This window comes from Citrus sinensis, chromosome 9 (genome assembly GCF_022201045.2).
Source record: "Citrus sinensis cultivar Valencia sweet orange chromosome 9, DVS_A1.0, whole genome shotgun sequence".
NCBI classification, from domain to species: domain Eukaryota; kingdom Viridiplantae; phylum Streptophyta; class Magnoliopsida; order Sapindales; family Rutaceae; genus Citrus; species Citrus sinensis.
In genome coordinates, this window is record NC_068564.1 from 27,642,319 (window position 1) to 27,693,683 (window position 51,365).

The following is a 51,365-nucleotide window of genomic DNA, read 5'->3' on the forward strand; positions in this document are numbered from 1 at the left end:
TCCAACGACGTCGTTATTGAAAATACCGTTGCTCTAACATCCTATAACATAATGTCGTTATCATCAATGTTGTCATAATTGTTGTGGATTGGAGAGTAATATTGTTGCAGCGATATTATCCTTGGCAACACCTCTTCTTCATTATCGGGGCCAGACATATTTGCTCTAAACGAAGTTTCTGTATCGACATGTGGCTTAATACCTTCGCTCGAAACTCGAGGTGATGTGGTCACGAATATAGGAATGCATCCAAAATTGGCTACATTGGATGCCATATGCAACACAACCCTCACCATTTCATCATCAAATATATCCATGAGCAGTGCACATATACAATATAATGTGTTACTAGACCTCAAAGTTGTCTTTATTGTGATACTATATTCATTAGGATTTATTTGTAACACCTCGTATACTCTTGCCAATAACTGATCAAACAGACAATTTTTCCCAACAAAAAAGCTCTATTTTTACCATTTACATACTCCATATGGCCATCCTCTAATGTCTCCCACCAACCATCGTAACACAATTCAAGTACAATTGAATCCATTAGGCCTGAAATTATAAAAAAAATAAATTTTTCCCAACCAAAAAAAAAATTATACAATGAATCTGCCTCTTCGTGCAACAGGCAGCCTGTCGCTCCAAGCCTTGGTGCGACAGGAATCTGCCTCTTCGTCCGACAGGCTGCCTGTCGCTCCAAGTTTTGGTGCGACAAGCATCCTGTAGCCAGATTCACCCCGACTCGCAGTTCACTGAAACTCTCGAGCAAGTTCAGAAAATAACTCATACCACTATGTGATGCCAATTAGTGTTGGATCCGGATATATTATTATCGGATTTCACTTTTATCGTTGCCTTTTGCTGTCGCCGTTGGTTGATGATTCAAGAGTAGAAAGCTGCCTTTGGTTTGACGAAAGGGGAGAAAGGAAGTTGTTTTTGGTTTGTAAAGAATGATAATTTGGGGAGAGAAGCGTGTGTTTGGCTAATGTTGATAGAAAAAAGTTGAGATGGTTAATTGTGAAAATAGCAAAAGTTTTATGGTTATTTTCGTAAATTTCCCAACATAAATTACAAAAAATAAAAATTAAATTAAAAAAATCTAAAATAAATAAAATTTTAGATTTCAGATGTTTAACAAATAAACCTTAGAATTTTGTTAAAATCTTGGGATTTTCTTAAAATCAGATCTTGCATTTTAATAATTTAAATACTCTTTTTAATACACCAAAATATAATACATCTAAAACCATTTAATACATCAAAATATAGTACTCTAATCTCGATTTAAATCAAACGATTAATAGAAGGAATAAGTTTAAGTTGGGTGAGATGGATGATAGCTTTAAAAAATAGTAAAAAACATAAAATAAGGGATTTGAATTTGATTATTCACAATACCTTGGGCCACCCCAAAGCTGTAGGTTCGGAGTTTTACTGTCTGGCCCATAGGTAGCAAAAGCCCCCTTTATGAAGAATTTAGTCTAAAAGCCCATTCTCATTAAACTCGCCGTTTTAACTCGTCCCGAGCTCCCCAACTCATTTCATCAATTTTCCTCTTTGACCCAAAAAGGAAACCAAATCGCACATATTCTGACATTCTCATTCAAACAGCCACTCAAATTTCGCCACCTCAGGAGCTCACGTAAGCTTTGCCTTACCGGATTCCCAAAAACTTGCTGAAAAGAGCTTGTTCCCGGCCTCCTTGCCTTCCCCTAAGCGCAAAATTAAAAATCTAAAAAAATACCCTAATAATTAATAGTACCTTACAAAAACAATCATTCATTCAACGTTGTTGTGTTCGTCTGAAGACTCTCTCAAAGAAAACGCAACTTGTTCTGTTCGATCAAGCAGGTCAAAGCCTCTACATCTCACTAGTTTCTTCTCCTTTCTTTTATTTGAACGTGTTCTTTTATATTTCCTGTTTGTTCCTCGAGAAAAAGAAAAGAAAAGAAGACAGAACTCGTACTTTTAAATCTGTTAGATGAATAACCTCATTTGAGCTCAGATTTGAAATTTTGACTCTCTCGTGCTTTTCCTACGTTTTCTCAGCAACCAAACAGAACTTGCACGAACTCGTATGCGTTATGTAGTTAATTGTTTATTTGTTTATGATTTTTACGTTGAAGAGTATATTATTGTGAATTGAATTCAGAGTTCGAATCTTTTATGTATTTTTGTGCTTCTTTTTTTTTAAGTGGAGTAAATTACAAAAAAAAAAAAATTGACTGGACCAGAGCTAAGCCATTCTTTTAGAGAGATTAGTATTGCTAAAGCTGTGTCTGGATTCTTTGCTGCTGGATTTCTAGTGATGAAAGCTGACATGTATATATATAAACAGAAAATTCTGTTTGCTTATATGTTTATATTTGTTTGTATGTTAAGTCTTTAACTTATATTACACTGCCTTATTACTTGCAGAGTTATAGTAAGGTCTGTTATTTGTTACTGTTGAGCCAAAATGCATTCTAAGTATCAATGGGGAGTGTCAAATATCGTATTAATCAGATAATCGTGTCCATTTGATTTATGAAATCATGTTTTCATACATATCTAACATAATTTTGTTCGAATAGCTCCAATGTTGCTAAACTTATGACTTGGAGAGTGAAATGAGTAGTTAGAGATGGTGAAATCTCAATGGTTGGAAATAGGAAGTTTTATTTTTTCTTGAGATCGTATATAAGTTTTGTTAAAAATTTATTGTTGCTTTTTTCCCCCAATTTTGACATCTTATAAAAGTTTTATGCATGTCTATTGAGAACTTATCGTTGTTTTTGAAACTGTGAAGGTACATACCTGAACAACGATGCTGGGTGTTATACGGAGAAGGGTCGCGAGTGGAGGCTCGCCTGCTTCGGTTAGTTTGTATTATCTGTTCATTAGAGTTGATGGAGATAGGAATTTGATTACGCACGGTGGTCTTATTCTGTTCTAAAGCTGATATTTTCTGTTTTTCAGATTTTAGGGCATTCACTGCAGACAATGAGGCCTGCAATGTCTGTATCTAGAGTCTCATCTATTGCAGGAAAAGAGGTACATATTTCTTTTATTTTTAATTTTTTTATTCTCTCATGTCCTTTTCTTCATTATGCATGCACATCCTGTAGTCATGAAAGTTCTGTACTCTATTACTGTTTTACATATACCTATGTATTTTTTCCTTATCCTAATGATACCAGCATCTCTTATATGTACTGTTGGATGTGCGTACATTGTAATGTTTTACAAGATTTACATTTCAAGCTTGTGCACAGACGTTACTGCATTCAAGAGGATTAGGGCATATCCGGAATTTCAGTCATTTAATTTTTCCAGGTAATCTGATAGGTATTTTGTAGTACTTCCTTGGCGGTAGCTGATGCATAGCGATAATATATTGACTGAAAGAATTTCGGATGATTTCAGGTTGCTCTAAGGGTTGTCAACCATTAAGGTTAGTTTCATTTGTGTATTATGTTGCTCATCATTTTATGGATTTATTCTAAAATGTGTTTTTCACAATTACTCATTTTCGAATGGTGATATCATGGGTAGGGGAAAGCACAATTTTGTTGCTTTTTGTCTTTGAAGTTTTTCATGCTGCCCTATGCTATCCAACTAGGTCTAGATTTTGAAATGCTTGATCCGAAACCTTTTGAAGTATCTGTCTTAAGCTGCAACCTTTGGACTCAGTTTGGGGTGGATAAGACAAGCTTAAAGGAGAAGAAACTTTTAGAAATTTGCTTTTCTTAGGCATATCAAAAAAATAATCTTTTCATTGTGCTTACTTAGAGGTTACTTGAGCTGTCTATGTTTTGAATTTTCAAGTACATCTATTTTGAGACTGATCATGTGATTCATTGTTTTGAAATTTTGAGTATAACATAGGTGATCTCCATGTCTAACTGCCTCCTGTTCTCTGTATAGTAGATGTCAATTTTCATAGTCGGTGTATTCTGATATTGAGAATAAGGGACTTAATAGGTTACAGGTTAAAAGGATAAGAAGAGACATGATTTTGCTTCACAGTTTGCTGCTGCTCAAAATTTTTCTTCATTTTCCTCACTACTTTCCTTATGGACAGGGATGTAATTTCTAGCACCCAGAAAGCAACTAACATGTATCTGTGGAGCCATCCATTTTCTTCTGAAGGAGGTGTGACATTGACTGGCTTTCCCAAAAAAAATTTGAACTTGTGCTAAAATGAGCACTCTGAATCAGATTGAGACGGATATTGTAGTGAACCTTACTATTGTATTAATGAAGAGGAAGGATTAGTGCCTGCTTTGAATTTTTTTGGATTATAAAAAGTACATTGAAATTCAGAATCTTCCTGATTTTTATCTTTATTTATGTGATTAAGGGGATTTGGTTGATGCTGTTGTCCCTTTTATGGGTGAATCCATAACCGATGGTACTTTGGCAAAATTCTTGAAGGGTAAGTTTTTCAGTGCCTATTTCTCAATACCACTATTTACTAACATTTTTTATTTGTTGTTCATGAGTGTAAGTGATTGATTGTTTGTGCTTCTGGTATTTTGAGAACAGGTCCTGGTGATAGGGTGGAACTTGATGAACCAATTGCTCAAATTGAAACCGATAAGGTAATCCCCCTTCATTCATGTTCCTATTTCATATGGAAACTGTCATATTTTCTAATGCTTGTAATGTTGATTTTCCAATAGGTAACGATTGATGTTGCAAGTCCAGAAGCAGGTGTTATCAAAGAGGTAATACATCTCAAATAATTCCAATACCTCTTTGTTTTTTTCCTCACACCCCAGCACCCCTTTTTTTTTTTTTTTTTTTGTCAGCTTGTTTCTGTTCATGTAGTTCGCATTTTCTCCTTGTTCTCTTGGGCATGTTGGATTAATTGCACATATCATTAATGGTAGCCTCTGTACTTAATTGTTGGCAGCTTGTAGCCAAAGAAGGGGAGACTGTGGAACCAGGTACCAAGATTGCTGTGATTTCAAAGTCTGGTGAAGGTGTAGCTCATGTAGCTCCCTCAGAAAAAATACCAGAGAAAGCTGCTCCTAAGCCACCTTCTGCTGAAAAAGCAAAGGAGGACAAGCCGCAGCCTAAAGTTGAAACTGTTTCTGAGAAGCCTAAAGCACCCTCTCCACCACCTCCTAAGCGCACTGCTACTGAGCCTCAGCTTCCCCCAAAGGAAAGGGAAAGACGAGTGAGTCTCTTGTGGTTTACTATTCATCCAAAATAGAAAGTTTCTTAGTTTTAATATAGATAAACTTTAACAAAAGCATGTCAGAAGAGAAACCTTGATGGTCTGACCTGTTAGTTCAAAATGCTCATGATTGTAGGTTCCTATGACAAGACTACGTAAACGAGTTGCAACACGATTGAAAGACTCCCAAAATACATTTGCAATGTTGACTACATTCAATGAAGTTGATATGTAAGTTCAATCCTTGCTAAAGTGACTGGCTGCCTATCTCACTTTTGTCATATTTAGGGTACAGAATATTAGGATTTTTGCTATTATATCTTCTTCTTGTGATGATTCCTTTTAGGATTATTCGTTTATTTCTTTATATGGCACCTATTCTAGGACTAATTTGATGAAGCTCCGTTCTGAGTACAAGGATGCTTTTCTTGAAAAGCATGGAGTCAAATTGGGACTTATGTCAGGTTTTGTGAAAGTATGTATTTTCTTATACCTGTTGAATTACTTATATGGGATCTAAGAGTTTAGCCATGTTTCTTGTTAGTTAATAATTTAATATATTATTTTCACTTGTAAAAATTTCAGGCTGCTGTTAGTGGGCTCCAGAATCAGCCTATTATAAATGCAGTTATTGATGGGGATGATATCATATATAGAGATTATATTGACATTAGTATCGCTGTCGGTACTTCAAAGGTTTGTCAATGTTTCTTTGTTATACTTAATTTTTTGTGACATCTATTCCAAATGGAGTGAAGAGACTCTGAATGGAATGGCACTAGTTTGGGTCCTTATCTATGTACAACCTTTTGTTTTATGCTGTGTTTCTGATTAGCTCCTTTTAGAACAACATTTTGATATTCCCTCAAGTTCAAGTCTAACCAATTATATGAATTTAATTATAATAGAGCATTGGAATTGAATTATAAGATGTATACATATTACATGGATCTTCCAACACCTTCTAGGATTTATATGTCTACGGACTATTTTAGTGTCACCATGGAAGTATTTCTTATTAGATATTAAATGAAAATAAACTCTAGTAGCGTTTTATGCCTACATATAGGTGTAGGTGGGCATCTCCGTCTCAATTTTTTCTCATGCTTGCGGTGAAGTTGCATTGTCCCTCTATCTTAACTTTTTATTCTCAAAATTTCCCCTTCAGGGCCTGGTGGTTCCAGTAATCCGCAATGCCGATAAGATGAATTTTGCTGATATCGAAAAAGAGATTAACACCCTTGCGAAGAAAGCGAATGATGGATCAATATCAATTGATGAGATGGCTGGAGGCTCATTTACAATATCTAATGGTGGTGTTTACGGAAGCCTTCTGAGTACACCTATCATCAACCCTCCTCAGGTTTGGCCGCTTGCCCGTTGCTGTGCCCTTTTTTAACAGACTTTGTTTAATTTTAAATTTTCGTCTCCTTGCTAAGTAGCTGTCTCATCTGAATTTTGTTGAATTTTTTTAATTTAATTTTTCATATTTTTGGATTTTTGTGGCAATTTGGGTAAATGAAAATCTAACTGGTAAGCATTTTTTTGCAGTCGGCCATCTTGGGTATGCACTCAATAGTGCAACGTCCCATGGTTGTTGGTGGTAATGTTGTCCCAAGGCCAATGATGTACATCGCTCTTACGTATGACCATAGGCTGATTGATGGAAGAGAGGCAGTTTTCTTCCTGCGCCGTATTAAAGATGTTGTCGAGGAACCCCGCAGGCTGCTCCTTGACATATGAAAACCATGCTGCTTTTTTGTTTAATACCTCATTTTCTGGTCATACCCAGGATTGCATACACTGCAATTTCAAGAATAAGATACTCATGAGAGTGAAGTTTTGCAGGGTTTAAATTTTAATTTATCCCTTTGAATGAGTTTTTAAAATGCGGCTGGCCAAAGTTTGAATTGGAAATGAGAGACTAATTTATATCCAAATGGTTGTTTGATTTGCTTGTGCTTTATTTCTATGTTTAGCATGGTTGCTTTGTGACACGGTATGGATGAGAACATGAATCAATTGTCAATGTTGATTACGCCCCTGTAGTTGTCGATTACTTGGAGCTTTGCAGATGCATGCATGTTCGTGTGTAAACTTCGTTTCTCTTTGTTGCTTCTCTGTATTCGTTGTGGTGTATTTTAAAAAGAAACGAAAACGAAAGAAAGAAGGGAGGGGGAAAAAATATCTGGTCATATGTGTACTCGCTAATGCATGTGTGATGCGCCATTATATTTAGCACTAGAGAGTTTTCAGTCGGTAATTCAGAAACTGCATATCCGCATATCTCCAAGATTATCATGATGATGTTCTTTATTAAGCTTAGTGATTGGAAAGAGTTGGATACTATTTATTAGAAATCCGGGTGGAATTTGAATGGAAGTTTGGGATTAAAAGAGTTAAGACTAAAAGTACGACCACTCTTCAAAAGAATCTATTTGGTAATAGATCGAATAAAAAAAGTTCGATTTTAATTTTCAATTATGTAATGTATGTTGATATATGGTAGTAATAAGTAAGCAGCAGAGGATTCAGGAACTTGTTGCTTTATGTTTTGTGTAAAGTTGTGTGATGGTAGATCCCTTTCTGAGTGGGCAGAAGCGAGGAAAAGGGAGGAAGGAGAAGCTTAGAAGCCTGAACAGAAGCTTCGTGAGGCAAAGAGACAGCAGCAGAGGTTTAATTTTGTCATACAACAAAATGGAACTTTACGGTTACTATGTGGAAAACAAGCCAAATCACAGCCCTGTGAAGCTTTGCCCGTGGGTTACAAACCAAATGACCAAGAATTGCTGTCGAGCTCTTCAGTTGAACCTGGTGAGGAAGATGCCCATTCCCTCAATCATGTCAGGCTGATCTTTTTTGCTTGATTCCTCCAATCATTACGGAGAAGTGGACAGAACTCTTTATCAGCGGACCATGGGATGATCGGCTAGAGAGATTAAACGCCATGATGATTATTCGGCGCACCATCCCCTGTTGCATAAATCAGAAAATACAAAACCCCATCACAGATAAAATATGAATTGAAAGCTCCCTGAGGCAAAAAACAAAAAAAAAAAAATTCCAACTTTCTCTATCCTGTCTGTACCGCTTTCCAGAACGTCAGTCACATCATTGTTTCTGAATCATAAATATGAACTGAAAGCTCCCACTGGAAAAAATATCTTGTGACTTGCTTAGACTCACAATTGACGATTGGGACAGCATAGCCATGCTCTCTTCATTAAATTGAAAGCGCATTGTAATCAGAGAATTTTAGACTTGGAGATACCACAAGCTTCTTCCAAGTTTTGGTGACAGGGTTGCAGACATATATAACTCACTTCTCCTGTCATTGTCCATGAAGCAGATCAGATTTAGTGCTTACTACAGGACCTTGCAATATACATAGATAGATTTGGCCATTTGGGTCGGGTTCTGTCACCGACCCTGGGACGAACTAACGCCGCAATGTCCATTCGCTGATGCATGCCTCGGTGTTGCTCTAGGAACTGGCTTATTTGCCTAAGTGTGGGCCCAATTCTATAAAAATCCTCCCCGTTAATATTCTGGTAATGCAGATAAGTTAAAAAACATTTGGAATGTTCTGGCCAAGTATTTTGGGAAGCAGCTAAGAGTGATTTTATTCCTCAGATATGCTTAAATCTCAAGCTTTATCCTCCATTAAAGTTCCCCCAAAATATGGAGTGATGCTTTTGTCCAGGCAGTATGATGAGTTACAGCTCTGCTATTAAGCCTAATAGTTTAAATTTTAAACGTTACCGAGTTTTCTTCTCCTTAAATAAAATTGTACTCGATTGGATGCAATAAGGAATCTACATGAAACAATTAAGAATGTTACAATATATCTTACACAATAGGTTAGAGCAAGAGAGCCTTAACATGTACTGTGGACGTGCGTCACTTGTCTGAAATATGTAGAAAATAGAAAGGTATATGCTTGCAATAACTTTAATAGTAAAAATAAATTTTATCAGCTGGGTTCAATAATTAACATTTTGGTACGGTCTGGTTGCTTGAAAAACGTAGTGCGATCTGGTTGCATGAAAAACGAGTCTCAAATCTAAATCCTCGGTGCCCAACTAACAGGCTAACGTATTAGTTTGATCCAAGACTCCCTACCCACGAGATGCTGTATGCAGTAATATCCATTTATCACAATGTAATAAATTATGGTACCCAAGCCAAGAACTCCCGGAGCTTAACCTTGGAATGTCAATCCAGCAAAACAAGTGACACTCTGACCAACTATGTTTCACAGAATTGACCAACTTAACTTTTTCAGAATGTCTTCCGCACCCAAGTTCAAAATGTCCATCTATTGGTTTGTTAAGTAACTTTATGTCATACATTTCAAATCCTTGAAAAAGATATTTTTGTATTTTAATGAGTTAACGTCAGTCAATGAACAAACAATAGGCCGATTTAATCGAAAATCATTTTCAAGCGAAGAAGTGCAGTCTTTATTTACAAAACAGAAACGAAAACACATCGATTCCGAAGACCGAATAAAAAGTTTGAATTTTTTATTCGATGCAGTTATAACGGATCCCAATGATCAAAAAATTAGAAAAAAAGCGATAAAAGAAATTAGTAAAAGAGTTCCCCGGTGGTCATACAAATTAATCGATAATGTATACCAAGAACTGGGAGAATACGACGAAAATGTAAGAGGGAAACATGCATTTCGTTCACGAAAAGCCAAACGTTTAGTGGTTGCTGTTGATCACCAGACAAAAGGGGATGTGTCTTTGCCCCATTATTTGGAACAATCGGATTTTCGTCGATATATAATAAAAGGTTCCATGCGCGCACAAAGACGTAAAACCGTTATTTGGAAACCAGTTCAAGCAAATGTAGTCAATAGTTAAAATTAACTACTTTTAAGGAGTAATATGATATTTTCAAAAGTAAAGGAAACAATTTGAAAATTATCAATTCTGAGTAAACTTAGGTAGCGTTTACTTTTTGGATTGGATTGAGAATCCTAAAGAGTGGGAATCTTAGGATTGGGTGTGTGGAGTGGGAGTGAGAGTAGGTTGTTTACTTACATTGGAATGGAAGCATGGAATAGAGATTAGAATCCAATTTATGTGTTTACTTTGTCTTGGATTGGGAGTAAATAGTTTCAAATTACAATTTTATCCTTATTTAAAGAATTATAATTTTTAATTACAAAACTAATAAAAAAATATATTTAATGAATAATATTTATTTTATTATATTTGTAAATTTATTATAATTATTAATATTCTTAATTATGAACAATAAATTATTAATTTTAATACAAAATGAAACCTTATTTTATTTTATTTAATATAATTATATTAAATTTATTATTATATAAAATAATAATATAATATTATTTAGTACAAAATTAATATTTTCTTAGAATAAACTATTTATTATTATTAATATTAAATAAATATAGTACTATTATTTTTAAAATAAATATAATAATATTATATTTATTAATTCTCTATTAATATAATAATATTATTTTAAAATAATTTTAACTTAGAATCAATGCAAATTATTATTTAGTTAAATATAATATTATTATTCAAATAAATATAATAATATTTATTTTATTTTATTAATTATAAAATATTAAATTAAATTAAATTAAATTAAGAAAATAAAAGGATAAAAAATTGAGAGGTGGGAATGGATTCCCACTCCCACCTCCCCTAATGGGAGTCCCACTCCCACTCTCCACTCCAAAAATGGGTGGGGTCCATGGAGTGGGATTCCCACTCCCTTCTCATTTAGAGGAAGTAAACGCTGGAGTGGGAGGAATCTACACTCCTCACTCCCACTCTAGCAAGTAAACACAGCATTAAATTAATCTTTTTTTCTATTAACCGAATATGCAAGGGAGGCCCATGCGGCTCTTGGGCTGTGTTGAGTTCTTGCTTACTCATGCTTGAGGGTTAATGTTCTTCATTGGGGTAGGGCTGGCTATATTTCTGGGAGCGAACTCCAGGCGAATATGAAGCGCATGGATACAAGTTATGCCTTGGAATGAAAGACAATTCCGAATCAGCTTTGTCTACGAACAAGGAAGCTATAAGTAATGCAACTATGAATCTCATGGAGAGTTCGATCCTGGCTCAGGATGAACGCTGGTAGCATACTTAACACATGCAAGTCGGACGGGAAGTGGTGTTTCTAGTGGCGGACGGGTGAGTAACACGCAACTACAATTTAGTAGAGGAACTTTAGGACACCCTTTGGAAAATGCACCTGGCGCTGTAGCTAATCGAGTAGCTCAAAAAACATGTGTCCAAGCTCGTAATGAAGGACGCGATCTTACTCGCAAAGGTAATGAAATTATGATTGGCACCCACATGCAAGTCGGACGGGAAGTGGTGTTTCTAGTGGCGGACGGGTGAGTAACACGCAACTACAATTTAGTAGAGGAACTTTAGGACACCCTTTGGGAAATGCACCTGGCGCTGTAGCTAATCGAGTAGCTCAAAAAACATGTGTCCAAGCTCGTAATGGACGCGATCTTGCTCGCAAAGGTAATGAAATTATGATTGGCACCCGCATTACTCAATAAAAACTCCCTTTTCTAAACATGGCCCATGAAATAATTTTAAAGGATCAAAATTACTTTTATTGACACCCCCATTCGATTTCCACAAATATCATATTTTGGTTTAAACAACAATTTTGCGGTGGACATGGACACAGATTCTTATCAAAATATCAATCATGGGAACTGGCTCAGATGGAAATATCATATTTTTATTGTGAAGTCTTTGGGAACGGATGTTAGAAATAACGAAGTTGACTGATTGAAGATACTTGCTAAATATAAAAGAAAGCTATGTTATCATTTTCTCATCAAAGTTATATTGACACATCAAGTAAGTATTACCTTTTTGTAAAAACAGTATTTTATCATCAAACTTTTGTGATGTTAGCACTTTACCACTATTTCATTAAAAATATTTAACAAAAATATGTTAAAAGTCAATTTTGCCCCTAAAGCATAAAATATTATTTTGCCTTTTGAAAAAAATAAATAACAAGAGATAAAATTACACAGTTACCCTAAAAAGTAGCCGTTAGATCCAAAAAAATGGTTACTTTTTTGCTTATAAAAACTTGTTGCTTCCTTCAAAAAAAAAAAACTTCTTGCTGCTGGCTACCCAATCCATTTCAACACCACTATACCAGCAACCCCTATTCAGTGACCAACCACCATATTTCAACACTAGCAATCCAATTTCAAACACCAGCAACCCCCCTTTGAAAAATCAAGAAAATGGCAAGCAAAATACTAAAATTTTAACGCTTTATCATTCAAAAACAGTAACAATAAACCACTGCAAACATTTCAACAACCCCAAGCCATTTTAACATCAGTAACCCATTTCAAACATTTCCATCCTAATTTTTGGGGAAAAAAAGGAAAGAAAGAAAGAAAGAAAGAAAGAAAGAAAATGGCGGGCCAAATAATCAAATCTTAACCCTTTATCATTCAAAAACAACACCAATAAACCACTGCAAACATTTCAACACCATTACGCTAGCAAGCCCTCAACATCAGCAACCTAACATTTCAACACCACTATACCAACAACCCCAAGCCATTTCAACATCAACAACCCCGTTTCAAACATTTCCAACCCCATTTGGGAAAAAAAAAAAGAAAAGGAAAATGCCAAGTCAAATACTCAAATTTTAACCATTTTATCATTTAAAAACAGCAACAAAAAGCCACTTTGAGGAGTGGCCAACCCATCTTTACTTGTAGTCTTCACTACCTCATTCTTCATTTGAAGCAAAGTGTATTCATCAAGTTCAAATGCCAACCATTAAATCCCAACTTACCCAGAATTCACCAAGTTAGATCCTAACTTCTATCCCTTCCTTGTACAAATGCTCTTTTACAGACTGAATGGGGACCTGCAACCAACAGAAAAGAGGATTTCAGACAGCATTCTAAATGTAGATAACATTGCATTTCTTGGCAAACATCAACAGAATAGATGAATTCAAAATCCTGATCTAAAATGAGAATTTATCCCATGCAACTGCATGAAATTCAGCCAGCCAACAAAAATATGAAACTTAACAAAAAAGATCATCAAACCTTTTTGCAAACAAGGAACTGAACCATATATTCCACAACTAAAATGAATTATTAATTGCATTAAGTTGTGTAGTTTTACCTCCTTTCGATGGAAAATGCCAGCAGCAAGGGCAGCAGATGCATTTGTTTTCCTAAAAACATCAGAGAAGTGCTCAACAGCACCTGCACCACTACTTGCAATCACAGGGATGCTCACAGCATCTGAGATCAACTTTATTAGATCCATATCAAACCCTTTCCCTTGACCTGAAAAACCCACATGAAAGCATTATGTCCATGGAAGAAAGCAAAAGAATTTAGTATGAAAGAAATACTATTATAAATGAAGTGTTGTCTTCTTATATGATCTGCATTCCATTAACATATTACAGCTAAGTACTCAAAACAGAAATATCAATCAATAAGTTTTTACTATCATTTTTCAACACATGCTTCAAACCACAATTTATTGCTAAAGTGAAATGCATGATGGAAACTCCTTCGGGGTAAACAGCATTATTCATACCATCACAGTCAATGCAATTCAATAGTATCTCTCCAGCTCCAAGATCTTCAACTGCTTTGGCAAGCTCATAAGCTCCAATTGGTCGACCTTCTCGCCCACCATTAACCTTAACAACAAATGATAGGAGGTTGTTTAAGATGGAAAACAACATAACTACCGGGTAGTCAAACTAAACCTGACAAACTACAACTAAACAAAGAAGATGGTGATTTGTGATTGTGGCTTTTGTACTGCTTTATCAGACTGAGTGGCCTGGGAAAAAAGGAAAAAAGATAACATAAAATTAATCTATTTCCTCATCAGTTCTTCTTGTGTTAAAGCTTCCACCTACATGCAGTCTGCTGGAAAACTATTACTGCTGCTGAGGCTCTGGGGTTCTGGTTGACATACTGTATGGACAAATAAGAATGTGACAATGAAGCAAAGAATGCCTACCGTACACTGATACCAGGCATATTCTTCCCCATTGGGACCTGAATTTTCAAAATAAAAAAATAAATCAAGAGACTCTTAATGTTAACTTGATGTTAAGTCCAGCCAAAACAGATATAAACAGCCACACCCTACTGGCAAGGTAACAGAATCAAATTGCTAGACAAAGTACTGATGTTCAACCAAAAGATAATTAAAAGTACCCAAAAGCCCTCAGAAGAAACAAGGAGATGAGTCCATCTGAACCAAAGAAATATTTTGGTAAACAAGATTTTAAGAAAAGATATGAAGGCCAACCTAGTCCTCAACAAGAAGTCAAAATAAGGGCGTGGTAAATCCCTGGCTATATAAACCACTGGACAATTGTCTCTGGAGGATATCAAGCCTCACTAATCTACTTGGTATAACCTATAACAACCATTGGGTAAAGGCACAAGACCTCCCCCCCCTCCCCCACCCCCACAAAACTTTTTAACTTGACTTCAAAGTTATGACTTAACATAATAATTAAAAAAAAAAAACAGAATTATTCAAGCAGGGGGCTTAAAAAATATGTAATCCCTGCCAATCTTTCCATGGACACCAAATAGGCTTTCCATGAACACTAATCATGCATCTGAATAGCAAATCCAAGCCACAGTGACAGAGAGATAGCTGGAGCAAGAGAGGAAAGGAAAGGAAGAAGAAAAACTGCTTCATCACCTAGGTCTGTCACCCTTACAGCCTTGAACTCCACATCATTAGGATGAGTAATGTAGACTCGACGAGGATCAATACTAACAACCACTGCCTGCAAAACAAGTTATCAACAAGTACTCTATGATCAAGACGAATACACCAATCAACAGTAGGGGCACGCATATATCAACAATCAGACAATGAGTTACCTGATTTCCGTAAACTCTAGATATCTGTTCTAAGCTGCTCTTTCCGGTCTTTACCTGAAAATAGATATTCGTAAAACCATGATTAGGAACACATAAACATGCACAATCACATCAGATCCAGAACTGTCAAGTAAATGGAAAATCAAAATTACTGCATACTCCTGTTTTCAAATAGTCTTCAGCTGCATAAACTGCATCACTTCCAATGGAAATCTTATCAGCCCCGGATCTGAAATATTCTGATGCTACCTCCAAACTAGAATAGTGCCTGGAAAATGAGCATCACCAAACAGTCTTCAGCATAATGGTACAATTTAACATAAACATTAATCATAAACTAAAGAACCACAAGAATTCTTAAATAAAATAACAATAATAATCATTTAAGGAATTGAAAGACAAAAATTAAAAAATATTTACTACAATGATTCCGACCATAGCAACCTAGAGAATACCTGCCATTCGCGTCTGTAAAATCTCTTATCCCACCACCAACTGTTAGTGGTACAAAAACATTCTCCGATGTTAATCTCAATACCTACCACCAAAAAAAAAAAAAAAAACTCAAAGAGTGATAGATGCTAATAGTTGTCTCATTAAATGATTTACAAAGTAAAATTCGTCTACTGTCAAATCAACAAACCTGCAGCATTGGCAAATCCCCTAAAGGGAAGTCACGGAAGCCGGTGATATTCAAGAAACTAATCTGAAATTCAATCAATCCAATAAACAAAAATGTTAGGTCTTACATGAAAATAATGTGAAGTATAACATGAAAATCATGTGAAGTATAACTTTGCTTTCTTATACATTCAAACATCAAAATATGCACTATATCAAGATAGCATACCTCATCAGCTCCCTCTTTGTAATACTGTCTAGCAAGCTCTACTGGCTTGCCAAGGTTTCTCACCTGCAAAAGTTTAAAATAATCTCTATCACACCAAAATTTAGATATGATATACTAAGTTGCACAGCTCCCAAATAATGGTAAAATTGATTCAAGTTCAATCATCTTGGTCATCACATCAAATACAGGTATTAATACAAATCATATAAACTGCAGTCCACACAATTTCTATGATGTACCTCATTCTCTTTTGTATGCTCTCTTACATCATACTGGTCACCTTTGGTTACAACAAGATCTCCTTTATCATTTGCTCTCACATCAAGACAAGCAATCACCTGTCAGAGTTTGTAAAATTACAAGAGCTTTCATAATGAGCACCAATAGCTTTATGTAGGTCAACTGAGATATACTTGCAATTTAAAAAATCCACAAAAGCACAAGAAAAGACTTCCAAGAGTACAGGTTCAACAGTTAGTACCCGTTTTGCAAGTTTCAAGGCCTTCCCTTCAGTTGGCTTCTGTCTTCATGTGAACCATTTGATCATTAGATGGATTGATAAAGCAAAATATGAGGCACATATAAGTCAGAGATACAAAAGCCACCTTTGGTATATTAGTCTTGGGATGCAGGAACCTTCTCAATACAGAAAGACCGACATCTGAAACATTCATTTTGTATTATTGGTGTCATTAAGCACTTCATTCAAATCATAGGCATTTTTTCAAAGGAATTATTTCTCCAGATAAAAGTGTATTTATAAATTTGATGATTTTGTTTTAAAATAAAATTAAAGCAAAGGTTTAAGGATTTTTGAGTAAAATATCACTTCAAACCCTCGAAAGTGGTTTTCTTAATTATGATGTCTTTGCCACAAATCTGTGTGTAAAGATGGTGAATATCAACATCAGAAATTTTATCACGAGACAATAATAAAAGAAGAAAAACTCAAAGCAAAGGATGTCTTACCACCACTCTTCTCTGGATGGAATTGAACTGCATGCACATTTCCCCTTCTAACAGATGCTATAAAATTGTCACCATAATTGCATGTAGACGAAACCCACTCTTTGTTGTCATTTGACTGTGGACAAATAAATAAAGATGGTCACCAAACAGCACGAAATTTAGAACAGGTATAGTCATCATGTACAGCAATTCATATTAGCAAGGGAAATTTAAGGAGGGAAGGACTGGAGGAGGAAGGCAAACATACTGGCATGGCACGGTAAGAGTGAACAAAATAAACATGGTGATCTCCGACATCATCCAAAATTTCAGAGTCTTTTGTGATTTGCAAAGCATTCCAGCCAATCTGCGGTACCCTGAAGCCATTTGACGAGTCAAAACGCCCAACCACGCCTGGTATCAGGCCGAGACCATTCACTACAACACATAAAACAAAATTGGATTTATTTTTTATTTTCTTCCAAGGTCAACACAGACTTAGTTTCAAAGAAGAAAAAGAAATGATATGTAAATGCATAATGTCTAAATCTGATCTTGTTCTGGGAATAGATAGCTCAGACAATAATTAGTTTCTGTACTGCTTTACACATTATTTCAACTGCTTGATGCTTGCAGATCTCCCTATGTTTGAGTTTTCTTTAATTATTTATCAAACAATGATGATATTATCATTTTGAAAATTGATGAAAATTTAATTCATTGACCTGGTCCATTCTCTTCACTAGACTGAAAAAGCAATTGAAGTCCAAGACATATGCCTAAAAACGGGTGATCCTTCTCAATATAGGCACATAGTGCTTCTGCCATCCTGCAAATAAACAGCAGAAACATTCCACACTGATGTATCAAACATGAAACTAAAGAGTCAAAAAAAAAAAAAAGCAGAAGACCAAAAACATAACAAGTTTCATATGGTTAACCCCATACTCCAATGCAAAAAAATCACTATTAACATATTCGAGCTTTGGATTTACATTTCAGACTAAGGTACTTACAACACTTAATATGAATTAACAAATATTACTGGAAGCACATACCCCGTCTTGTTAAGCACATCCATGGCAGCAGCAAATGCCCCAACGCCAGGAAAGATAAGCCGGTTCGCATTGAGAATGTCCTCTGGAGTTTGCACCTACATTTCAATTTTTAAAAAGACAAAATTAAATCAAAACTTTAGAATACAAAAGAGATAAATATAATCGTTATGGCAAGACTAAAATTATACATATGGCTTTAGTATTTTGTATTCCAACGAAATAAATATAATGTAGCTTCACAAGAGAAAAAAAAAATCAAATAATGACAAAGCCTTAAAAAAAAAAAGGAAGCTTACATCTTTAATTCCAAAACCAAGATGACGAATTGCATTTCTCACGCTACGTACATTGCCAGCTCCATAATCAAGCAAGGTTACAACTGTAAATACATCCAACAAAATCAAAATAAAAGAAAAGGCAGAAAATTGATCTGAATTATTGATTAAAAACGAAAAGAAAATATGTAATGAGATAGATGAATAAGTAAATAATCTGCAATATAAGCAATAAGAACATTGAGAGCAGACCAGAATCCGAAGAGGTGGCGCGAATTGAGAGAGCTCTGGGAGATTTGAATTTCACACGGTTTTGTATTTTATAAAATTCGTTAGTGCGAGTGAATAGAAGTGATGACGTGGACGATATTGAAGATAATGATCGGGTGTTGTCCATTTGTGTCGTCGTCGCCGCCGCCGCCGCCGCCATTTTCAGCTCTGCTTGTTTCAGCTCTGTGTGCGTATCTGTAGAACTCAAAAGTGACTTTGAACTTCGTTACTGGCAAACCCAATACGCACCGATTTTTGAATTATTTATTTAGGGTATGTTTGGCACTTTCGATTCCGGAAAATTTAGGAAATTTACCATTATAGTTTAACAAATTACAAAATCAATCACACAATTTTTTTTTTATCAAAACAAGTCAAACAACAAAATTTTGGACCAAATTACCCCTATTAATCTCAACCAAGCTCACCAAAATCTTTCACTCACTCAAAGTTCTCACCTATCGACAGCACCATAGAGCAAATCGGAGTTTATCACCGGCGGCCAATCTCGCCGAAATCACGTTAAATAACACCAATTCCACCAAAATCACGACTAATAGCAATCAAAATCTTCTTGATCAACGATTGAAGTTCAAAAACCCTAGGTGAGCAATTTCAAATAGATGCTTTATTTTATTCTTGTTTTGTGTTATGGTTGTGTGTTGTTGTTATTGTGGTGGTGGTGGTGGTGTTGGTGGTAGTGGTGGTGGTGGAGGTTGTCGGTGGTCTTAATGTATTGTTGGAGTGTGTTGGTGGGAATATTTTGCAATGGGTGCTGACCAATTCACGAAGATTCAAACAATGGGCAGCACCCATCGCACGAAAATTTGTGCGACAACTTATCTGTCGCCCAAAATTTTGTGCGACAGTCTCCCGTCGCACAAAAATTTAGATTATATAATCAGAATTGTTGTGCGGCGGCTTGCCTGTTGCAACAAGTTTTGTGCGACAGCTCACCCGACAACTATATTTAGGAGGTCATAATTTAGGCTATATGTGTCCATTTTTTGCGTAAAATATACCGTTTTAAAGCTTGCAACGAAATGAATCAAAACCCACAACCTTTTTTCCTGGTCTCTCGTATGATTAAATAAAAAATTTACCTCAAGTTATGTGTGACAGGTATTTACTATGACCGTTTCTATAATATGAAATACAAGTGTGCAACCCAAGAGGGGGGGTGAATTGGAATTTTAAAAATTTATCCTAACAAATCCACACAACAAGCAATCTAATGTCTTAACAATAATTGAAAATAATAAGTTCAATAATAGCGTAATAATTAAAGAGTAAGGAAGAAGAAAAACAAACACACGAATTTTTACGTGGTTCGGCAATCCCCGCCTACGTCCACGCCTCCAAGCGATCCAAGCTCGAGGATTTCACTAACCAAGCCTTTCCGAGGCTTCAACCGAATACAATTGACTTCGAGGTGTCAATAAACCTTTACAATGAAGAGATTATCTCCCAATCTCTCCACTCAAGTGTTTCACTCACTCAAATTCTTACAAATGAAATGAAGAAATGAAGATTACAATAAATCTCACTCAATGAGTAGATATACAATGATGAAGAACAATGAATGATTCAATGTTTTGTGTTTGACAAGTTGAAGGCTCAAGATATCACGTGTGCTTTTTGTTCTTGCTTGTTGGAGAGCTTCAAAATGAGTTGGATTTGAGTTCTTATAGCTTGAGCTCGAAAACTAGCCGTTGCTCACATTCTGGGCTAACCGGTTTGCCGTTTAATGGAATCCGGTAAGCCGGATTTATGTTACCGTTAAGGCAAAATTCAAAATTTTGCCTAACCGGCTTGCCGGTTTCAGGAATCCGGTAAGCCGTTTTCGTTCTGGTGCTTTCTGCCTCGAATTCGGCCTGCCGTTTATCAGTATCCGGTAAGCCGCTTGCTACAGTAACTGCTACAGTAAAATATTTCCCGAAATTTATAGTTTAACCCCAAAACTTTATAAAACTGTAGTATGGCCCAAAACGTTATAAAAGTTTGCAAATAGGTCCAATTTCAGAATTTTAAATAATACTTTCTCAAACCCACAACTTTCTGAAATTATGACTTCGCCCAAACTTTATGAAATTATAGAATGGCCCAAAAACATTTAAATAATTTCAAATAGGTACAAATCCGAAATTTAAAATACTATCAAAGATTTTAAAATTACTTTCATTTTAGTTCAAAATGCTTTAATTCCATAACATCATTTTCTTATTATAAAAGCATTTTCTTATTATAAATCTTTACTTAATAAATACATGTGGTTTGTTATCATCAAAATCAATATTTATAGCCATATAGGCTAACATAATATCCATGTAAAATGTGTCGTATATTAACTTTATTATGTTTTTTAGTGTGTAACCACATTTGTTTTTTTTTTTTACTATTTTTCAGATTTAATGGATTCATTTTTGCTTCAACTGTGTTATGACGGTTAGTGGGAGATGTTGGCGGATGGGCGTATAGAGTACGTGAATGACAATAATACAGTTTTTCTAATTCAGAAATATTATACGTTTGATCAGTTTTTAGCAAGAGTTTATGATGTTTTACGAATAAATCGTAATGAATACAATATTATCATGAAGACAACTTTGAGGTCTAGTAATATAGTGTATCGTTCTTATATTTCTCGGCTTTCTAGTTTAGTGCATTATCAATGTTGTTTTATACCGTTTCCCATGATATACGACCCCATGGGCAACTTCGAAAATTATCTATCTCATCAACATGATTCATCAATTTGAAATCAGCTTGACGGTTATCCTTTCGCCCATTCAAAACCCTATCTGCAAAGTAATACAATACAATTTTTAGGGTATCATCGCCGTCCATAGCACGAAAGTTCAAATTGGCAAATGAAACATCCAACTGTTTGAGATTAAAGCTTTAAATCTGCCATCAAAATACTTATAAAGTAGCCTATAGTGCACTGGTGGAATTTTTGGTATGATATTTTGACGGCCGAAAAGCCCTGTGACTAGGCACCACTCTCCGATTAATAAACGAGTCAAATGCTCTCCTATTTGAAACCACAACTAATTTTTATCAGTTTCTTCATGCGTGACTTGCCTAAGCAACAAGTTGTGGATTATAACACTACTGAATGTATAGCTCTCCAAATCTAAGAAGTGCCCGCAAATATCACTCTTGAATAACGATAATTGTTTTCGTGTTAGTTTACTCCGAATAGCTTCAATGACTCTCTTAAATTTTGATATCTCTGTAATACGGCCTGAGAAATGATCATCAAAGCCTAAGTTCATCACACCTAAACCCTTCCTCGGTGCAGGCAGATTACGCTTGGCTAATTTATTTTTTGCCATGTAACTAAAACAAAATCAAATTTCTATTCGTTATAAAATTTTACAAAATTATTACAATAAAAATTTAAAATAAACTTTACAAAAAAATACAAATAAACACAAATTATCCACAGAGAGCTCTATGTTTTTGTACGACGGCATCCCATCGCATATAATTTTGTGCGACGAGCATATTATTGCACAAAAAAATTTAATGTTCTGTACACAAGCACTGTATTTTTGTGCGGCGGTCATCCAATCACACAAAAACATGTGGGACGAGATTCTCGTCGCACAAAATTATAGAGCCTATGCTTTTGTCGCACAAAACACAGAGCCTTCGCTCGGTGTTTTATACGATGGGCAGTAGCCATCGCACCAAATCTAGTGCGATGGCCAGCACATCGCGCGATGGCTGCTGCAAATTCCGTCCAATGGGGGGTAGCAGCCACCCAACACCCATCAACATACATACAAAACATTTCCAATCCCGCTTGCAACACACCAACCCACCACCGCCATCAACAACCGCAAATAATCAATCCATCACTTCCGCCACTAACCCAACACCACAACAACAACAACAACTACAACAACACCACAAAATCGCAACACAAATAAAAAAAAGAAGAAGTAAGAACTCACCTAGGGTTTTGAATTTTTACAATTGATTTTTGAGATCTTGGATGATTTTGAATGTGATAGGTGATTTCGGCCGTCAATGATGGACTCCGGTGCCACTCTATGCCGCCGACGATAGATAAGCAATTCTAGTGAGAAGTTTTCGGTGAGATGGGGAGGATTTGGGGGAGAGAGGATGGTGAGAATGAGAGGGGTAGTTTGGTCTTCAAAGTTGGTATTTCGCTAATTTTGATTGAAAAAAGTTTGGGGGGCCAAAGTTGAAAAATACAAAACTATAATGGCTAATTTCGTAAATTTCCCTTCAATTCCGGAAAATTTATAAAAATAACCATAATATTTTTATATTTTTTTAAATTTAACCTCTCAAATTTTTTTCTATCATAACTAGCCAAATACTAAACTTTTGAACCAAATTATCTTCATTACTTTCATCAAATTTTCAAATAATGCGACTTTTACAATATTCAACACTCTCAACACCCTCAACACTTTCAATAAATCTCAACACTCTCAACAAAATAAAAATATAAAATCATCAATTTGTTAAAGGTATTGAATATTGTAAGAGTGGCATTGTTTGAAAATTTGATTAGAGTGACGAGCATAATTTGGTCCAAAAGTTCAATATTTGGCTAGTTATGATAGCAAAAAATTTGAGGGATTAAATTTAAAAAAATACAAGAATATCATGGCTATTTTTATAAATTTCCTGAGTATTCCTCGATCTCCCAAATATTCTATTTTAGGGGTTGAGTTTTTTTAATAAAATGAAAAAAGAGATTTATTTTTTAAAAAATTAATTAACAAATAATTTGGTCACATGATCGGTAATTTTAGATTTTAATATAAGTATTTATCAAGTAATGTAGCATTTATGTTCAGTAAATTAATGATAAAAGGAAACATGTTTATTGAAATTACCAAAATGGACAAATTAATAAAAGTTACAATTACTATCTACATTTCATATTTAATAAAGTACAAAATTATTTTGTTGAACTATTATAATAATAGAAAATTAATATAAATATGTTAAGGAATATTATTAAAATTAAAAAATGTTGTTGGCTTTAACATTTCAACAACGGCAACACTAGAAAAAATTTAGTCCAGTTGAAGCATTTCAGTATCAACAAATTCAAAATTTTATGATTTACGCAACCATGGTAACCACACCTACAAAGGAGGTTTGAAAATGGTGCAACACCATCTAAATTATGGCACCCTCTACTACGCCGCAATCAAACAACAACTAAATAAGATACACCGTTATAAAACCAATAGTGGTGTAGTGGCGTGTGCACCATCACAAATCTAGGGATGACAATAGGGAAGGGAAGGGACTGACCTCCTCATACCTTGCATATTTTCTCGTCCCCTCTTTGTCCGTATTAGAAATGTTCGAGGGAATTCTCATCCCCTCCTTGAATAATAATAAGGGATCTCCGAGGGTCCACAATTCCCGAATAACTGATACATTTTTATTTTTGATTTTAATTTAATCATATTAAAATAAAAATAAAGTTTGACAATATGTCTTACATTAACATTAGTCCATTACAAAAGTCACATTACAAAATACAAATCATCAAAATAATTATCTTTGTCAATCTTTATAATCTTATAATAAAAAGGAAGAAATTACTTTTACATCAACAATAAAATAAATGAATTAGATATAGATATTTGATTAATATTACCTCTTGTGCTCCTCATGTTCTTCCTCGAGGAATGTGGCAAATTCAAAGATAACCTTAGATTTCAAATTTAAAGCAATAAAAATAATATAAGCAATGTAACTTATAAGTGAAAATATTAATAATTATATAATATAATTACAATATAAAATAAACTCACACTGCCATTGTAAGCTGGCAGCTAGGGATGGCAAAACCCCGGGCTGGGTCCGAGTATTGCAATGATCGGACCCTGCCCGGATGCAACCGGTCCGGGTCCAGGCCAGGTTTTAATCCGGGTACCCAAATTTTATATTTTTTAATATTATATGTGTATATATTTTATAATTTTTGGTAATTTTATAAGTTTTAAATTTATTTCAATAAAATTTGACATGAAAATATAAACTTTAAGTGTTTAAAACTTTATATATGTATAATAAATGAGTCAAATAAATATAAATATTTAAAATAATATATATTTTATAATTTTTTTTAATAAAATTCGGGTTTCGAGTTTATTAAGTGATGCCCAAGACCGACCCGGCTTCATACCCGGGCCGAGTAATACCCGACCCACAACGCCCGGGTACGGACCAGGCGGGTATTTTTGCCACCTCTACTGGCAGCCAACTTTGACAGCACATTAAAACCTCTAATATGCCTCAATGAAGTCTATTATGGTGTGGGCTCACAACTCAACCACTACTGCTAAAAGCTGATTCGAAAGTAACAGTTGTAATTGGAATTGCCAAAATATCTTTAGCAATTCAAGCCAATATAGGATACCTATGTGTATTTGTTTTCCACCAACTCAAAATATTAATCTCACACACACTTGCACAAGAATTTTATAAAATCAACAAAAGCATCAAAGTTGTCTTCAACTATAGGCCATTACTTCTGTTACACAAAATGACAAAATCTTGATTTACTTGTGAGTTGTGGCAGTGAGAGAAATTAATAATATAAAAAATTAAACATATAAATTGAGAGAATTGAGAATTACTATTGGGTGATGATTGTGAATGGCTATGCAACTATGGCAACGTAGTGTATATAAATGGTGGCAAGCAAATGGATGTGGCGTGATGTGGGTGATGATCGTGAATGGCTATAGCTACAGTGGAGACTTAAGGCGGGCACGAATGGTGAAAATTAGAAATTAGGTATTAACTATTGCGTTTACAATTATGCGTTAGCCTTTGTTTTATTAGATTTAAGTTTAAAATATTTAATGAATATTATAAATAAAACAAAATTTTGGGCTAGCAGGATCTATCCAGGCTTTTCAATGCCCTAAATGAAAATTTAAGACTACAATTAGTTAATTAGGTCCAAAAGCTCAATAATATAAATATTTTGATTTTTTTATTTGTACTAATATTTAATATTTTATAATTTATTTAGTAGCAATTTTAAAAATAAAAATAAAATTAAAAATTAAAATACAAAAATCGAGTGGGGATGGGGATTCCACATCATCCTCCTTTCCTCGAATAAGAAACTAGATAAAAAATTATCTTCGTCTCTTCTTTGAAAAAGAAATTGAGTATCAAATTATTCTCATACCCTCTCTGAATAAAGAAAATCTCTAAGGGTTCTTATCCCCGTGGGGATTCCTTCCATTCCTACAAAAAACCTCCGCAGCTAACGCTATCGGCACCTTTAAGTAGATCAAACTAATATAAATAAAATGGTAATAGTGGTGTAGCTTTACGATCACTTTCCCAGATGGAAAATGATGCTCTCACAAAGTTGCGCACAAAGGTTTGCACAAAACGGTGCGTTTTGTGCAAGCTTTAAAAGTCTCTTCGTACGTGCACCAAACAACACACATGCACACCAATTCACAGCATCATTTTCCCACTCGCGTTTCGCTTCTTTCATAGCACTGGAAACGACACAAATCCCACCAGCAACAAAAATCCAGCAGTTTATCCCGTCTCCATGTACTGTCAGTCTAAGCTCCGTTCTCCCTCACTCTCTCGGCTCTGTGCTCCCTCATTCTCGCTGGATCTGTTTTGCCACACTCTCTTGGCTCTGATCACCCTCATTCTCGATGGCTCTATTCTCTCTCTCTCTCAGTTCCGATCTCCCTCAATCTCTCGATCTCAACTACATCACCCTCTCTCCCCCAACACAACCGAATTAATGGAGCTTATTAAGGTTAGTGTTCAGTTTATTGCTTTAATTTGTAATTAATTGAAGATTAATTATTTTGCCCCATTTCGGCCACTTGGATTTTGAATGGTTATGGTTATTGTTGAGGTTATAGTGATTTTGGGTTGTATAGATATTAGCTTTGGATTTTGAACGAATTGATTTATTTTCCGTATTTCGGCTATTGGTTATTGTTATTTGGGAATTCATTTTGATCATTCAGGTTTTGCTTAAGAAATTTTACTAATTGTTGTGGCTATTAGTTCTCGGGCAAGTATTGTTACTAACTGTTGTGGTTATTAGTTCTCGAGCAAGTATTGTTACTAACTGTTGTGGTTGTTAGTTCTCAATCAAGTATTGTTACTAATTGCTCTATCCAATTGTTTTTTCCACCTTCAGTTGCTTAATGCCTACTAAATGTTGTGGTTGTTTTTTTCTTTTGGAATTGATTAGTAGCTTGTGTGTCCTTTTTTTTCCCTGTTCAGTTGCTTAAGGCTCACATACAATTATGGCTTTTTTTCCCCTTCGTTTATTCTATATCATCCAAATAGGAACAGAAACGTGTTAGACATCAAAATCCAGATTACACAGCAAATTGGAGACATGATGTCATGCAGTAAAGTAGGCATTACCTTATACTCCACAAATTTCTCAACATGCTGCCTTTCTTCTTCTCTGGAATCCTTGAAAAATCTATAAGTAATTTACCAATGAATTACTGTGTACAATTTGATTGACAAACATTATTAGAGATATATTAAGTTTGCAAGAAATAGTCGGCAAAAACCTTGAGAGCAACATTTTCTCTGATAAAGTAGGCATACATGACATGATTAGATGTAAGAAACATTATATTCCAAACGGATCCTGAGAACAGACATTTAGTAAGGAGCATGTGCAGAATTACTATAGAAAAATACAGTTCTGTCCAATTGTTTTTTCCACTTTCAGTTGCTTAATGCATACTAAATGTTATGGCTGCTTTTTCCTTTGGAATTGATTAGTAGCTGGTGTGTCCTATTTTTTTTCCCTGTCCAGTTGCCTAAGGCTCACTAACTGTTATGACTTTTTTTTCCCTTTTTCAGTTGCTTAAATTGGTTGGATATTTCTATCACAATGTCCTCTAGCATGAGTGAAGTTCCAAATCCACATATAAAAACTTGTGAAAAGTGCTGCAATGATAAAATCTTACAAACTTCGCGCACAAGAGAGAATCCGAATCATAAGTTTTATAATTGCAAAGGATGTGGGGCACAACGATTGGAAGAACAGTGAATCTAATGAGTTTCGAGGGGTGGAAGATCGAAATATGAGCAAGAATAAAATTGATCTCTTACTATGAGAAGTGCACAAGGTAGGACATCAAATGGAATGCTTGTCTCTTCAATTTGAATTGCTTGAAAGAGAATTCAACGAAGTTCGCAACCAATTGTTATTGTAAAATATGTCCCACAAATAATTATATCTATTTTAATATGTATTGTATTTAAATTGTATATTTAACTAATGTATTAACTTCTCTTATTTGCAATGAAAATTACATTTATGGTTGAACATATTACTTTCTGTTATTTGCAACTTTAATTTGAAAATTAAGTTTATGAAAATTAAGGTACTTCTAACATTAATTATAAATTTACTTAAAATTTCATTGAACACCGAGTAATACAATTAAAAAAAAAACACACACACACACAACTATGCTCAGTCAAACATATAATTCTCCATAATTAAAATACAAGTATAATAGCAAACATATGATTCTCCATAATTAAAACACAAGTATAGTAGCAAACATATGATTCTCCATAATTAAAACACAAGTATAATGTTATTTTCCAAAATTACGTTGAAACTCCGAATTAACTCCATATTCATTAGCTTGCTGAAAGAGTAACTGCTGAAAATGTCCATGCTGCAGGAGTTGTGGGTGCTGTTATAAAAAATCAAACATTATGTTATAATAAGAAATACAATAGATAAAATAAATGATATATATATATATATATATATATATATATATATATATATATATGGTGAAAAACTTACATTATAGTAGTCTGCAGTTCCATAAGGGTATATATTCGTATCAATATCACTTCCTCCAATGTTTTGAAGTGTCTACATAAGTTCCACAATATATTTCAAAATATGTAAGGATTAAGCTATGAAAATTAAGAAAATGGATAAGAATCCGGCCTCACTTACCACTGCAATATTGCTTCCTTGTGGAATTACAGCAGACACTTGAGAAGATAATATATTGTCTGCATGTCCATCCTACAGAGTCAACAAAAAAAATCATTTAAGCACCATTTATGTAATAAATTTATTTTAATTAATTAATGGTAAAACTAACCTCTGCATCCGAACGTATTGAATTCTTTTTAGGTTTGGTAGACCTTGTTGACTTTTTTCTTTGACAAGGTGGACGACCTTTCCGACGCCTCACTTCTGAATCACGTACTCTCTCAGTTGCATTCGTTGAAATTCCCATGCTGTTACTACAACTTCCTTGACCCGAAATTCCCGCGCTTTTACCTCCGCATTGAATTGGCTTTGGTAGTGTTAGCCTATATGGCTATAAATATTGATTTTGATGATAACAAACCACATGTATTTTAAAAGCTTTGATAATGTTTTTAAAGTTTCGGATTTGGACTTATTTGAAATTATTTAAATGGTTTTGGGGTCATTATATAATTTCACAAAGTTTGGGCAAAGTCATAATTTCAGAAAGCGGCTTACCGGATACTGATAAACGGCAAGCCGGATACGGGGCAGTAAGCACCAGAACGAAAGCGGCTTACCGGATATGGTTAAACGGCAAGCCGGTTACGACCAAAAATGTGCATAACGGCTAGTAACGGCTAGTTTTTGAGTTCAAACTATATAAACTCTAAACCAATTCATTTTTGGTAACTCAAGCAAGTATAAACAAGTGCACACAACTTATATTGAGCTTCAAATTCGAAAATCTTCATAGATTAAATCTTCATTGAGCTATCATTTGTAAATCCACTCTTAAAGAGAGTTTTTGTTGTAATTTTCATTTCTCATCAAATTGTGAGAGTACAAGTGTGAGAAACACTTGGAGTGAAGAGATTGGAGAGATAATCTCTTGTTGTAAAGGTTCATTGACACCTTGAAGTCAATTGTAAACGTTTGAAGCCTTGGAAAGGCTTGGATAGTGAAATCCTCAAGCCCGGTGTGCTTGGAGGCATGGACGTAGGCGGGGATTGCCGAACCACGTAAAAATCCTTGAGTTTGCTTTCTCTTCCCTTGCTATTTAATTATTGTGCTTTGATTGAACTTATTGCTTTCAATTTTTATTAAGACATTAGATTGCTTGTTGTGTGGATTTGTTAGTATAATTTTTAAAATTTCAATTCACCCCCCCTCTTGGGTTGCACACTCATATTTCAGGTAGATCTTTCCGTACATCCTTAATCCAATTCAAAACAAGACTAGAACTCTCAACATTTGTTGCAGCCATATTTGCAACTTCCGCAAAACTAACACACATTTTCTCATACTGCTTTTGCTCATTTGTGCAACTGTGCAACTCATGACTCGTTCTGACCCTACTATGGCATCTCCACACATCTTTTCTCCATCTTCGTAGGATGTACTTTTCTGGAAGTACTTCCATGTCATTGTGTATCATGATTGTTATCGCATGTCTGCACAAAATTCCCCTAAATTGGAACATTGAACAACTACAACTAATCTCACTCTTATCTTTTTCAAAATGTATTTCAAAAAAAGTTCTTTTCTTAAACTCTCCGAGTTTAACATCTTCTCTGACTATATGTTCACAACCCATTGAATTGACGAATTCGCAATACATCTTTCAAGTTTACTCTTTCTGAAACTCCTGAAACTTTGAAATGGTATACACAAAATTCCCCTAAATTGGAACATTGAACAACTGCAACTAATCTCACTCTTATCTTTTTCAAAATGTATTTCAAAAAAAGTTATTTTCTTAAACTCTCCGAGTTTAACATCTTCTCTTACTATATGTTCACAACCCATTGAATTGACGAATTCGCAATACATCTTTCCAGTTTACTCTTTCTGAAACTCCTGAAACTTTGAAATGGTATACACATCTCGAACTTGCTTCTCCATCTCGTAAGATGTTACACATGACATTTGTTGTGAAAGAAACCTGGCACCTTCTTCGAATTCTTTTTTAACTTTACTCTTTAATTCATTACTGTACTGCTCTACAAACTGCTTCAATGTGGTTTTTGAGTTAACATAACCATCGAAAAAATGCATTCATGCTCTCGCTCCGTTGAGTAGTTGACATTCCAGCCCAAAAATTATCGTTCAGGTAACATGGTACCCAATGATGTTTCTCATTATACAAGCCCTATAGCCAATCATTACCATCCAAATCATATTCTACAATCATGCGGTCCCAGATTTCCTCGAACTTTGCAGGGCTTTGTGAATCATAAACAACACAATCCAATATATCGCTAATGTCACAATATTGCTTATAGCCCCCTAACTTATCTGGAATCTTCTTAAGTATATGCCACAAACACCACCGATGTCAAGTATTAGGAAAGACATCTGCAATTGCAATTTTCATGGCCTTGTCTTGGTCTGTAATATTTCCAATGAGAGCGGAATTGGACATGCATGATAGCCATGTTCAAAATAACCAAGTGAACGTCTCAAACTCTTTGTATGCTTCCCTATTCATTGGCTCAGCCCAAAATACATGTTTCAATCGACCATCATCATCCACTTGCATACTAAAAAACAAAAAACCTATTGCCTTCTGACTGCACTCTCATAAAATAGTTTTGAATAGTAGCAACATCTCCATCCCCAAGCTGTAGTCGTCTTTCTTTCTGGATATGGTTTCTACAATCTCTTTCTATGAATGTCACATTTGCATGGCCACCAGTCTTAATAACAAATGATTGATAATTTTGGGACAATCTAATCTTTGCTCTATCATTTACATCAAGCTTATTTTTTGCATATGAACTAAGGCTGCGATTGTATTGGAAAAATTTAGACTTGGTTGGAGTCAACAATGTATGGTTGTGTTCAAGATTTAAAACTCAAATCCTCCATTTTTCGTCTTCCTCTAATCCTTCTCCCAATTTAGCATTGCAACCTTTTTTTTGCATTAAGTTGGGGCCTTAGCATATTACTAGATTTGCTTCTTGTTGCACCACTTCGCCCACAAACATAACTCACATGTCGTATCATCCCATCAAGTCCCTTACTACTACTTCTCCGCATAACTGGAAACCCTTTCTTTTACCATATTCTCTGTAATAACTATACATTTCAATCTCACTATTGAATGAAATCCCAATCATTGGCTCATCATCTTGTAAGTTGTCCTCCTCAATTTGCTCAAGCTCTTCAACTTCAGTGCTTTTTTCCATATTCTTTATTCGTACAAAATGAATATATTTCATATTAATCAACCAATATATTTCACATTACTCATGATAAAAACAAAATTCAGGTAATCATAACCAAGACAATCAACATTAATCGGCAATTGCAATATATGCTTTATAAAATTTAAACAAAATAAATAAAGAACTAAACAGAACTTAATTGCTCAAAGGCTCACAAATTACGAAAAATATGACAAAAAAAAGGTTCCACATTAGGCTAGGTTAAGTAGCCGAAATGGAGTAAAATAATTAATCTTCAATTAATTACAAATTGAAGCAATAAATTGAACACTAACCTTAACAAGCTCCGATAATTCGGTTGTGTTGGGGGAGAGAAAGTGATGCAGCTGAGATCGAGAGATTGAGGGAGATCGGAACCGAGAGAGTGAGGGAGAATGGAGCCACCGAGAATGAGAGAAAACAGAGCTGAAAGAGTGAGGACGGTGTCGAGATAATGAGGGAGAACGAAGCCGTTGCTGTGTGGTTTTCGTTGCTCTATGGTTTTTGTTGCTATGAAAGAAGGCAGACGCGAGTGACAAACGTTGCTGCCAATTGTTGCGTGCATGTGTGTTGTTTGGTGCACGTACAAAGAGGCTTTTAAAGCTTGCACAAAACGCACCGTTTTGTGCAAACCTTTGTGCGCAAATTTGTGACAATATCGTTACTGTTCCCAGATTGTCAACAATGTCGCCATCTCTGTCACGGGCGAGGGGGAAGACTGCATATTCTTTTATTTAATTTAAAATTTTTTATTTTTTATTTATTTAATTTTGTTAAAAGGCTATTTTTAAAAGTATGTAAACCAAGTGAGGACATTTTTGGTATTGTTTATTATGAAATTTGACTCTTAAAAATTTTGATTTCAAAAAGCTATTCGGAGCTACTTTTAAGAATCAATTAAAAAAAAACTAATTATTTGAGAATCAAATTGCTAAATAATTATTTTTGAAATTTATTTACCAAACATTATTAGGATGTAGACTTATTTGGCTGTCTAAAGCAATAGCAAAGATGCACTTTGTATCTTTTTCTTTCCATATATAATAAACTTTTTAATTTCAGGGAGTTTTACTATATAATCCTTTTAAAATATATATAAAAAATAAAAGTAAGTAATGTTTCTGTTTGAATTGTATTTTTGATAGCAAATTCTTTTAAACCAACCAAAAAAAATATTAACGGAAAGATAAAAAAGAGTTATGCCCAGTATTTAAAAAAAATGGTGCATAAGAATATTTTAAGGTATATTTTATGGGGAAAAAACATGATTTTTTACTTGTTTTCTCTGTTATTTAGCATTCATTCCAAATATATAAACTCATCACAGACAACATTTCTACTCGTTTCATCGAATTTGCACAAATTTGTTGTAAAAGCGAATGGAAATGTGACGTAAACAAAGCCTAAGACAAAATGAAATGATTTGTTCTTGAAGCATTAATGAAGAAAATGAGATGTCCTAGCAAATAGACACCAATCTTATCATGTACTAAATCCCAACTTTTGACATTTTCTTTCATGATTAGTGGCAAAGATCAACGTATTGAGTGATTAGGTAAGTGAATTACACGATTGGTGTGCTAGTTGCGAAGATTTCTTAAATTCTCATTATAGTTATCCAGTTCTTAATATATTTTTTTTCTTAAGTACTAAACGTATTAACATGTTAGTCTCTCATTTATAGAAAATATTCATTTTCTTAAGTCTCAAACACTCAGCTAGCAACTTTTGCTTTATTCAGATAAAAGCTAATAGCATTTGCTAATGGCAATTTTACTTTACCCTAGAAAGGAGAGAAATGAGAGATTTTGTACCTGAATATGAATAAGCCCGAAGTCCCAGAAAAGCCCACACAAAATTTGGCCCAACAAATTCAAATCAACACTATTTGGCAACAAAATTTTTATTAAGAAAAGTGTAAAAAGAAATCCACTAGAATCTCTATAAATTAATAGAGTTTGAACCATACAGTTTCTAACTTCTTACCATACCATTTCTAATGTTCAATAGCCTTCTTTTCACCAGTTTTCAAGGGTTAAGATACCCAAGTCTCTAGAGAATAAAATATTGATGAGGCTGTCTTGTTGCATTCGGTCTTCAAAATTACGGTGTATTCGCTAGAATTCTTGTCGAAGTTGTTGATTAAGCTTATCCAAAAGAGTGCCTTGCGCTCCCAAATTTTGAGTTGTTGTCTCCTAGCTGCCATGTATTCTTCCTAATGCATTTCATCGAACATTTCTTTACTTCTATCAAACACCAAAAAATCCTTGAAATGTTCTTTGGTATTTGTCGCTGTAATCGGTCGATATGTTTAGTCATTCATTGAAATTAAATGTTAAGACGACAGATTAATTAAGCATCCAAGCCAATATAATTCTTGAATCAAATATTTGTCATGCCTTCACATCTTCACTCCACTTCATGAAGCAAAACTCAACTAGGCGCTAAATATGATTATCCACAAAAAATGATTTTTATAACGTTGTAAATTGATTTATAACACTGTAATTTCGTCCTAGATTTGAATTCCAAATTTCTAAAATTTAAGCGTAAATCTATTCAGCAATCATATGCACACATATAGTGCTTATTTGATGAGGGTTCCCTCACTTTATTAAAATATGGCAATGTTGTGAAATTCATTCACGCACTTTAATAAGTACGAGAACCTCTCACTAAAAATTATATATGTATAAAATTTTTCAATCTAAATTTAGAATTCAAGATGGATCTACGATGTCATAAATCAACTTTACAATGTTGTGAACTGATTTATGATACCGTAAATTCGATCCGAATTTTAATCCCAGATTCTAAGCCTAAATCCAATAATCACTATATATATTAAAATTTTAAAATATAAACTTCGCAATAAAGATGGACTAAACTCCATTAAAAAATTAAAATACAAACTTTGCAATAAAGATGAAGTGATTAGCAAAATTGATAAACACACAATGCATGGATTAATGGAGAATGAAGCAATGTAGGGTACTTTTCCAAATAGGCGAATCGTGATGAACACATTCATATCGCTACTGCTGCAACCCAATATCATAGAGACAATAATATATATCACAAAAATTATTCAAGAATCTCTGTTTAGTGTCATCGATAATATATAATTAATTTACCTTCAAATTGCGAACATCAGGTTTGGAACTATGCTTCCCCAACAAGATTGCATTAATATCGCCGATAAAATAAAGCCACATCCACTCTTTCTTACCTCAATCCAACCTTTAGACACGATGGTTGTAAGTTCTATAATTAACTTTGTCTTTTATAACTAGATGATGTACTAGCCACAATACTGCATCTCGAAAGTCACGACAGATCACCATTCAACTCTACCAAGTACTCTTAATTGACTGAACACAATGAAGTATAATTTCTATGAACAGGCAATCTTGTTGTTGTAGTAAGACCACAATCTATACGTAATAAACTGTTGTTTGGTATTGAGATTGGACAACTGTAATTTGAAAGTTATAACACTAAATTATTTGAAAGTTAAGTTGATTAGATTTTACACTTATACATGAAAAATTTATTATATCTTTTAATAATTTTGTTAAGATTATTGTTTAAAAATTTATTTACTATATACTATTAAACTATAACTTTTTTCCACAACGGTGTTTGGTAAACAATAACTGTTTTAGTTTAAAAGTTTAGTTGATTTAATTTTACACTTATATGACAAAAAATCTATTATATCGTTAATAATTTTATCAAAATTATTATTTAAAAATTATATTTATTACGTACTATTGACTTTTGTTTTATAGTTACAATTTTTTTTTTCACAATAATTATACTTTGAAAGATATAATACCTCAATATCAAATAGGCCACGAGTCCCCTTCAAAACAAATTGCTATTTCCTCGATTATTGCCGCCATAGGTACAAATATATGTTGCAAGAACTAAGCAATTGAGATCTAAAGGACTGGTGGTAGGGGTGGGCACAGGTCGGATTGGATCGGGTTGATATACAACCCAACCTGCATATATAACGGGTTGAAAAAGTTCAACCCAACCCAATCCATTACATATCTCAATTGGGTTGGGTTGGTTGGGTTAGGTTTTTGAAGAAAAATTTCTATTTTTATAATCTAATTTAATATTGAACAAAAATAAATGAATTAACTGAAAAAACTTAAAAAATACAAATATTAAAGTCCTTACAACAAATCCCACATTTCAAAGGTTTTACATTTATTTTTTTTAATTTTTATATAAAATATCAAACTTTATATATATATATAATTTTAACCCGCAAACAGTGCGGATTGGGAATTTAACAACCCAACCCAACTCGTACATTTTATCAATTCAACTCAAACCGTAAAAAATCATACGGGTTGGATCGCTTTCACAAATTGGGCGGGTTGGTGCTCATCCCTAACTGGCGGATATAATCACTTACTTGATCACTCTCAAGTAAGGATATAACATTTCAATTACACATTTCCATGGGACACATACTGCTGCGGATCCTAACAAAGCACCAACCTCCGATTTTTCCAGTATTGAGTATGAAAGATCATTTGGGAGACGTGACCATGGCTTAATTTGCTGCGCTTCCTTATTTGCTTTTGATATCCGAGAATTTTTTTAAAAATATAATTTTTGTTTTAATTTTTCCTCAAATTTCTCACGAATTTGATGTATTCTTGTATATCTTAATGTACGCTCTCATTCAACGTATAAAGACTGCTGCACAATCTAACACTAAAATATGTTGAAACTTTAAATGTATTATTTTAGTTTTATTTAAACAATTAATTTATTTAAATTTTATTCAATTTTAAATTTAATTAGTAGAAAAATTATTTTTATATTAGATTTTTTTATTTCATTAGTTGGAGAGAACTAAAAAATTTTAATTCGAAAACTAATGCACAAAATGGTGGATTGCATATGGATTGAGTCAAATCCGCATCCGATCCGCAGACGTATGGATTAGATATGGATTGAGTAAAATCCAGATCCAATCCGCAGATGTATAGATTGGATTTGGATTGAATTTTATCAATCCGTGGATTGGATTGGATTAAAAAATTATAATCCGCAAAATCATGAATCGGATATGGATTGATGTCAAATCCGTAAAATTCAATCCGCGAACACCCCTAGTAGGTATCGTGGCCTCCTCTAACCTTAAAGCATCTGCTCCATTTCGATGTCATGGACACGACCTATACCCGGAAGCGTACTCTTGAATGTAACTTTTGAGTCATCGATAAAATATATGCAATTTGTCTTCAAGTTTCCAGTATTGTGATCGACAGCCACCGCTTTTGAACTCTGCTTCCCCAACAATATTCCATTATTGCTGATGCTTTTAACCTTGATCCAGTCTTTCTTACGCCAATCCAATCTGAAGACTTAAATGCGCCAAGTTCTGCAATCATGTCATCTTTTGGAAAAATGTTTTGTAAGAGAGACGGTACGCCTTGAGATTTGTAGCAGACCACCATTCAACTCTAAGAGGTATCCGCTTTGGGCTAAAGCCGGTGATTCGATAGGCAGTGCACTGATTCCGGCAGAAGGTCAGCATCTATACGAAAAAACAACCCATGAACATCAACAGCATAAATAGAATTCACCCTTATAAAATAGTCTCACTACGATGACCTGAAACTTGATGAAACTGTACGTTCGTCCATGTCTTGCCTCCTGGCCTGCAAAAGGCCAAATTGTGTGGCAAGAACTACGCAGATGGGATCCAAAAGCGCTGGTTGATGTTATCGCTCTCATGTTGGTGGTGGAGGTAACTCAACTCGGGCTCTAGTGAAGGGGTTTGAAAATCAAATGGAATTGTTAGCAACCAGCCGCTAGATGAACTAGAAATCCATCTTCCTTTTAATTCAGGAAGTAATATTTCATGGAGTTGATTTGGAGGTGAAAGACACTTCCTTATTCATTCTATCAGAATTTAAACCATTTTACCTTTTTGATCTTCTTCTTCTTCTAGATACTGCAGAATTTGATGTATTTTTTATATTTTAAAAATTTTGTATGGCTGTTATTAATTATTAATTCTTCATTTTATTCTCAAAATTATGTGAGATCAATATATCACCTCATCAGTTGATGATTCTCATTACCATTATTTAACTAATAACAACACCATCTGCCTTATTTCACTTTTTTAAAAAATAATTAGGTAAGAAGATCACAAATATATTTATGTGTGTAGTTTTTCAAAATGTGAACTAATAATTAGTTTTACCACATAAAAGACTAAAGAATAACCTACTTACATATTCGGTTTTTAAAATGTGTCAACAAATGAGTAAATTGACTTGTTTTACATAAACGATTTAAAGTCCTTAAATGAAAAATAATTTTTTTTTTTGAAAATAAATTAAAGTAATAGGCAAAGCATACACACATTCATCATGATTCAAAAAATTTCTGAAGTTTATCATGATTTATTTGTTGTTATTTTCTGTTCTCACATTAAGTACATTTGGTATGCACAATGTATATAAAATTCAACTAGAAAACAAAAAAAAAATGATACTTTCGTTCATTAAGCATAGACAGTTTCCTCGTGGAAAACAGTTTGAACATTTTTTTTCCGAAATAAAAAATTGATTTTTGTTTGTATTATTTATTATTATTATTATTATTTTGAAAGGTGGCTGATATTTTATTAAACTCAATAAAATCGACAATGAGAGATTACTGACAGGCATGACACATCTGCAAATATAAGTGGTATTTCAGTCATTCTATGGTTGCTTCTGTTTGCTTGGGGGGATAATAACATCGAGGTTCCTAATGTTTTACGATTTCTCTCAATAAGCAAATTTCTGTCTATTTGTATCAAACAAGTCTCTGACGGAGACCGGCGACGAAATGACTTAAATATCCTTCGGTCTAAAGGTTGCAAATCCCGAACAATCAATTGTCGAAATTCAGCATACCAGCCGGTAATTTTATCATTTGGAAAGAGATTAGGACCTATTTCAAACAAAAAGACAAACTATGCCCTTGCTTGAGAAAGTTTACAAAATTGGGGATTCAATAGTTATTACGTTTCTTATTTTGCAGTTGAGGGAGACCGCTTCCCAGACTCTGAGAAACTGAGACGAGCAATCTCGTCATCGCCACCTCCTTTTCCGGACACCGGTAAAAACTATTTTCAATTTATTTAATTATTATTATTAGCTTTTGGTTTATATTTCGATCTATATTACGGCGGATTCGAATTTGTTATTAACTTTTGTTGTATATAAAGTTGCTGATTGAAGCTTATTATTGTGAAGGATTAAATTATGTCTTCTGCTCAAGATCCATTCTATATCGTTAAAGAAGAGATTCAAGATTCTGTATGTTAACTTTTTTTCTTTCTTTTCTTTTTTGAATTGTTTGATTTCATAGATTTTTATTAAATCAAGAGTTAGGATTGGATCTCCCACGATTTCAGTAATTTTTTCTTTTTAAGGAATTTGATTTTTCTTGTTTAATAGCGAAATTGAATTGTTAAACTGTCATGTATATTATTTGGTGATTAATTAATTAATTGATTTTTTTAATTAGATTAATAAGTTGCAATCTACTTTCCATCAATGGGAAAATAGTGCTTCTGATCCCGGGGAGCAAGTACATTTGAAGAAGGAACTACTCGCCGGTTGTGAGAGCATTGAGTGGCAGGTACCCAGAATTATCAAAAAAATTTCTTGTATTCATTTCTAATTTTAGATATTTATAGCGTAATTCAATGTGACGTGACAAATGTTTGAAAACTTGGCTTGAACTTGTTGGCTTGAGATTATCTAAGGTATAAAATTCTGGCTCAAGCTTGGTTTAGAAAGGGTTTAGTATGTAGTTCAATTGTGGCTTGAATGAGCTTAATAAGATATGGAGCCTGTTCAAGATTGAACTGTATTGTTATGTTTCCTATTGCAATGTGTATGACATGTAAATTACTTTTAGTGCAACAAGTCTAGTTGATGAGAATTTTGCTTGAGGCCAGGCTTAAACAGTGCCACAAAAGTTTGATTTGGAAGCATGGCAAGCTCAGTTATAGTTGGTGCACATATTTTCTGCTTTAACTTATGTACTCTCATTAAACATCTTAGAGGTGGAATTTCAGTGATAATTGAGTACTTGTATTCTTAGCAAAGACAATTGGCGTGAAGTTTTGGCACAACTGTATGTATTGAATTAAACTTCTTGATTCCAATCTGCAATTTCTGAGACCCTTCTTTCTTGATAGGAAGGTAGATGAATTGGACAAAGCAATTGGTGTGGCAAGCAGAGATCCTTCTTGGTATGGTATTGATGACATTGAACTTGAAAAACGAAGGAGATGGACCAGCACTGCTCGTACTCAGGTATCATCTAAATTAATGTACTTGACAAAAGGTTTCTGAGGGGAGTGAAAATGTGTTCAATAGTTTTTGATCGCTGAGATGGCATAATGAACCTTGTTTGCTACCTGCGGTTACTGTCAATTCTAATATAAACTTTAAACAGTCTACCACATGGTGATTCCTGCAATTGAATTTTTCCAGTTATGGAATCCTAAAGGATTTCTGTACTTTATTAGGTCAGCAGCATGAAGAAAGCTGTATTATCTGGGGGTGCGAATGGTGTTGGGACTATGAGTGCAAGTGGAATGCGTCGGGAATTAATGAGGCTTCCAAATTCTCATCAGGCTAAATCAAACCAGTACGCTGCGGCCCAAGATAATGATGATTTTATCCAGTCAGAATCTGATAGACAATTGCTTCTTGTAAAGTATGGTCTCCTTCTATCTCTTCCCTTGAGTTGTTTGTTATTGTTCTTGTCTGTCTTGCTGCAATGGTGCCTCAATTGATATCTGCATGCATATTCATTCACTCTAGTGCTGTGTTTGATTTGTTACTGATTGCCTACCATTTGTTGGTTGTAGGCAACAGGATGAGGAGTTGGATGAACTTAGTGCAAGCGTGCAGAGAATTGGAGGTGTTGGGCTTACCATACATGATGAACTCGTAGCACAGGTTAGTATCTACGGATAGATATTCCTTGTAATGTCTCTATAAATCTCTGGTAGAATGTCAGAAAAGTATTAGTCTCTGCTCTGGTGTGCTCTCTTTAAGCCTCATGGTACATGATTTGCTCTCAGACAATGACAAACATTACCTATGTATAATCTGTTTTTCTCTGACTTTACATCAGGATTAGTGCTGCTGATTTTAATGCTAATATGTAAATCATTGGGTGTTTTAGGAGAACATTATAGATGAACTTGGTACGGAAATGGACAGCACATCTAATCGTCTTGATTTTGTTCAGGTGATTTCCTTCCTGTGATTTCTGATTTATTTCTGAAAGGATATAAATTCAGAACTTGGTATCTAAGTTCATACGATATTTAATCTGAATTAAACTTCAGTTAAATAACATAACGAAATGGCATAATACTGACCTGGTGTTAATGTTGCCTCATTTTTTCTTGCAGAAAAAAGTGGCTATGGTCATGAAGAAGGCCAGCGCCAAGGGTCAAATTATGATGATATTATTTTTGATTGCTCTGTTTATCGTTCTATTTGTTCTGGTCTTCCTTACTTAGGCTGGAGACGAAACCAGCCTATGATGTTCATACATAGACGGGCTTTTGGTTGTCGAAATAATTTCAAATGTTTGATAGGGAGGCTACCAGACATTGATTGGTTGAACTGGATATGCTCAAGTAAAGAAAATCTATGTGCTTGGAAGGGATTTTAAACAAAGTTAACTAGAATTGGATATTGAGAAATTTTGAATTTAAATACATTGTAAGAGCTTTACATGATTCTTCTTTGTTTGTTCTTCGTATGCATGTAATGTTTGTATCAATGATAGTAGTAAGTTTTGTTAAATACAGCATCGGTACTCGTACTCTTAAGCTGCATTGAGGGGCTTAATTGCAACATTTATTGTATTCTGTTTCAGTTTTTCGGACATGCTACAGAATCAACTCGCACATTTTGTTTGCATAATGGCTTGTGCGGACTAAATTGTTCCATGATGATACAATTGAAAACATAATGCTGACTTGCAGCAAGTTAATGGTTGAAAATTGTTTGATAAAACATTTGAATCACATGAAGGCAAAAACGCCAGGACTCATAAAAAGCGAACATAGTTTCCTAACTCCAGTTATTCCATTTGGTTTTCTGTAGTATTTCACACGTTTCGCTCAAGGAATTTTGGGAAATCTTCACAAACCAAGCGAGCAGTTAGATTCCAATCTTGGAACATTGTTACCCAAAAGTTGTCACGTAGAAAGGTTCTAAAATATAGAAGAGAAGAGAAGAGAATGGCGAAAGTTTGTCACAATTTATTCTTCGTAAACCTTCTGCTGTTGATTCTTCACAACAAAGAAATTCACTTATTTCTCAAGACATGAAAGTATAATTCTTTAACTGAACCATAAGTTTCAGAAAAGGAGATAGGGAAATAACAGAAGCAACAAGAACCAAAAGGTTTACAAATTCCTTCTCCATGCTCACCCCAAAAATTCACTTTCATATCTGCAGAATCGATTAAACAAAAAAAAAATCTGGGAATTTCGCAAAGATGATTTATCTTCTGTTTAAAATTGTATTTACGGAAATGGCTTTGATTCTGACACTTCTGTTCAGAAACCCTCTGAGGAAATTCGTGATCATGGGGTTGGACAGATTGAAGCGAGGGAGAGGGCCATTGGTGGCCAAGAGCGTTGGAGCAACTGTACTAGTTGTCTTATGCTCAGCTGTATACAGCGCTATGGAAATCCAGAGACGTGCAAGAGAAGGCGGAGCGATCAATCCGACGGAGGAGGTTCTCATGGCGAATCTTCTTCTTCAAGCATCTCTCATGGGTAAGTCATGTTCTATGGATGGGTAAATATGTTGTTTTTAAACGAATAAATTGATTTGTGAAGCCGTGTTACGTTCTGTTATCAATGCTGTTTCCTAATCATTTGGAGCGCTCCATGAAATGCCTAAGATTACGTTTATTTTCCGAAGTAACTTCATTGTTACTGATTGTGCCATTACAATGGGGCCGCAAAACTTACACTCGGTTGTGTATATTATGCAGGATTCTCCCTATTTCTTGCAATGATCACAGACAGATTGCATTACTATATCAAAGAGCTTCATCTCGTGAGACAGACATTGGAAGGATTAAAAAACTTAAACAAGCATTCGTGACCGAGAGATCAGGGCAACAGAGGAGTCAACTGAGTCCGAAGAGCCGAAATCTGAAACACAGAAGAAGGATTGACACGGCGGCTCAGCACTGAGATTATAAACCTTAAAAACCCAAGATTTATGTACAGTTTTAATACATAGAAAACTAAACCACAGTAATGCCATAAAAACCAATAACATAAAAAATACAAACAAGAATGTCCTGCAGGTACTGAATTCTGCATCTCAATGACATTCTTCTGTTTAGAGATTTAATATGATTATCCTCATTCTCTTTCCAGTCCACGACTAGTTAATCTAGGATAATGAAATATCTGCAGTAGCTGGTTCATAGTTGTTTTACAGATATTCAGGCGAAATTCACAGACCCAATTTGTTTTAAATTAAACAAAGAACTTACCTCTAAATTATGAAAAACAATATACCTAGTCATATTGACCCTGATTGTGGAATGCAACCGGCAATCCGAGTTGGTCAGTTGCAAATATCCTTTGAAATCAAAACATCGACTGCAAGGCAAAATGGTCAAGCTGGCACAGATTATCAAACTAATCTTCAAGTGTAGAAGATTATAAAAATGAAAGAATTACAAAAGGATATAAAAATGACTCAACTCAAGTTTCTCCATCCGATTTTCTGAAGTATTTTCCCGGCTTTGGCAAAATATACATTTGGAAATCATCACAAACCAAAAGAACCCTTTGATTCCAATCTTGGAAATAAAAACACTGTAGGGTGAAAGTTTGTCTGTCCAATTTTAGTCTTTGTAAACCCGCGGCTATTGAATCTTCACAGTAAAGCATTCTGTCGTGTTCCATGTTTTGAATAGTATAATTCTTTAATTGCATCGTAAGTTCAAGAAAAGCAATTAAAGTTATCAGGCATATACCTTCAGTAACTGGGAGCAAAATGTTCACAACTTTTAGCTCCATATCCGCCCTATAATTTCACTTTCATATCTCCATAACTTATTAAACTATTTTTGGCAACTTTGCAGATATGTTTTATCTTTTTTTTACAACTGTATTCACTGAAATGGCTTTGATTCTGGCTCTTCTATTTGAGAGCCCTCTACGGAAACTATTGATCCTGGGGCTGGACAAACTGAAGCAGGGGAGAGGGCCATTGGTGGCCAAGAGTGTTGGAGCAACTGTACTAGTTGTCTTATCCTCCGCTGTATACAATGTTGTTGAAATACATAAACGTTCAAGAGAAAGCGGTGCGCTCAATCCGACAGAAGAGGTTCTCATGGCAGATCTTCTTCTTGAAGCATCCCTCATGGGTACGTCATGTTTGGTGTTTTTCGAATAAATAAATTGAATTGTCAAGATTCACCTAAGCTTTTGAGCCTTGATTCATTCTTTTATCATTGTTGTCAAATGAAGTAATCCTATGTTGGGCTACATGTAACATGCAAGGTCATGTTTGTTTTCAAATGGTAACTTCAGTTGTTGGCAATTGGGGCGTCATAATGACAAGCCGCAATACTAACACTCGGGTATATTTTGCAGGATTCTCCCTATTTCTTGCAGTCATGATGGACAGATTACATTCCTATATCAAACGGAAGCAGATATTGGAAGAAGTAATAAACCCAAACAAGCAACACAACCAGTGAAGAAAGAGCAAGGATGCGAAGGTTCCAGGATCTGACACAGCAGCTCAGCTCTGGAATTAAAAATAAATAAGAAGTTATTAAAATATCTCTCCCTTAATAACTCAAGATGTATGTACAGTTTAAATACATAGTAAATTTGACTCCAATAATGCCATAAATAAGAATAATATGAAGAATAAGGAGAATGGCCTCCAGCTGCTGGTTTCTGTATCTCAAAAAGTTATTCAATAACATTCTGCTGTCTAGAGATTTTCTCTTCCAAATCCTGTAGTTATTCTATGCTATTGAATTCATATTTGTACAAAAACCAAGGCCAAAATTCACAGAACAAATCAGTTGAGATATACCAAAAGCTTACATCAATCAGTGACACTAAACAAGTTGTTAGTAGCCCGGAATATGAAAAGCATACTTCAACTTGTAATCTTGAACTATCAAACGCAAGGCTCAACTTGGTATTGCCGGAATAATTTTGTGGTCGAAGAGGGGGTTACATCATCTTGTTGCACCAGCAATCCTGGTTGATCAGTTCCAACTTGCAAGAGACCTTTGAAATGAAACCGTTTTCAGCAGCCAAAATGGTCGACCGGGCATGCGTCAGCAAACTGATTCCAAGTGCATTTATCTCCTTATTGACTACATCCCTCCAATTTGTTTGACTAGTACTTATTCTGATTTCAACTACCAATTGTAGAAATGACAATGAAAGCATTATTGACCTTCCACTTGCGTAAATCCAGTTCTGTTCACACACATATCCATCGATTATAAAGCATTAGTTGACTTGATAAATTGCGTTTGAATATAATAATATCCCACTACGCCAGAATAGTGCAACTAGAACGAGGGATTAAAGAACAATAAGTTTCTGTTTGGGGAATCTGCATCTGTTTAGTTCATTGTTTAAGAAATACAACGTCATTTACCTTCAAATTCACAAGCCAATATCATTTGTAAATAGTTACCATGAATTTAGGGTGACACTTGTATTACACCATTTGCCGGTCAGCAACCGGCAGTAGGCGGCGGTTCCAAGACAGATTCCACTTTCTAGATTGACATCTGAATTGGAATGGCACAAACTTGGAAATTTATTTTCATGGACTTTTGTCCTAATTCACGCACTGAGTTGGAGGAAACCTACGTTGACTTGCACTAATTTGTCATATTCAAAAAAGTCTCCTCTGTTCACACAAATAAGTCTAAACCAACCGCGGTGATTGACCCATTAGAAGACTTTTGAGCAAAGTCGTCCTTGGAAATTGTAATAGAGCAGATTGTTGTACTTTACTGGAATTGGATCTGTTAAGTTTTTAAAAAAAATTTATTGCATAAGATTTTAATTTTTTATTTATTAATTATCAATTAATAATTAAATTATTTACTCAAATCATATTAAATTTGAATTATTTACTCAAATCATATTAAAAGAGAATCATGATCCGTGTTTCGTTGGCCAAAATTAAATTTGAAAGATTGTATTAAAAAGGGTAAAGAAAAGTTATGTTTGCTCTGAAAAGAAAAGAGTGAAAGGAATTGAACAAAACCAGAGTTTCCATTATTTGTCTCAAAATCGAGATTTTCTGATACAAAATTATCTCTAGCAATATCAAATGGTAAAAGAATGTCTCGCCTAACACTAACATTGGTAATATCACTATTACTATCGATGGAGAATCCTTCGAACAAATCTTCGATTAATGTTGAATTCTGAACCTCTTCTTCAGAAATTAAATCCCAGGCTAATGTGGCTTCCGCTGATGGTTCATGTGCTATGACCAAATCATTCTCATCAGAACAAATTTTGGGCTCTTCAATGCCATTGCTTCTAACTGTGATCCAATCTTCATCCAAACTCCAATTGGGCACACTTGAACCTAATGATGGCAGAGCACATCCAATCAATTGTTGAATCCTCTTAACAGCAGAGTTTGAAGAAGAAGTAGAAGGAGATGCCTTGGGTGATAGATTTTCTGAACTTTCAGCTTCTTCCAAAGAATCCCAAAATCCATGGTTCAACACAGTGCATGGAGAACTCATAATAAATTTCTCAACATCCTTAAAATGATCAAACTCCACTCCACAAATAAATGGATGTTCAAGCAGTTCTTTCGCCGTCAACCTCTCCTTCGGATCTTTTGTCAAACACTTGCACAAGAAATCCTTAGCCTCCATTGACAACCACCTTGGAATCTCCGGTGTCTCACCGGAGAATCCAATCCGGTAAAGAGCTGATACCGGGTCATTTAGTTCCGGCCAAGGATTAGTCCCAGTAGCCATCTCAACAATTGTGCACCCAACAGCCCATATATCAGCTGCAAGCCCTTGCTCTTCTCTCCTAGCCACCTCCGGCGGCATGAAAACCGGTGTACCGGAAAAAGCTGATGTGGCAAGAGCTGCGTTGCTATCAATTTCTCCCACATATTTAGCACAACCCAGATCAGCAATCTTTGCACCATCATCGCCTATCAAAACATTATTGCTTTTGATGTCACAATGTGCAATTCCGTTCATATGAAGATGATTCAATCCTTGAAGGATCTGCCACGCGTATAATTTGATCATTTGCTCATCCAATCTTCCTCCGTGTCTCCGAATTTCATCGTAAAGCGTGCCCCGGGGCATGTACTCCATGTAAAGATTGTAGGTAGGCGTGTTATTTTCGTTCGTGACATTAAAGCCTAAGTAGTCAACTACATAAGGAGAGCTGATCTTGGACAAGAAACATTGCTCTCTTTGCAAGAACATAGACCGCGAGAGCTCCGTGGACTTGACCGCGATGAATTTTCCGGAAGAAGCTAAGTTGGCTAGATACACCGTAGCGGTGGATCCACGGCCGATGATGGGTCCTCTTGTCCACTCCATATAAGAGAAAGAGAGAGAGCACAAGAAGAAAGGTGAAAGAATAAGAGAAACGTAGTGAATGGATTGAGAATGAGTAATGTTTGTGAATGTTAAAATATGGTCATATATAAATGTGTGACCTTGTGACTTTCTTGCGTGGATTTGAATATCTTAATACCAAAGAATTGTTAATAATCATAATAAGATTTTTTTTTCCACCTAATATTTTGTGTAAAGTTGGTAGTTTCTTGCTATGAGTACAAATGTACGTACAAAGTTGACTCGACCATAAATTATATATTCAAACTTTGTAAATTTAAAAATTAATATTTAAGTCATTCTTGACTAATACAGGGAATGTAAAATGGAAACACAAATATATGATTTTCTGACTTTAATTTTAATATATTACGATAAAGAATCAACAAATTAATTATAAAATAGTTTGAATGCATAATTTTTTACGTCATCAACAGATTGTACCAATTGAACAAATTAAAGCTAATAAAATAAAACTACAACTCTTAGCATTAAGAGTTGAATAAATTTTCTTCTTTTAATAATTCTATCATCCAAATTTATAAGTAATTATTAAGAGATGTTATTTGCACATAAATTGGGCAAAGAACGAGCACAAAGCAGTCCAAATATATAGCACTACTCAAATAGAGAGCACATGATCTCACACATGTGTGAAAACAAGTGCTTGAGCCCCCGTAAAAATATTATGAGGATTACATTCCTTCCTTAATTATGATATAGTCGAGTGGAGGATGCGAGTGAAGTAAATATAGACGCCTTTTGAATATTAGTGAAGGTGACATAGACGTCCCTCGAATGTTAGATAAACTTATCCCTTACAAATTGTGACTAGAGTGGACGTCACTTAAATATTAATAAAAATAACATAAACATCCTTTCAATATTAATGACGGTTAAAATTTAGGTAGTATTATTTTTAAACTTATCCTAATTGTAGTCTGATTGTAATATCAATGTAAAAAAATATAAGTATTAAAAGAAAAAGCATTGCTAATTTTTTTTTTTTTTTTTTTTGTCCCCTCTGTTTGTGTTATTCTGTGCTTGTTCTATGCAAATAACATTGCTCGCTAAAACCAATTTATTAAATTAATAAAATATCATCTCCACAAGAGAAAAAAGGCACCGTGTAGTATTTTTCCTTTTTCTATATACTTCGGTTTTTTTCTCTGTAAAGTTGGTGGCTTCGGTGTTATATTATACGCATGCGGTTCGAGTGAGACCCGTGGCAAAAGGAGAGAGCCAAAGCAGCCTAGGCCGCCTGTGGGCGGCGAGACGGATTACCCGGGCATTTAAAAAAAAGGCCAGCCACATGACGACACGTGGGCACGTGCCAGGATTGCGTTATTAGCGGTGGAGGAATGAATGTGCCAATTGCTATTGCTTTCTTGCTTTGTTATTGGATTTTGAGGATGGTTTTTGCGGCGGCAATCGAACACAATCACAATGTGAACCAATCAACGGGCGCTGTCGCCCTTTTTCTTTTTTTAATTTTGAGCGAATGCAAGCTGTTAGCTTTTTGTCCAAGTTTCTAAATTTTTAAACAAAATTTCAAATCATTAGCTTTGCTAGATTTGCAGGCTTTTGTATGTACTCTATATATAATATATACAGCACAGTGCATGCATGAACTTCGATCTATTCGTTTGCTTATGTTACAAAGCAAGTTAGCTGGAACACCGACTTACTTGTATGAAAAGTAATTGTATAACTCGTACAATATTCATTGGTTATTAAGGCTGGCCTATGTCATACAGCAAATCTTTTAAGTTGTCACCCATGACAATTTAATTGTTTTATATGTTATAATTTTTTTAAAAAAAAAAATTTAAGTGATAACTTAAGAGTTACTATATGTTACATATAGCATAAGATAGCATGACCCTGTTTATTAATAACGATCGTGTATTAGATGCATGTTACATTCGTCATAAAATATTTATTTCTGGTAATAAATTTCTTAGTATTATATATAAATTCATGTTTTAAAACAAACATTTTTTTTTATATGGTCTTGTAATCTAACACAATTTCATCGTTTCAGGCCTAAAAAAGGTGTTAGGTCGTTTTCTATATTTAGGAAAACTTCTTGAGTATAGCTGTTTTTTTTTTCATTTTTCTTTCTTTCTTTTCATTTTGACCAGAACTATTTTAATTTGTAAAAGTAAATTAGGTTTCTTTATTTTAACAATTTGGAATATTTTATTTAGGTTCTTTATGTATATAAGCGGATTTTTTAAAAAAAAAATTAGGACTATTCGCACGCTAAAAATTTCTTTCAACACTCTATTACTTTGAATACTAATTTATTAAATCTTAAAAAAATTAAATTTTATTTTGTACACCCTTTCAAATAGCAAAAGAGTCCTTACTTAAACTATTTAAATTAATTATCTTTATTTACTCTGCGCAGTTATAAAAATACTCAACTCATCTTAGAAAAACAAAATATAACAAAGTACTCAAAATAATGCATTTAAGATCTTGTAGAGGAGTGAGATTATAATTTCTGCTGGTTTTCTTTTAAAATTATTTCTGCAGGTATTATTAACGAATATTTCACTCATTTAATTCACGCCATGACTACAACTTAGAAGAATGAAAGATAAATGGATCATGGATGAATGCTTTTCTCTATCAACTTGGTCAGCATACATTTTCGTTTAAAAGAATTTTCTAACTTAATAAATGTGTGTGGTCTGTAGTCATTTTTAATGGCTATGACTCATGATACATTGACTTAATCCTGTTAAGACTCACATTTTATGGCGAATTTTCATTGGGTTTTGCTGAACTTAGTGGATGATGATTGTCGATTTTATTTTTCTGTACAATAACTTTAATTTCTTTTTTGAATGAGTGTGATTTAGTAATTATATTATACTTGCTAATAACAAATTGTCTTTAATAGTTAATAACAACATGGGTATTTTTGTAATAAAATAATTTTATTGAAATAAGAGTATTTTGAGTAATTTTTAGAGTGTAAATAACTCCAAAAAAAAAAAAAAGATTGCATTATTAATCAGAAATTTTCTCTTCTAAAAGTTCGTATCTCTTGCCTTCGCTTATTATTAGATTTCAAGAACGGGATAAACAGTTTAAATATTAAAAAAAAAAAACCAGAATATGAACAAATACAATGTTCTAGGTTAGGGCATGGGAGTTACAGCTATCATGGCACTCGTGAAAATTTAGTGACACCGTCACCTAATTTCAGTGTGAAATTAGAATTTTGTAGAATAATATATCATTAGAAAATTCAAATACCAGAAGAAAACGCGTAGCATTCACGTGGTCAGCACAAAAAGGTCCATGGCCCCGAGCAGACTCGTAACTATTGGAATTCGAAAGTAATAATTAATCAGACCAAAGCCAAAATTTAAAAGTCAGTTTAAACTTGAAACGACTGGCGGTAATGCGGGATTAGTGGTTGAAATCCTGGTGATTGAACTTCGCGTAATCCAATGATGAAAGCCGGGTTTGGTTTGAAATTTTGTGGGGTCGTTTCGATCACAAATCACACACTTCTAAGACCACTTTGAGCGGGTCGGTGCCGTTACTCTTAGCAGAAGCTGCTATTGGACAAGCACTTTTGATCCAAAACTTTCCAGCCATACAACGCAACACCCTCAGGTGAATCATTATCTTGTTTGGTTCTTTCGGTTTTCTCCTGAGCCTGGGCAAAAGAGATTAAGAGAATCTCCCTGTTCCAAGTTTTCCTCGTTCTCCTCAGACTTCCTAATTACATAAGCAGCCCTGTTTGGACATCATTTTACATTTCTCAGCTTTAAGAATGCCTTCTTTTGAGGTGCTTTATTTCAAGAAGCGTTTCCAAAGCAAAAAGATTTCAACGATAAGATATCGGGTACGGTGGAGTCAACGACTTAACTGTTTGTTTTATGAAGCTGCTTCCTGTACATTCACTTAATCCTAAAAGCTA

The 51,365-nt window shown here is 34.5% G+C and overlaps 6 protein-coding genes and 1 long non-coding RNA gene across 10 annotated transcripts; 4 read left to right on the forward strand and 3 right to left on the reverse strand.

Moving 5' to 3' along the window:
* Nucleotides 1–1,613: 1,613 nt before the first annotated feature.
* On the forward strand, nucleotides 1,614–7,136 carry LOC102622253 (dihydrolipoyllysine-residue succinyltransferase component of 2-oxoglutarate dehydrogenase complex 1, mitochondrial). The gene is made up of 15 exons (XM_006474977.4): nucleotides 1,614–1,857; nucleotides 2,795–2,863; nucleotides 2,965–3,039; nucleotides 3,261–3,321; nucleotides 3,412–3,439; nucleotides 4,070–4,140; nucleotides 4,349–4,423; nucleotides 4,534–4,589; nucleotides 4,671–4,715; nucleotides 4,904–5,170; nucleotides 5,307–5,401; nucleotides 5,555–5,645; nucleotides 5,756–5,866; nucleotides 6,339–6,533; nucleotides 6,722–7,136. The coding sequence occupies exons 2-15, from the start codon at nucleotides 2,813–2,815 to the stop codon at nucleotides 6,911–6,913; spliced, it is 1,413 nt and encodes a 470-aa protein (XP_006475040.1). The 5' UTR covers nucleotides 1,614–1,857; nucleotides 2,795–2,812; the 3' UTR covers nucleotides 6,914–7,136.
* A 5,489-nt stretch (nucleotides 7,137–12,625) lies between these two features.
* On the reverse strand, nucleotides 12,626–18,749 carry LOC102621956 (imidazole glycerol phosphate synthase hisHF, chloroplastic). Its single transcript, XM_006474976.4, has 19 exons — nucleotides 18,485–18,749; nucleotides 18,254–18,336; nucleotides 17,958–18,052; nucleotides 17,625–17,728; nucleotides 17,168–17,337; nucleotides 16,921–17,035; nucleotides 16,557–16,612; nucleotides 16,433–16,471; nucleotides 16,191–16,289; nucleotides 15,952–16,014; nucleotides 15,745–15,807; nucleotides 15,557–15,639; nucleotides 15,261–15,369; nucleotides 15,102–15,155; nucleotides 14,917–15,004; nucleotides 14,218–14,255; nucleotides 13,783–13,888; nucleotides 13,357–13,523; nucleotides 12,626–13,090 (listed from the first exon to the last, which is right to left on the reverse strand). The coding sequence occupies exons 1-19, from the start codon at nucleotides 18,660–18,662 to the stop codon at nucleotides 13,031–13,033; spliced, it is 1,770 nt and encodes a 589-aa protein (XP_006475039.1). The 5' UTR covers nucleotides 18,663–18,749; the 3' UTR covers nucleotides 12,626–13,030.
* A 19,792-nt stretch (nucleotides 18,750–38,541) lies between these two features.
* On the forward strand, nucleotides 38,542–41,686 carry LOC102621665 (syntaxin-61). 2 transcript variants are annotated; one of them, XM_006474975.4, is made up of 9 exons: nucleotides 38,542–38,685; nucleotides 38,807–38,884; nucleotides 39,022–39,084; nucleotides 39,296–39,409; nucleotides 39,979–40,092; nucleotides 40,308–40,498; nucleotides 40,653–40,743; nucleotides 40,973–41,038; nucleotides 41,205–41,686. In XM_006474975.4, the coding sequence occupies exons 3-9, from the start codon at nucleotides 39,031–39,033 to the stop codon at nucleotides 41,313–41,315; spliced, it is 741 nt and encodes a 246-aa protein (XP_006475038.1). In that variant the 5' UTR covers nucleotides 38,542–38,685; nucleotides 38,807–38,884; nucleotides 39,022–39,030; the 3' UTR covers nucleotides 41,316–41,686. The 2 variants fall into 2 exon arrangements, with proteins under 2 accessions (XP_006475038.1, XP_052290473.1); XM_052434513.1 differs by lacking the exon at nucleotides 38,542–38,685 and having other exon boundaries at nucleotides 38,735–38,884.
* Nucleotides 41,687–41,800: 114 nt separating this feature from the next.
* LOC102621381 (uncharacterized) lies at nucleotides 41,801–43,201 on the forward strand. The gene is made up of 2 exons (XM_006474974.4): nucleotides 41,801–42,587; nucleotides 42,809–43,201. The coding sequence occupies exons 1-2, from the start codon at nucleotides 42,305–42,307 to the stop codon at nucleotides 42,919–42,921; spliced, it is 396 nt and encodes a 131-aa protein (XP_006475037.1). The 5' UTR covers nucleotides 41,801–42,304; the 3' UTR covers nucleotides 42,922–43,201.
* LOC112497943 (uncharacterized) lies at nucleotides 42,708–43,638 on the reverse strand. Of its 3 annotated transcripts, none has more exons than XR_008052085.1 (3): nucleotides 43,536–43,638; nucleotides 43,347–43,430; nucleotides 42,708–42,971 (listed from the first exon to the last, which is right to left on the reverse strand). It is a non-coding gene; the product is annotated as an uncharacterized LOC112497943 (long non-coding RNA). The 3 variants fall into 3 exon arrangements; XR_008052086.1 differs by having other exon boundaries at nucleotides 43,322–43,430; XR_003065040.2 differs by lacking the exon at nucleotides 43,536–43,638 and having other exon boundaries at nucleotides 43,322–43,470.
* A 282-nt stretch (nucleotides 43,639–43,920) lies between these two features.
* Nucleotides 43,921–44,785, forward strand: LOC102621108 (uncharacterized). Its single transcript, XM_006474973.4, has 2 exons — nucleotides 43,921–44,203; nucleotides 44,433–44,785. Exons 1-2 carry the CDS (start codon nucleotides 43,921–43,923, stop codon nucleotides 44,537–44,539), a joined length of 390 nt encoding a protein of 129 aa, XP_006475036.1. The 3' UTR covers nucleotides 44,540–44,785.
* A 1,173-nt stretch (nucleotides 44,786–45,958) lies between these two features.
* Nucleotides 45,959–47,526, reverse strand: LOC102626008 (mitogen-activated protein kinase kinase kinase 18-like). The gene has a single exon (XM_006475071.4). The coding sequence runs from the start codon at nucleotides 47,402–47,404 to the stop codon at nucleotides 45,959–45,961; it is 1,446 nt and encodes a 481-aa protein (XP_006475134.1). The 5' UTR covers nucleotides 47,405–47,526.
* Nucleotides 47,527–51,365: the final 3,839 nt, after the last annotated feature.

Bases quoted from the DNA above. Each gene is read 5' to 3' on its own strand.
- LOC102621956 (XM_006474976.4), bottom strand. From the start codon at position 18,662: ATGGCGGCGGCGGCGGCGGCGACGACGACACAAATGGACAACACCCGA. The intron at 14,256-14,916 runs GTGATGAAGCAG...TTGAAAATTCAG, and splicing joins TGTAAGGGTGACAGACCTAG to GTCCCAATGGGGAAGAATAT. The intron at 13,889-14,217 runs GTAGGCATTCTT...TTTGTTGTTAAG, and splicing joins ATGCCTGGTATCAGTGTACG to GTTAATGGTGGGCGAGAAGG.
- LOC102626008 (XM_006475071.4), bottom strand. From the start codon at position 47,404: ATGGAGTGGACAAGAGGACCCATCATCGGCCGTGGATCCACCGCTACG.
- LOC102622253 (XM_006474977.4), top strand. From the start codon at position 2,813: ATGCTGGGTGTTATACGGAGAAGGGTCGCGAGTGGAGGCTCGCCTGCT. The intron at 3,440-4,069 runs GTTAGTTTCATT...CCTTATGGACAG, and splicing joins AAGGGTTGTCAACCATTAAG to GGATGTAATTTCTAGCACCC. The intron at 5,171-5,306 runs GTGAGTCTCTTG...TCATGATTGTAG, and splicing joins CAAAGGAAAGGGAAAGACGA to GTTCCTATGACAAGACTACG.
- LOC102621381 (XM_006474974.4), top strand. From the start codon at position 42,305: ATGATTTATCTTCTGTTTAAAATTGTATTTACGGAAATGGCTTTGATT. The intron at 42,588-42,808 runs GTAAGTCATGTT...TATATTATGCAG, and splicing joins TCTTCAAGCATCTCTCATGG to GATTCTCCCTATTTCTTGCA.
- LOC102621665 (XM_006474975.4), top strand. From the start codon at position 39,031: ATGTCTTCTGCTCAAGATCCATTCTATATCGTTAAAGAAGAGATTCAA. The intron at 39,410-39,978 runs GTACCCAGAATT...CTTGATAGGAAG, and splicing joins GTGAGAGCATTGAGTGGCAG to GTAGATGAATTGGACAAAGC. The intron at 40,744-40,972 runs GTTAGTATCTAC...TGGGTGTTTTAG, and splicing joins ATGATGAACTCGTAGCACAG to GAGAACATTATAGATGAACT.
- LOC102621108 (XM_006474973.4), top strand. From the start codon at position 43,921: ATGTTTTATCTTTTTTTTACAACTGTATTCACTGAAATGGCTTTGATT. The intron at 44,204-44,432 runs GTACGTCATGTT...TATATTTTGCAG, and splicing joins TCTTGAAGCATCCCTCATGG to GATTCTCCCTATTTCTTGCA.